The following is a 72089-nucleotide window of genomic DNA, read 5'->3' as shown; positions in this document are numbered from 1 at the left end:
GGCTCCGGCGGACTTTTTGTTCCCAAAAGTCCAGTGGACTAATGCCTCATACACACGATCAAACAATCTGGTGGAAAAGACAATCCGCCCATGTGTAGGCTCCGGCGGACTTTTTTTACCCAAAAGTCCAGCGGATTAAGAAAGTAGTTTTGCACTCCAATTTGTCCGCTGGACTCGCATTTCGGTGTGCCAGTCCACCGTACTTTTGAAATGAATGGACTTTTCCCGCCCGGAGAAAAGTCCGCTCATTTTGAGCGCGGCTCCAGGTAGCCGGGGCCAGCGAAGGAGGCGCCGCTGGCCCCGTCACCTGGTATTAACTTAAAGGGGAATCCCTACGCCGAAAAATCGGTGTGGGGGTCCCCCCCCTAGGTCCATATCAGACCCTTATCCGAGCACGCTACCCGGCAGGCCAGGAAGAGGGGTGGGGACGAGTGAGCACCCCCCCTCCTGAACCGTACCAGGCCGCGTTCCCTCAACATGGGGGGGGTGCCTTGGGGAAGGGGGGGCGCGCGGCTCAGGAGGCTCAGGAGGTGGGGGGCCGCTCGCTCGTCCCCACCCCCTTTACTGGTCCTGGACCTAGGGGGGACCCCACGCCGATATTTTGCTGTAGGGATTCCCCTTTAAGTCCATACCAGGTGACGGGGCCAGCGACGCCTCCTTTGCTTAGTCCTGGCTACCTGGAGACACGCTCAAAATGAGCAGACTTTCCTCCGTGTGTGTGGGCGAGTGCTTTCATTTCAAAAGTACGGCGGATAGTCCGGTGGACTTAGTACTCTGTATTAGTCCGCCGCAAAAGTACCGTGTGTGGGCAGGTAGCTCGTTCGAAAAGTCCGGCGGACAGTCCGGCGGAAAGTCCACCAGACTAAGTCCACCGGATAGTCTGCTACGTGTGTACGCGGCATTAGAAAGAAGTCTTGATTCAAAATTGTCTGCCGGACTCAGCAGACCGGCGGACAATCCGCCCACCTGTGTGCTAGTCCGTCGGACTTTTGAAATGAACGGACTTGCCCACACACGGAGTAAAGTCCGTTCATTTTGAACGTGACTCCAGGTAGATGGGCCTAGTGAAGGAAGTCAATGTTGCCGCCTTTATCTGCGAGAATAACACCCCGCGAGCCCCGTCGCCTGTATGGATTTAAAGGGGAACCCCTTGCCCTCAACATGAGGGGTGCTTTGGGGAAGGGGGGCCCTGTGGCCTCTCCACCCCAAACCACCTTGTCCCCACGTTGATGAGGACAAGGGCCTCTTTCCGACAACCCTGGCCGTTGGTTGTCAGGGTCTGCGGGCGGGAGGCTTATCAGAATCCGGGAGCCCTCTTTAATAAGGGGGCCCCCAGATCCCGGCCCCCCACCATATGTGAATGAGTATGGGGTACGATGACCTGGGGGGAAAAAAGTGTTAATAAAAAAAAACAACACAGGTTTTTAAAATACTTTATTAGACAGTTCCAGGGGTCTTCTTCCGTCTTCGGGGGTGTTCTCGCCGGACTCCTCTGCTATCTTCTGCTCTTTTACTGCTAGCTCTTTTACTAGTGGAGGAGGCTTTCTCCTTCACCATCGCCGCCATCTGGGGTTCTTCTTCTGACTTCGGGGGTCCTCTTCTGACTTCGGGGGTCTTGTCCCGCTCTTCGGTTCTTCTTGCTGGGCCTCCGTTATCTTCTTGCAGCTCTTTTACTAGCATTGAGCCGGTCTTGTCGCTGTCGCCTTCTTCTTCTTCCTTCTTCTTCTCTTCTTCTTCTCTTCTTCTTCTTATTCTTCCTTCAGATGTTGACACAATGCTTTCTCCGGCCATAATGGCAGGGACGCGTTGTGCGGCGACTTATATAGGCATAAGGGGTGGGGTCACGGCGGACAATTTTGAATCAAGACTTCTTTCTAACTTTTGGGAACAAAATGTCCACCGGAGCCCACACACGGGCGGATTGTCCAGCAGACTCAGAATAATCCGATCGTGTGTATGCGGCATTAGACTTTTGCTTGTGGCACAGTAAGTAAAGCTTATTGTGTGGCTACAAGGACTATAGCATATGTGTGGCAAGCCCTTAACCTGCATCTTTAGCAACTAGGGACATCGCCTGAACTGATTCATTTCCTGGATGGGCATTTACAGCCTTGTAAACAAGGGCACAGGGATAGTGGCCAAATTTACATCACCAGGTATACCCTTTGTTACAGGTATACCCCTTTGTTTACATTACAGATGGTAGGTCGGAAGCTGTTATTAGCCTCCAGCAGTTAGCAGGATCAGATGTGTTCATCGGTCTGTAAGTTTGTTTGTTTTTTTGGCAAATCGGCAGGTATCATTCATTTTGATTGTTCTGGGTCTGCATCACATTGACAATAGATTTACATCAAAGGAATTTTCCTGGGGGAGAGGTGTTATTTTTTAATAAAAGACTTGTCAAAAAGTGGGTACTATGGATCCCTCACTCATTCACATGGGAGGCAGGCTTGTATCTGAAAACCCCTTATTTTCAAAGAGGACTTTCAGATTCCAGTAAACCCACAAACCCACAAAACCACTAGGCCAGGCTGTAGGCTTGGATAACAGTCTTGTACGGATTTGGGAGGATAACCCATGCTGTTTTTTGTTATATTGGGGCCCCCCTTGACATTGATACTAGACCCGCATCAAGGATATGCATCTGGCATCATGTTTTTAGGAGAATTTTTTAGGAAAATTGCAAGCGTTTTCTGTGGGTTCTCTTACCATCTATTTTTAGACCTTTATCTAAGATAAGGGTCTGGTATAGATAAAGGCAACCCCCTACCAGTTTGTTTACAAATGGAAATAAGCAATGTGAAGCTGTCATTTACTGGCAATTTATGTGGCATTTTATTTTCCACATAAATGTCAGTTTTTCTGTAGTAGAAATGTGCTACCTCATCGGCAGATTAAGGGCACTGCCCAGCCACTGGTGACAGTGGATATGTGGGGCATGAATCCTGGATGCCCGATGCTAGCTACACCCCTGCATGTAGGTAATGTTAAGAAGAATCAAATAAACATAATAATAAAAAGATTCCTATGCTAAACAATAAAATAAAGGGTCGATTTATAAAAAAAACACTTTGCAAATGTCTTAGCATTCACACAAAAGTCACATTTTGTCACAGTCACATCTGATTCATTACACTGTTGGTGGTGAGCACAGGCATCTCCATACACTTTGTAGAGTGCAGAGGTTGCCTTCATATTCTTTCCTCTTCTGGTCAACTGTTCTAATCTATAGCAGTTTTTCTCAATATCTTTTTAGTCAAGGCACCCTTTACAATGTTGTACAATCTCAAGGCACCCCATTATAAAATATACAAAAACTAAACAAATAGTTTTACATAATGCAGCAACATCCACACATGTAGGAAACCAAACATTAGAGGTGATTAATTCTTCCAAAGCAAACACACCTTTGCACACTTGTACCGATTAATATTGCAATGTTTTCCTCCCTCACTCAGCTAATGTGACTGCAATGCTAACACAGAGGGGCTGTGGAGGGGCAAACAAGGATGCTGTGCAGGCACCCAATGTGCTTCTTGTTAACTGATGGCATCACTGGTTGTTGACACTGGCAGCTGGAAGATGTAATGGTGCTGTCAGGGATGGCATGTCAGTGTAGGTGGAATTTCGCAACACATTTGCGCGTGCACATTTGTCACTAATGCCGGTGCCAAGCGGGCTATTTAAACTGGCTGCAGTATGGACTCATTGATGTTTTGCTGTGCAGCTTCTGTGTATTGATCCAGTTTCCTGTGCCGACCTCTGATCCTAATCCGGCTTGCTCCTAACATTTGCCTGCTTGATACTCTGACCTCGGCTTGTCTTGGATTTCGCTTCTGCCTCCTGTCCCTGTTAGAATTGATCTTCCGTTGCTAATTCGACTTGTGACACAACAATCCTGTTGTCTGCTGTCTATGCTTGATCAACCTGAACGTTACCAACCTGGCTTGTCTGACCCTGTATCTGCTCATCCTGTCTGCTACAGCTTTGGCTCAGCAAACCTCACCTGGTTCCTGCTTCAGCTGCTTACTACAGTCTGCCAAATTCTGTGCCAGTTCATCTACCACCAGTCTGCGTGCTGAACATCCACCTGCTGACTGCTGCCATGCAGATTACCAGACTGATCACAGGTACTCCTACATTACCGTGCTCCTGTAACTGTTGTCTCACTATCAGTAACCCCTGAGTCGGTGCTGTATGAGAGGTTCTCCTCTACATGTCAGGCCTACTAACCAGGTATGTGACAGGTGCACAATGAAAACCTGTGGCTTTGAGTAACTAAATGGCAGGTTTGCCATTTAGTTACAAAAGCATCTACTGACTTTTTTTGGGCAATTTGTAGACATTTTTCTACCCCTGCAGAAACCTGAAGGCACCCTGGTTGAAAAAGGCTGCTCTATAGTTCTAGGCTATTTTCTCTTTAGGTCGTTTGTTCTTTAACTCTTCTTTAAAGTGGTGGTAAACCTCAGTTAAAGAAAAAAAATCCTCTTTAAGGCAATGTCATAATGTGCTAGTATGCATCACATAATAGCACTTTATGAGAGACTTACCTTAAAACGAAGCCCTCCAGCGTCGCTCTGTCAGCTTTGAGAGGGCTTCTATCTTCAACTGGTCTTCCTTCCAGGTTTGCGGCCTCTGGTTACATGACTGGCTTGGGGAGCGATACTGTTACTCCTGCAAATGCGTGCAGGAGCCACTGTTTATGGCACGGGCTCTGAAGGTCTGGCATGGAATGCCGGACCTTCAGAGCGCATGCGCTGGTGACGTCACCAGCTGTACTCTGAAAATCTCCTAAACAGTGCAAGTTTAAAGCCGCATACATACGGTCGGAGAATCCATCGGAATGCGTCTTATCGGACCGTGTCGTCAGATAATCCGACTGTGTGTGGTATGCATCGGACTGATTCCGTCCGAATCTCCGTCCGACCCAATTTTCCAACATGTTGGAAATATTTCCCGACCAGCTGGGCCGGTCGGACGTAATCCGATCATGTGTAGAGAATTTTGATCGGACCAAGTGCCACGCATGCTCAGATCAAATTCCTACATCAAAGCTATTGGCTACTAGCCTGAATCTAGTCCCATCGTAATGAAATTACGTCATCACGTTTTGAAAGATCGGATTTTTTGACAACTTAGTCCGACCGTGTGTATGCAACAGTTTCGGACACAATCCGTCAGACTAAATCTGACGGACAAAATCCGACGGACTTGGTTGGCAGAATCTCCGACCGTGTGTACAGGGGCTAAGAGATATTCACAGTACCTACAGGTTAGCTTTATACAGCCTTACCTGTAGGTAAAAGATGAAATATTGGGTTTACTACCACTTTAAATGTTCCTAAGGCTTTCTCTTAGCCCTTGTACACACGTTCGGAGATTCCGACAACCAAATCCGTCGGATTTTGTCCGTCGGATTTTGTCTGATGGATCTTGTCCGAAACTGTTGCATACACACGGTCGGACAAAGTTCTCGGAAAATCCGATCTTTCAGAACGTGATGACGTAATTTCGTTACGATGGGACTACGTTCAGGCTAGTAGCCAATAGCTTTGATGTAGGAATTTGATCTGAGCATGCGTGGCACTTTGTCCGATCGGAATTCTCTACACATGATCGGAGTATGTCCGATCGGAGTAGTTTGTCGGAAAATATTTCCGGCAAGTTGGAAAATTTGGTCCGACGGATATTCCGACGGAAACAGTCCGATGCAGACCACACACAGTCGGAATATCCGACAAAACGCTCCGATCGGACACATTCCGACGGAATCTCCGACTGTGTGTACAAGGGCTAAGGATGGATTATTATGGGTATTATTTGTGACTTTTACATGAATGTTGAGACATTCGCAAAGCAAAGAATTTATTAATAGGCTCTATCATGTTAACTACATCCAGTTATCAAATACAATATATTTTCTGCTACTTTAGATTAGAATTGTGCAAAACTAACAGGTGCACTCATATTGCACAAAAGATAAACAGTGGTTTGGTACCTAACAAGGCAAACAGTGCCACGATGACCCAAAATATTTGTCTACTGAAAATACCATATACTTTACCTTTTAAATGCATATTTTATCAGCAATATGACTTTATTAGAAACCTACTGATCCAGATTGTTGGCTCAAACATAACATGATTGCAGACTGCTTGTTACAAAAATACAATTAATCCTTTTGACCAAGTTGAGCCTTTTAATTATAGTATTACATCCTATGAACAATCCAGTGCCTTTGTCTTTGCAGAAGGTTGTGAACAAGTCAACATTTCATATTAAGTCAAACAGTAGTATAGTGAAAGAAAAACGCGCCCCTTTTCCTTCTTACACTTGGAGACTTATACTTCATTTGTACATATTCTAGGTATATATGCATGTATGGTTTATATATGTTGTATATGTATTTTATCAGTTTATTCATGCTGAGGCTATATACACTCCAATCACCCATTCATTAGATCATGTCAATATAGATTGCAATTAATATTGCAGTTAATATTGTTTATGAGTGCTCAAATGCATGTTTGTACCTATGCGGAATGTATGTACTATTTTATTGAAATTATCCCATCAAGTTATTGCCCTTGAGATCACTGTGAGCGGGGTCACACTCGATGTAATGCGGTCATGGGGATTTGGAATGTGCGACTGCGAGCGCACATGAAGACTCTTGCTGCTTGCGTGTGAGCGATTATCTGGACCCGCGCAAGAATGTGCGCATTAAGGCATGGATCGCGCGCATGCGCGATTTGAGAACTTGCACGCATGAGTGCGCAATAAGAATTTTTTCTCAGTAGTGTTCAAGGAGTGGGGTATAAAGGAAACGAAACATGTCTAGGCATGGCTACATGGCAACCATTAGGAGCTTTTAACGTTCGGCTTTACCGGCCATTGAGTGTGCAGTGTTTTTGAAGTGGAGAAAAGTGGAGTGGATAGGAGAGCGTGCGGAGTGGGGGGTGAAACTTATAAGTTTTTTTCAGGTCCACCGAGACCACACTACATTGTGTTACCACCGCGAGCTCCCCACTTTGCAAGGTTTATGTTGAAGTGCCTTTGTTTGTTGAAAAGGATGTAAGTGCAATAACTGAAGATTTTGTGTGCTGATTTAATAAATGGTTTTACTATACTTCACTATTGGAAGCACTTTTTATCTTTACATGTGGAGTGCAAATTGTTTAAAGAACACCTCTGGAGTCGTTTGATACCCTTGGGGGGATATTAAGTGATATCGCCGAGCATGAAAGTGCAAGGCATGTTCTATTGGTGAGTGCATTTCTTAACGGAGCGGTGACACTGAAAACATTTGGTGTGGTGGAAGATTGCTTCAAGTCACTTGATTACCTGTTCACGTTTGGAGTATAATCACTTGGTTGTTTTAATTAATTATTTAATTCATTATTCACGGACTTAAGTTTGGATTTTATGGAAATTATTGTTGATCACTTTCTCACAGGGTGATTGTTTAGGTTTATTCATTTAATTGTGAATATTAGCGCTAATGTTTTATTCATTTGAAATCACACATTTTCTTTTTTTTTTTTTAATCTTTAAATTTTTTTATTTTATTTGCTTTATATTCAAATTCACAGATAATGCCACAAAATAATCACATACAATAATTCCCCTTACAAACAAATTTCCCTTATCACCCCCTCCCATCCCCCCTCCCCCTATCAGCCCTCTCCCCCTCCCATTCCCTCCGCCGATAATATTCAATTCACAATTATACAAATTTTTTTTTAAAAACATCAAACTTAAACAAATTACTCATTCCCTTCTCCCATCCCCCTCCCCACCTCTCATTCATTCCCTCCTTCATCCATCACTCTTACATCTTACTCACCCTTTCTCATTGCTCACCCCACTTTCCCCATATTTTAACAAACTTCCCATAATTACCTCTTTTCCTATATATGTATTCCTCCTTTTTTATGTTATCTTTCACCCTTTCCATCCATTCCTTTACTGTAGGCGCTTCCCTCTTCTGCCATTTAAACACAATTAATTTCCTCCCCTGAAAAAGGCATCTAATAACAGCTGTGTGGGTATCCCCTCGTACCTCCTCTTCTTCTATCAATCCCATTATACAGATTTTAGCTTCTACTTCCAGTGATAACCCAAACACTTTATTAATTTTCCCTATTATTCCTACCCAATATCTGTATAATCTTGGGCATCGCCAAATCATGTGTATTAAATCTCCTCTTCAGTCTCCACACCTTTGGCATTCTGCGTCCTGTCTACTCCCAAATCTAAACAATTTAAGAGGAGTGTAGTATACCCTATGGATTAAATACATTTGAGATATAATATGTGATGGAGATAAGGAAACTTTCGCCCCCAATGCCAGAACCTTTTCCCACTGTTCTACCGATATTGGGCCCACCTCTCTTTCCCATTTTACCTTTTTTTTCTCCTCTATTACCCCTTCTTGTTCTGTTCCCTTTAGATACCTATAGATCTCAGAGATAACTCCTTTCGATATATTACAACTTATAATTCTCCTGAGTACAGGCATCTTACTCCATTCCAACTTCCTGTCTCTAAATTGTGCCTCTAACGCATGTTTAATTTGTATATAATTAAGGAGGTAATAAGCCGGTAACCCATATTCATCCCTTAGTTCCTGAAATGTTTTCAGTCTCCCGTCCCTATATAGTTGCGCTAAGAAGTGTACGCCCCTCCGATCCCATTCTGCTAATCTCCCCATTTTCTTAATTTCCTCTAAGTTTTTATTTTCCCATATTGGTGAGAATTCTGTATATCCTCTATACCCCAATATTACTTTTACCTCCTCCCAACACTTTACCATCAGTTGGACTGTGGGGCAACTGGTCCTAAATGAGTCAGCTTCCACTGCTTCCGCGACCGTATTATGTGGGGTATCCCTCCCCAGGGGACCACCCCCCTTTCCTGTCACTGCTGATAGGTTACCTCCCCTCATATACTGTAATTGGGCAGCCAGAAAGTAGTATCTCATATTAGGTAGTGCCATCCCACCCATTTCCCTTGGTCTCTGTAGTATTTGTAAGCTAATTCTTGCCACACCGTTCTTCCATATCACCTCTCTAAACAAACTTTCCATTTTTTTAAACCAATATTTTGGAATCCAAACTGGTGAATTTTGTATAACATATAATATTTGAGGCATCCACACCATCTTAATTAAATTGCACCTACCGGCTACTGACAAGGGGAGGTTCTTCCATATTCTGATTTTACGCTTTAATTTTGACATAAGTGGAACTAAATTCCCTGCTATATACTGCCTTGGGTCTGCCGTCATATTCACTCCCAAGTACTTCATTTGTTTAACTATTTCTATTTGGGATACCTGTACCGGCAATGGGGTATCGAGGGGATCGACTGGTAGGAGAGCAGATTTTTCCCAGTTAATTTCGAGTCCAGAGAAATACCCGAATTCTTTTATCAGGGTCATTGCCGCCACCAATGAGGGCCCCGTGTCCCCTAAAAACAACAGTACATCGTCTGCATACAAAGCAACCTTTTCCTCTTCATTCCCTCTTTTAAACCCCCGGATATCTTGCGCCTCTCTCAAGGCTATAGCCAGAGGCTCCATCGAGAGGGCGAAAAGCAGGGGCGACAAAGGGCACCCCTGTCTTGTCCCCCTCTCCAAATGGAACCCCTCTGAACATTCCCCATTTATTCTCACTTTCGCCCTTGGACCTGTATACAGTACTCTTATCCATTGCATAAATCTCGGACCAAATTGAAATTCCGCTAGCACCCTCCTCAAATAATGCCACTCCACACTATCGAAGGCTTTTTTCGCATCTAAGGACATAACTGCTCTATTCCCTTTGTTTTCTGAAGGAATCTGAATGTTTAAATAGGCGCGTCTCACATTCATATTTGTGGACCGCCCTGGTATAAACCCAGTTTGGTCCTGATGTATTAATTTTGATATTATATTTTTTACCCTTGTTGCAAGTACTTTTGCCAAGATTTTAACATCTGAACACAGTAGCGATATAGATCTATATGATGCGGTCTCCAATTGGTTTTTCCCTTCTTTTGCCAGGACCACCACTGTGGCCTCCATCATTGATTGCGGCAACTGCCCCTCTTCAAAAGCCCCATTGAGCACCTGTAGGAGAGCCGGTAAAAGTATCTCCCCAAATTTTTTATAAATCTCTATCGGCAGTCCATCCGGACCTGGGGCTTTCTGATTTATCATTTCTGCTGTTACTTTTTGCAGCTCCTCCAGGGTCAATGGTGCTTCCAAGCCCTCCCTATCTTCCTCCGACAGCCTGGGTAATGTTATTTTCCCAAAAAATTCCTGCATCTCCCCCTCTACTTCGGAGTTTGAAACTTTATATAGTTCCTCATAATATTTTCTAAACTCTTCCACTATTTCAGGTGTTGACTTCCTCATACCTCCCTCCCTGTCCAATATCGCCGGTATTATTGGGGACGAACTATTTGATTTAGCAATCAATGACAATACCCTCCCCACTTGTTCCCCTTCGCCAAAGAAGGACTGCCTCTGGAACTGCCTTTTCTTCTCCTCTTTCTCCCATATAAGTCTTTTATATTCTACCTGATTTTTCTCCCATTCCTTAGAGCTTTCTTCTGAAGGGGCCCTTATATACCTCTCTTCTGGCCTCCTTACCCTTTCTTTTGCTTCTATTTCCTTTGCTAACCCATTCTTCTTAATCTGCGATATCTTTTTTATTAGTTCCCCCCTTAAGAAGGCTTTCAAGGTATCCCACATTATTCCCAGGGACGTAGATCCCACATTTATGCTCAGAAATTCTTTTAGATTTTCTTTTACCCCCTCCATGTTATCCATTAGTTCTAACCAAAATGGATTTATCTTCCATTCCCTTCTGCTACATCCTCTCCCTATTGTCATTAAAAACATTACCGGTGAATGGTCCGAAATTCCCCTTGGCTCGTACTCCACCTTCTCCACCATCCCCAGCGCCTCTTCATTACACAGCACCATATCGATCCTGGACAAGGTGGAGTGCGTCTTAAAGTGACAAGAATACTGTTTTCTTAAGGGGTTCCACCTTCTCCATATATCCACAAAACCTGTTTCTTCACAGAATTGAAATAACAACCCATTAGGTCCCTCCCTACTACCAACCTTCTGTGGGAACCTATCTATTTTTTGATCCATTATCATATTAAAGTCCCCTGCTATTATGACTGGGATTCCAGGCTTATCCTTTATAAACTTCAGTAGTTCATATAATATTTCTGCATTAAATGGTGGTGGGATATACACAGTTGCGATCACACATACTCTATCTTCTATACCACAAAAAAGGAACACATATCTCCCTTTAACATCTATGATGCTCTGCCTGCAGGTTAGACCCGACCCAGGATCTATTAAGACACTCACTCCCCTTGAATAGGAGGTGTATGTAGAATGATATTGTATCCTATATTTCTTGTGTCTTAGCACACTGATTGTATCTCGGTCCAGGTGGGTCTCCTGCAAACAGAGCATCCCATAATTACCCATATTCCCCATGGAAAATAACGCACGTCTCTTCAACTGTTCCTTCACCCCCCGTACATTCCAAGAACAGATTTTAACCTTTTTAGTGAAGTTCCCTACCTTACTGCTTACTCCCATATTTAAAACCTAAATCACAATATCATACTTTTATTCTCCATTCTACGTGCTTTCTCTGTGTTTTAACACGTGATCTCCCCCTTACTTTTTTCCCTGTGCTCCAAAATTTTAGTCCCACACATATTTTGTATCTCAAATTTACCATATTTCTTATACACATTTTACACACATTTTATATAAATTGGACAATTTATTTCCTTGTGCCTCACTTAATTTCATTTTCTTGTGCCCTTTTTCACTGACCACCGTATTTAATGCAATTTCACACATCAACTTTATACTTAAATATTTTTTGTGCAATTAATAATCCTTTACCATGCCTACCTATATCCTTCCCTATCCTTTCAACCTCCTTTCTCTCGCTATCATTCATCCATTCACACTCCCCATCCCTTTTTTCTTTCCCCTCCCCAACCCTCCCATGCCCCACTTGGGGCCCTTCTAAGGGGCTTCCAACATGACCGTTTTTACCTCCCAGGGTGATATATCCTCCCCACCTACTCACCCTACCCACCCACTCCCATTACTCTTATTTCTATAACAAAAAATAGTCCACATTACTACCGAGGGAAAAAAAAAAAAAGGGGAAGGGGGGAAGGAGAAAGGGAAGGAGACAAACAGAGCAATATGGGGGCATTCCCTCTTAGTCCGGAAAAAAAAAAAAGAAAGGAAAAAAAATGTCCATTTTCTCCCTGTTTTCATATTACAACATTCCCCTCTGTTGCAGCAGACATTTATTTTCCTCCAACCACATCTTAACTTCTTCTGGACTATTAAAAAATATATTTTCCCCAAATGCTGATACCCTCAACTTTGCCGGATAAAGCCATGCATAGTTCACTTTAAGACTCTGCAATTTCTTTTTGCACTCTATAAACTTGGCTCTCTGTCCTTGCAGCTCTGGGGAAAAATCTGGATACAATGAAATCTTTATCACATTATATTCAAGATTACACATTTTCTTATTAAGTGCTTTTATTTTATTCTGTTGTGTTTTAATTGTTTTAAACCAGCCAAAAGATCCATGTAAGCTGACCACCTTTGTATGAGAGTGCTGGGGTACATCACTCAGAGTTTTACAACACAGAATGATTGCAGACACATTTATCAGCTAAAGATTTGCAATATGCTATATTCACGTTTTTCCTTTTATTATTTTTTTTTTAATTGTTTTATACAGACTTCTTTGTATGGAAGTGCTGGGTCACATGACATAGAGTTTTTAGAGGTTCTGCAGTCAAACTAGCATAAGCAAAGTATTGCACAATGCTACATTCATATCTGTCCATTTATTTATTTTTTTACTATGCTCTTGCAGCCTCAGGCTAAATCCATGCAGCTACAGTACACTCCTCAGCATGTCTAAAATGCATTTTCATAACAGAGCTGTTTTTGAATAGAAGATCGCTGTTTGTGGGTTATTTAAAAACCCCAAGCTAGTACCAACAAAACATGTCTTACAGCATCCAATTGACAATGTCTCCAAATGTTTGAGTACAATGACAGCAGAGAACAGGGTGAACAGCAAAGTGAACCCATACACTGTGTATCCTTATTGCATCGGATTATTTCAGATATCCAAAGAAAAGGGCAGCCCTGATACTTACTGCTAGCCATTTTGCATTTGCTTAGCATTCATATAAATGTATAGTTGATGATGTTAACCAGTAATTACCAGGCAGGCTTTGCATCAACCTTTAACTGCAACTATGCTGCCAAAAGATATAATAACTACAACGGTGCTGAGATTAATCTACCAAGTGAAAGTTAGTTTATGATAATTTACATCTGAATCTACCAGCTGATCTGCCCATAGTTTATTGTATATCCCAGGTGTTATCATTGTAAGGTTACAGCTGCCCACAATCATTCCACTACTCCTCTTGGCAGCTATACATTTCTTAGTCTGTCTAATTTAATGGAGCTCATTGCCCCACATATCAGTTCTATATTGAAGCTAAACGTATTTGCGAACACAGGATCATGATTTCCATAAACTTTGAAGCTTACACATTGTAAAGCGTCAGCATCCAACACACGAACACATCCATGTGCATTAACGGATGGAAAATACATCTGGTGGAGGCAGATAAGCCAGTCAATTTAAGCAATTTATTTCCACCAGTTACATAAGTAAAAGCCATTTCAAATGTAGATTTAAATTAACCTCAATGTGTTGAATTCACAGATTACATTTTTTTACACCAAACTAATTTCTCTGTCATCACAATAATGGATTTCTTATCTTTATTTTTTCTTAAACACAAGCCGTAATAGTCCTTGGAGCCAAAGATGCTATTTTCAGTCATGGCGGTAAAAGAATAGATATAATTTCTAATTGATCTGTTTATGAGCTCTGATGAAATTTGGCTTTTGTTTTAAACCATTGTTGAATATTTATAGACAGGACGAAGTCTGAATGATACAGGCTCAATCAGTTTCTTTATTTAATAGGGCCCACTGCTCTTCTTGGTAAAGAAATAAGCCTCACTGAGGTCAAGTCAAACCGCCAGTTATTATCATAACAGAAACCTATTGTTGCAACTGACTTTTATAAATTATACCAAAGGAAAATTCATTACTCATTAGATTGCCTTTCATAGGCCTTTCTTAGGTTGCCTTTCATTTTCCAACCTCCTTTGAAAATATGAGAGTTGGAAGCTTATTGGCTGCTTTAGGCAACACCTCCAAATTTACAATTCAGATTGTAAAGTATATATAAACCCAAATGTGTCAAGTAAAACAAAGTATAGATAAGAAGGGGAATCTTTCCAAGTAATTTCACATGAGCGGTGGGGGGATCCATGAACAGAACCACTGCTGAATCGAAACAGAATGGAACAGATATCACTTTTTTGCTGTTTCATTTATTTCCATCCTTCCTGAACACAGAGCTTAATGGACCTGTGTTAGCTCTGTAGGCAGGCAGTTATAAACAGACGTTCATCCATTTTCATCCTTTTACCTCTGATCTGTCTCATTTAGGTCTGAAAAACTTTAGACTTAAAGTGTTTGTTACCCTAAAAAACTGAAAAATAGATCCTGTTCCCTTAAAACATGTTATCCAGCACAGTGCTTGTGCTGTGTAATTTGGCCCCATGTATCACCTAAAAAACCTGGCTGATCCTGCTTAGTTCTGCCCCCCCCTCCCCCGTAAACTGACCACGGGTTTATCATGACTGCTGGTCCTTGACACTATGGTCAGTTTATGTTCCTCCATCCTCTACCCCCTCCCTCCCTGCCTGTCTGCTTATGATAGTGGCCGTCCCCTCCTGCTTTAAAAACTATAATATATTCATATCATCTTCCAATGCTCATTTGACTACTCGGCTCTCTTCTCTCTCCTCCTCTCCTCCCCAGCTGACGTCAGCAGGAGTGCTTGGCCCCGCCTGCTATAGCTGTCAGCCAGGCAGAGGAGAGAGCCAAGGAGTCACATGAGTGCTGGGAGATGCTCTGATATAAGGTATAATCTGCATTTTTTTAAATATAGATCAGACACTGGGACACATATTGTTATATAACAGAGGGGATGGCATGAATAGATTATAGTGGCTTAACAACCACTTTAAGCCTAGTGGACACGGGCCGAATGTTGGGGCGGCATTGGCCGGTTCAATAGAAACCGGCCCGACATTTGGCCCATGTGTACTGCAGCTGATCCAACAGAGGCCTGCCGTCTTCTTTCAAAGGGCCATGACCGAAAAAGGTCTGCCGATTAGCTACTGAACGGTACTCTCAACCAATGGCTGAGAGTGCTGACCAGAGTGTTCTGGTGGGGGGCCAATAGAACAGCTGTACTATCACTGTACTATCATTGCATAGTTAGTATAGCAGCTGTGACATAAGCTGTAAGGTTTTTTTTCATTCAGCCCATTTGGTTGAATCAAAAAATACTAGTAGTGTATACCAAGCTTAAGATGGACTCAGAAGTAATTGAATGTAAATGTATGAAAGCGTCTTTAGAGATTTTATGTAGTAAAGCTGCTTACTGAATCTCACACTATTCATCAGTTCTGCATTCAGACTGACAGATCTATATATTTTACAGTTGTTTATTAAAGTTGAACTCTATGTTTAAATAGCATACACAATTTGTTGTACTTATGTTATCACTAATATATCTGTAGAAGATAAGTTTGGGCTTAAAAAACAAAAAACAAACATACATACTCACCTCCATGCTGCAGCTGTCACACATCTAAATACTTCTATATATGATGTTCAGCTACTGCTAAACAGGGGGTCAAACAGAGGGCCCAGGATCTGACTGAACCGTTGGTACCTCTCTTGTAATGATATCAGTGTGCAACCCAGTGGCGGCTGGTGTTCTTTTTTCTTTTTGGGGGGGCAAACAACCACCCCCCATCTGCCAGTTGGTCTTACCTCATCTAGGCATGTAGCAGGTGGCAGGGAGCAGGCAGTGGCTCTGTCTCCTCTCCTCCATCACGGCAGGTTCCAGCGTGCGGCTCCTCCCCTCCTCCCCGTCGTTTCAGCTAATTGGGTGACGTGTCTCAAAACCAGCTTTCTGATTGGAGGAGGATCAGTGTTACAATAGTGAATATTCATTAGCTGTTATAACACACATGGGTGGGCTCCGTTCACATTCTCTGTGCCCCGGGACTACCCTATTTTGAAGCCTATTAGAGCCTCTGGCTCTAATCCGGTGCTCCAAGAAACACCCCCGCCATTGTAATTCATGCATCCTGCAAGGGGCCGGATGCATGGATGGGGGGCGGTGATGGATAGGGGGCCATTGTCCATGCACTCTTAATTGACGGGCCACCCCTGGTGCAACCACCAGCAGGAATGCCTTAGGAAAAATGCCACAAAGGACCAGACGCACAGCGAGGAGGAACACTGTTGAAGCAAGGAATAAGGTATCTTCCCGATACATTCCTGTTAATGTTCCTGTATCCGATAGGAAAATCTGTGCAATGTCACGGTTAGTAATGGGCAAATCAGGTTACCCAAAGTAGGATTTGCAGCAGAGTGTGCCTGTCTGTGGCAATCAGGTGTTTGTTGCAGATTACCAGTTTGCTGGAAAAATAATCCATATTGTCTGTCAACTGGTAAGGGGTCATTGGACTTGCAGTTATCATCTAACCAACCAATTGTAATTTGCTCATGACATTTCATACACTGTGCAGAGAAGCATCCTGGTTAATTTACAACTTAAATTGTTCTTGAAAGCTATGTATTTAGGTAAAGGTAATGGTTGTTCCCCATGTCCCTCCTGTTTAGTAACAGAATTAACTGTTCCTTTGCCGAATAAGAGAATGTGACTGTATTGTTAAAAATCTCTTGGTACTCAATTAGCCCTGGTAGATAATAAGTGGGATGCACAGTTAACAAAATAAATGCATCAACTTTTCCAGCATTAGTTACCTACAGTATAGCTAATAGACAAGGCATACACTGCTCCATTACTTGAATCCCATTTGATTTGTTTATTGAAGCGTAGAATGAAGCAGCAGAAGGAAGGGTAGATGATCTGAATATTCATTGTGCTTCTCATAATCAGCTTCCACAAAGTCTGGCAAGGTAGCGATACAAATGTAGAGGTTCCATTGCCTTCTTGACAATAAGGTTCTCTGTGGCTGTGGTCCTGGATAGACCTCAAAAACACAGGCAACGTTGTTTCACATTTCAGGTAGCAGGGGTAGAACCTCCACAGTCCTGGGATCCTTTCAAAATGTTCCTCCAATTTTGAACAAATCCCTGACCCTACTCACCTGCCTATCTCCTCTGGGTTTATCAGACTGTCTGTCAAAAAAAAAAGTGTCCAAGTGGTCAACATTCTTGCCTTGCAGGTCTGGGCTCTGGGGTCACCAATGACAGTATCTGCATGGAGCTTATATGTTTTTCCCATGTTTGTGTGGGTTTCCTTTGGGTTCTCTAATTTCCTGCTACAATCCAAATGCATACTAGTGGTCTAATCAACTTACTCCCAAAATTGACCCGTGTGTTTATATAAGTGTGGTAGGCACAGAAGATTGTAAGCTCATTTGGAGGACAGGACCTGATGTAAATGGTTTTATGTACTTAGTCAAGCACTATATAATATGTTATAAATATAGCAAATAAATATTCACGGCTTACATCATAGTCATATGATTACACAGCCTACTGGAAAAAAATCCATCAATGCCTGGCAGATAATATGATAGATGAAGCTTCAAGGTACAGCAAACCTGGAAGAACTCCTGAAGACAGTTCCACTAGCATATTAGCATTAATCAGACAGCGTAAGCTTACTCCACACACATTTGTATACCGAGGAGTTGATTTGCCAAATGCATGCAGGCTGTTAATTTTTCAAGGGAATTTTCATTTTGCAAAGGACTTCACTGGACATTGCTAAGCCCCCACCCCATTCATCTGTTGCTGCTTTCCCCCACCATCACACAAGTGAGCAGTTTCTCTGATTCAAACCCTATCATATGCGTTTTCATTCTCCTGACACATTCGCCCTCTAACTCAGCATTTGAGAACATATTGCTGCGATGGTGGGGGTGAACAGTAACAGCTGGGAGTGTCCTAATAACATCTCAGAAGCAAGGCAGGGCTGGATGATGTAATCTCTGGGAGTTTTTCTGTCAGACTTTGGTAGGCCTGCAAATGGCCTGCACCTATAACAAGGGCATTATCCAAACCAAAAACTGCCCATGCAGGTAAGGGGTATTTGTAGATAAAGAAAAACTGTGCAGCTTTAACCAAATGTGAACTAACCCTTTAAAATATGTCTACTCAAAACAGACAATTCAGACTTTAATTGACTATACATAAATCATCTAATACTTCCTATGTTTCTTAGGTTTCATTGGTAAGAACACAAGTATGTCATTATTAGAACTGCCCAAATGCCCTTACCTTCATGGATTTTCATTTTATTTTACAGGATTAATGAAACGGGTGGGATAGGAATGAAGGTTAATAGAAACAGGGCCAGGAGCTATGACAAGCAGATCCCAATGACTAAGAGATAGAAAATCTGGAAGATTACCCATTTATCCAGACACCAGCTATAACAGAAATGTCTTATTTATCAGCCAGGCAACTAGCATTTTCAGAAGAAGAGCCATGACAGCCTAGATATTTTTCTCTGTATGTGTCCTTTAAATATATATATTTTTTCTGATAATCTCCTGAAATTATTTCAAATTTGCTTCTGAATGTCCTAAAACCTCTTTTTCATGTGTAAATTTATGAAAATCATGTTCCTCCAATTATTCTTTTATGGTCCAAGTGGAGCACATTTCATGGGCTATAGACCATTATAGAGGCTGGATGCTGCAGTGGGTAGATAGATGGCATTTTTTCAAATGTCCAGATACAGATGCCATCTGTTTAACACATGTGCCAACACCTTTTTATTTCACTGGTAATGATGTACAGGAATAACGTCTGTGGTTGGTAGGTTTCAGGGCAGCATTCTGATATTTCAGACTTCCTTAAATATTGTTTCTACCACATATTATATTAGGGCTTGCTATCATTATGAGCAGTCTGATAATGTTACATGTCACATGTCTTTTAGCCATCTTTAAAAAAACTAATTTTGTACTGGCAACTATTGAGTGCTGCATACAGCCTTCATTCGCGGTTTAATAAACACAAGCATTTTATTTATCAAGGTTCATTTCCTTTTCTCTATTGAGATGTAAGTATTGTTTGACTGCACAATGGCATATAATAATTGGTTAATTATGTGTAACTTCTCTTTTAATGTTCATTTATTACTTTTTATTGCAATTACACCAATATGATAGTACTACAACACCCAGCATTCTCACCTGTCTCCAATCCAGCAAAATATTGCCTGGTATGAGCTGGTATGCTAAACTAACTCTCTGTGGGAATGCATATAAGTGCAAAGATTTTGACAAACCAGGGTGTTCAGCCTCATGGAAAATATCTCTTTGGATCAGTGACAGTCGTGGGCGTCCGCAGAACTTTTTTCAGGGAGGGGCATCATTTTAAGGTCACCCATTCTCTGACCCTTTTTCGACAATTACATTATCACAGTCATAGACTGCAGACGTAGTACAGGTGATGGTCAGAGACTGCGGACATGGCCCAAGAGACTGTCAGAGACTGCAGACATGGCACAAGAGACTGTCAGAGATGGCATACATGGCTTAAGAGACTGTAAGAGACTGCACACATGTGGGGGGTGACAGAGAGAGGAGGGGTGACAGAGAGAGGAGGGGTAACAGAGAGAGGGCAGGTGACAGAGAGAGGGCGGGTGACAGAGAGAGGGGGGTGACAGAAAGAGACAGAGGGGGTGACAGAGAGGAGGGTGACAGAGAGAGACAGAGGGGGGTGACGGGGGGGGTAAAAAAGACAGAGGGGTGTGAAAGAGAGAGGGGGTGACAGAGGGGTGTTGATGGTCATCGCTCCTCATCAGATCCCTGATTCCAGGGGGGGGGGCACTTGCCCCCCCTTGCCCCTACCTGCGGACGCCTATGGTGACAGTTACTGTAAGTTTAAGGCCTTGTACACGCTGGACGCTGCTGCTCCTAGGGGTGTTTGTCATTTTTTTTCCTGCTTTTAAATGCCCCTGTATGTTAGCCTAGTGTCCATGCACACATAGGCTTTTAGGAGCAGGGGTGTTTAGATGTGCGAGTGCGTTCAGCAGCAGCAGAATTGTGACAGGAAAAACGCTTGACGTGCATTAATTCATTTCAATGGCCAAAATACTTCTTTTTTTTTTTAAACTTCTATTTATTAACTTTAAAAGTAATGCTACAGCTCAAGGTGCTTACAATTTAAAACATAATAATAATAGAACAATATTGGTTCTAAACGAACTAACTATGCCCAGAAAGCAGTAACCTTGCTTAGGGTACCAAGACAGATTAAAGGATAAATGCAAAGTACAGTAGTCCTATATATACTGCATTAGGGGACACAGAACAATGCGGAGGGTGGACTTTATTATAAGTGGGACACATAAGGCTTTAAAGCCCATATCAAATAAAAGGAGGTGAGACAAGAGGTAGGCTTCAGAAGAATATACAACTTAAGTAGCTGTCAAATCCAACTTAATGCAGACATCCCAGACTTTGTTGAACATCTTTGGGCACCCTCTAGAAAAGTATGTTGCTTTATACAAGAGAACTACAGGATTAATGAGAGATTTCAATAAACAGAATACATTATTATGAAATGAAATAAATTAATGGCCAATAGCGTTACAGGAATTTAGAAAGGTCAAGCGTTTTTTCTGCCAAAACTCCGCTGCCAGGATAAACATAGTCTAGGAGAGAGAGGACCCGAGAGCCGCTGAGAGGACCTGTGAGCTGCCGAGAGGACCCGAGAGCTGCCAAGATACCCAGGACTCTGTATCTCGGCGGTGCCATTTTTAAACTTCAAGACTGCAATGACAAGGCTGCAAATAACAAGGCTGCAAATGACAAGGCTGCAAATGACACTGACAAGGCTGCAATGGCACTGGACAAGGCTGCAGATGGATGGGCAAGGCTGCAGATGGACACTGATAAGGCTGCATTGATGGGCATTTAAATGTAAGTTTTTTCCTTAAACTTCCCTCCTAAAAGTTTTTTTCCTTACAATTCCCTCCTAAACTTGGGGTGCATGTTATACGCTGGCGCGTGTTATACGTCGATAAATACGGTAATGTATAGAAGGTAGGGCCCAAAAGTGACTCAAGCCCAGGGGCCCCGACCACCCTTAGTCCTGCCCTACCTAAGACCCACAGACAGTGCTGGGGTAAGGACCACATGGAAGCAGTTACACTTTGAAGTCAATATAAAATGTCCCTTAGGTTTGGCGCTATGGTAATCACGGTGCCACTGAACAAGTTTCTCATGTCCCTTTTTTTTACTAACGGGATACCCATTTCTATAAAACTAAAGTAAAGTGTTAAAATAAGAGTATTTACATTCAACAAATAAATAAAAGCAGATGTATACTTATTTTCCAAGCATACTATCCTTCCACAAAAACAGAAAATATGAATAACATAGACAAAACAATAAAATCAACTACATCCAAATGCTTATTTTTATTTAGATTTATTACACTTGATGTTTTCAAAAGTTACCAGTTAAATGTTGTATTTTTGTCGGCTGCTAGAAACTAAGGACAAAGTAATATAAAATCATAATAACATAATTTGGCAATATATATGACAAGTGACTGAATTATGGACTATGTATTACCCACTACAAACTCTACTAATAAATATGGTGATATTAGTAATAACAAATAACCATAGACAGATGCATTTGCCATCTCATTAAACTTGAGAATCTTAGGTAATCTGTCTTTTCACTTTAAAAACAGCGCAAGATAGTAGTGGTGACTGCAATCTAAAACCATGACCCAGTTTATTGTAATTTCTTCTTAAAGTGGTTAAAACAAAACATATATATATATATTATATATCTATATCTATATATATATATATATATATATATATATATATATATATATATATATATAATCTTTATGATACAAAGCCTGATTTTATGAATCAATTATATAAGGGCCTTTCCTATTCTGTGGCGAATTGTCCTAGCTTATATGTGAATTGTTTCTTGAAACAGGTTCAGCCTGCTCCTTAATATAACTCTCCATAGTGCAGTTTACCAAACCCTTCTCCTTTTGTTTTGTTATTGTGTTTTCCAGCTCATAGCAAAACTAAAACAAGATAGCTGAAATAGTCAATTGCAAAACAGTAAATGGCTATCAGTCAGCAGCTTGCACCTTTTCCAAGAGATTGGTTTCGGGAGAAAAAAAATATTTGCAGCTTGGCTGAAAAAACTTTCAGATTTAAAATTTTACATGAAGTTTTTCTAAAATCGATATGATGATATAAGGGAAAAAAGTGTGATATACATATATTTTTTACTTGAATGATGTTGAAGTCAACATCCAAAAATGTTTTAAATTTAGTGTCAACATCAAGGATTATAGCTGTAATAATACATCAATTTAAAATCAGATTTTTTTTCTTTTGCTAAATTGGATTGGTTTATATAATTACATCATACAGCATTTTACTTTTCTCCACAAGAAAGATACAGGATGTAAGAGCTCCAGTCATTGACATAACATAAGTGGAATGAAATTAGTGAGGTCTCTTAATTGTTTCGCTGCCAGAAGTGTTAGAACATACTGACCTCCCCTGACAGGTATATTTTCTGCTCCGGAAACACCTGCTACGTATTTTTCATTTCTTCATTGCACTTTCAAAGCACAAAGTATTTATTTTAACAACAGATGTCTTTATACAAATGTGGTGGAAGAATAAAATAATTCTACAGAATTCAGCAAATGTCTGCATGCATTGGTCTTGTTTTTGGAGGGTTTTCAAAAGTCTGATTTGTCAGAGAGCAATGAAATATGGATCAAAAACTTTGAAAAAGACTGAAGATGGAATTTCATTGTCATCACCACATTGGAGGGTCTTCATATCTGCAAAGACAAAACCACAGCACAATAAGAAGATTGTTGTTGCAGGCAGATTGAAAATAAACTGTATTTTATGCTTTATACTATAGAGAGTCAGATTTCTAACCCAGGAGCATGCAGAAACAGGTCATCTGGAGCCCTAAAGGGGAAGTCCACTCTAACACTAAAATCTCTACATCTACAGGTATCCACAATCTAAGACTAATCTATATAGCCTTGTAAAGAAGAATGGCTATACGTATCTTTTCTGAAATCGCTCCAGTCGGTCTACAGTTGTGGAAGCTCTGTAGAGGAGACAGCCAACAATAGCTGGGAAATGAATGGGAAGTGACGTCACCCACTGACTTACTATGGGGCTTCCGTTCTCGTTGCCTCCTCTGCACCTGCCTCCACAGCAAAGCTGCCAGAGCGGGACCAGACCAGACCGGAAAGGTATATTTAGCAATTTTTTTTTTACAGTGCTAGATAGGTTAGTCTTAAATCATGGATGCCTGTAGATGTAGAGATTTTAGTGTTAGAATGAATGGTTACAAATGTCGGATCCTCAAAATGAAACTATTTCATGTTTTATTTTCCCCCTGAATTACGCAACTGCAATCAGTGACACAACTTTGCACTTTTGCTTCCCCACTGCAGCTACTGGCACCTCCCTATTGGCCACTGGAGGTAATAGGTGGCCTCAGTGAGCAGTTAAGAGGCAAGAGAGGGAGGGGGGTTTGATTTTTATGCAAATTACAGCCGACATTAACTAGCTATAGCTGGCAGTTCTGGTCTGTGCATACTGACAGTGAGGAAGTCTCCCTGCTGTCAGAATACAATAGCTCAGTGGGGAGGATTACCCCATCCACATTGAGTGTGTGGATGGGGGAATCAAGTATTTTTTTTTTTCATTCAATCCACTGATGAGTCATCTAGGGACTGCTTTAGTCTAAAACCCTCCTTTTATGTGGCTGTCTAAAAATAGTTTTGGTGCCTGTGTCAATAAGCTTTGGGCTTGTGCCAATGGGTACATGCAGTATAGACGTATATAAATTCTACCAGCACACTTTTTTTGTGGATTTGCTAGGTTGTTAGGTAGATGCTACGTAGATTTTACTGACAGTCTACTGACTGGAATGGTACCAGCTGATTGGAGAAAGGCCAATGAAGCACCAATATTTAAAAAGGGTCCAAAATTCATCACTGGGAATTATAGACCAGTTAGCCTAACATCAATAGTATGTAAACTCTTGGAGTGAATGATAACGGACTATACACAAGATTTTAGTAATGAGAACGGTATCATTAGCAGTAATCAGCATGGATTCTATTAACCTTCTACGAGGAGGTGAGCTGCCATCTAGATAAAGGAAGGCCCGTAGACGTGGTGTATCTGAATTTTGCAAAAGCATTTGACACAGTTCCCCATAAACGTTTACTGTACAAAATAAGGTCCGTTGGCATGGACCATAGGGTGAGTACATGGATTGTAAACTGGCTACAAGGGTGAGGTCCAGAGGGTGGTAATAAATGGGGAGTACTCGAAATGGTCAGGGGTGGGTAGTGGGGTCCCCTAGCATTCTGTGCTGGGACCAATCCTGTTTAATTTGTTCATAAACGACCTGGAGGATGGGGTAAACAGTTTAATCTCTGTATTTGCGGACAATACTAAGCTAAGCAGGGCAATAACTTCTCCGCAGGATGTGGAAACCTTGCAAAAAGATCTGAACAAATTAATGGGGTGGGCAACTACATGGCAAATGAGTTTCAATGTAAAATAATGCATTTGGGTGGCAAAAATATGAATGCAATCTGTACACTGGGGGGAGAACCTCTGAGGGGAATCTAGGATGGAAAAGGACCTGGGGGTCCTAGTAGATGATGCTGCTAGCAAAGCAAACAGATTATTGGCATGCATTAAAAAGGGGATCAACTCCAGAGATAAAACGATAATTCTCCCGCTCTACAAGACTCTGGTCCAGCCGCACCTATAGTATGCTGTGCAGTTCTGGGCACCAGTCCTTAGGAAGGATGTACTGGAAATGGAGCGAGTACAAAGAAGGGCAACAAAGCTGATAAAGGGTCTGGAGGATATTAGTTATGAGGAAAGGTTGCGAGCACTAAACTTATTCTCTCTGGAGAAGAGACGCTTGAGAGGGGATATGATTTCAATATACAAATACCATACCGGTGACCCCACAATAGGGATAAAACTTTTTTGCAGAAGGGAGTTCAACAAGACTCGTGGTCACTTATTAAAATTAGAAGAAAGGAGGTTTAACCTTAAACTACGTAGGGAGTTCTTTACTGTAATTCCGCGTACACGGGATCAGATTTCTCACCGGAAAAAGATATGACGGCTTTTCCGACGGGATTCCGCTCAAGTTTGCCTTGCATACACACGGTCATGCAAAAGTTTGCTGAAATTACAACCACCAAGAACGCGGTGACATACAACACTACGACGAGCCGAGAAAATTAAGTTCAATGCTTCCGAACGTGCGTTGAATTTTTTCAGAGCATGCGTAGTAATTTTGCACGTCAGAATTGCCCCAGACGATTGCATTTTCGGATAGGAACTTTTCCCGACTGAAAAATTGAGAGCATGCTCTCAATCTTTTGCTGACTGGAATTCCGCCAGTAAAAGACCGATGGAACATACACACGGTAGCATTTTCCGATGAAAAACTCTCGGCAGTCTTTTGCGGGCCGAAATTCCGATAATGTGTACACGGCATAAGAGCGGCAAGGTTGTGGGATTACCTTCCACAGGCGGTGGTCTCAGCGGGGGGGGGGGGGGGGGGCATTGATAGTTTCAAGAAACTATTAGATAAGCACCTGAACAACCGCAACATACAGGGATAGACAATGTAATACTGACAAATAATCACACACATAGGTTGGACTTGATGGACTTGTGTCTCTTTTCAACTGCACTTACTATGTAACTATGATACTGTGCATAGTTATGCTTGTGTGTTTATCAAATATGGTCACAAACGAATTACAGTTCAAGTGAGCAGTTGGGTTCACATGCCCTGCTTTTTATGTTCACTGTGTGCTATACTAGAGTGCAGTCATGTATATGCAGTGGAAAAGTGTACTGAAATCAATGATGAATGAAAAGGGAGTTCAGAGGAAGTCAAATGACTGTAAAAAAAAGTAGTATGGAACAGATATATATTGCTATAAAGAGATTGAATACAGTTATGGAGCGGTTGTGGCTTAAACTCCAACTATGGATGATTTGCATGTATTATTATTTTTTAAGAGATTAGGTTAGATTAGGAATCAAGACAAACTGCAAGCTTGGAAAGCCAATAGCAATAAAACAATAAAATAGATATCTTTTTACTGCCTGGGGACCAAATGGAAATGGCAGGATACAGGAATTCAAGGGACTCATCCTTTCTCTTTTATTTTTCCACATGCATTTGAGAACATTGTTCGCTCACACTAAACAAAATTCAAATTCCCCTAACAAGCTATATCACTAAGTCTTGAAAAGTCTTCAAATCTATATTAGAAGTAATAATAATAATATAAAAGTGCAGCACAACAAATAAAATCAAGATAATAAGTGTCCATAAATAGTCCTACAAACACGTAATAAAGACCGATGACGATATAAAAAACTCCAGATGTCTTGTTACATATAGATAATCCACATCAGATCCTGACTGATATTCTCCTCACAAATGATGGTGAGGAGATGATGTATGAAAAGTATAAAAGAAAGATAAATAGTGCTTTCTGTATACGAATAATTCAAGATACAATAAAATAAGTCAGACCATTCACATGCACAGTGGATTGACATAAAAAGGTCAAAAGCATAAATGTTCCACTAGTTGTACAGTCTCCAGTGCATAGAGAAAGAAAGATGTTGTTCCCCACTCCTAACACGACATGCCATTACCATGTGTTCAAGATTGGCCACTCACCTTATCCTTTACGCCAATATTACCTCAGTCTAGCAGTGAGGTCATACGAGAAAACGAGTAGCCATTTTTGAGCACAAGGTGATTGCATGCCATAAGGACATATAATCTTGCTTTCTTTAAACATGGGAGACTACACGGTTAATGGAGCACTGAAGCTTGAGACTCGTGTGCCTTTTCTATCCTATTTTATGGGAGTGGTTTTATTTTACTCTACTTTAATTTTATTAGTATACAGAGAGCACTATTTGTCTTCCTTATATTTGTATAGTATCATCCTGTATGAGGTGAGCATCTGGGAAGATCTGATGTCATCTAAGTCCATTTAAAGAGAGGGGTTGTGATCTACTATACATTATCTTTGTATGCTAGTGTAGATTCAATCTAACAGTGAGGCTATAGGATAAGGTGAGTGGCCAACCTTGAATACATGGTAATTGCATGTTGTGTCAGGCGTGGGGAACAACATCTTGCTTTTTCTATGCAATGGAGGCTGTATGACAAGTGGAACGTTTATGCTTTTGACCTTTTTATGTCAATCCACTGTGCATGTGAGTAGTCTATCTTTTATTATAGCTTAAATTATTAGTATACAGAGAGCACTATCTGGCCTTCCTTTATCATTTTCATACACCACCATAATCTGTGTGGAGAACACCAGTAAGGATCTGATGTGCATTATCTGAATGTAACGAGACAGTTGGAGTTTTCTATATTGTCATGGGTCTTTATTAAGTGTGTTTGTACCTCTATCTAACAGAGAGGTCACACAAGGAGGTGAGCAGCAAATTTCTCTATATGTCAGGGTGATTCTGAGGAGGAGGATCCCACCACTGTTGTGCATTGAACACAGGAGTTCTGTTGATTAGAAAATGCTATTTATGGACACTTATTAAGTTGAATTTATTTGTTGCACTGCACTTTTATATTATGAAGTGAAATCACTGTGTGGTGTTATAGCTAGCTATATTGAGATAGAAATCCCCGTTATTGTTTAAAGAGTGACTGTGCACGTTTTATTTTAGTTATATTGGAAGTAATGCTTGATTGAGGCTGCCTTCACACTATTGGGAACTGGATGCAGGTTCTCCATATCCAATTCCCAATAGCTGGGCTCCGGCGCAAATTTGCACAGGAGCCCTGTGCATCTTGTTTTTGTTTCAGGTCTGAACTCAGCCAAAAATTTGGGCTGAAATCGGACCTGAAATGGTCAACGAGGACACCCCAGACCCCTGCTCTGAGCAGCATAGGAAGATAGTGTAAACCTAGCCTAACATGGGGTAGGGAATTAAAATAATGCAAATGCAGATATGTATCTTCAATTGTAGAACAGTATCTGAACACTTTTCACTAATTTGGGTTCCTGGCAGGGGTGCCACTAGGTACACTGATAATAATAGTGCTCCCACCCTATGTGAGTAAACTCCATCCATCATAACTGTGGCTAGGATTGCTGATATTGACACCAGTGAAAAAAGTATAGAAATACAGGTTCTAGTTCCCGGTAGTTGTAGATACACATCTGATAATGTTCTTCTGTTTGTTATGTGGATGAAGTAAATGCTTTAATTTTTAATGTCACACACAAACTATATGTATGCAAAGAAATAATATTGATGAGATGTTGAGAATTATCAAGAAACAGATATATGGAATTATAGTAAAGAACAGTAATAGTAGAGGGCTGGCCAAGGCTGAAATTAATGGTTTATATGGTTCTAATGTCTCTCAAGGACTTTGGTGCTGAGATTTCTGAACCTCAACCTAAAAGAGAAGCAGTGGCGTAACTAGAACCTTCAGGGTCCCGATGCAAGAAACTATGAAGGGCCCCCCTGAACTCCAGCCAGGGCCCTTCCCTCCAAGTCTGGCGGTGGAACTCCAGGGCGTGGTCACAGTTATGACCTTTGGGAGCCCTGTAGTTCCACCACTGTCATCAATAGTTTTTTTTTATTATTTTATTTTTTATTTTTAGGTGCCCCATTGGGGGACTGTCCCTAGGCAGGATGGGCTCCCCGTCCCCAGAAGAGATGAGGTCCTTTTCTCCAGGGCAGATTAAGTTACTGCCCCCAGGTGAGAAGGGGTCCCTGTCCCCAGGGGAGATGGGGGTCCCTGTCCTCACGTGAGAAGGGGCCCCTGTCCCTAGGGGGAGATGGAGGGGTTAAGTAATGGTGTGTGGGGGATGGGGCCCTCTCACTCACCATGACCAAGCTGCAGGCTGCGCACTCATTCATATTGGCCTGGGCTCCATCCAGTGTGCTGGATGGGTGATCAGCATATCTCCTAGAAAGACCTTTCATCATCTATGTATGACGGGGGAGGAGGGGGGCTGGCAGATAAGCCTGCAGTGTCCTCTGGGGAGCCGGCTCTCATAGGGCTGCACTGCATCTGTGTGCTTAAAGTTTGTTTACCCGGGAGAAGTATGCAGTGCAGTGTGGGCCGGACTCAGGGGGGGGGACTCTGGCTGGGGAGAACAGACATCGGACTGAGCGGCAATGCATGGAGCAGGAGAGGGGTACTCTGAGGAGCCAGCCAAGGACACAGGTCATGCGGGGAATGCACAACTATAGAGCAGCCAGTGGGATAGTCGAGCATGGAGCTCTGCTAGTCACCCTCCACCTCCAGCCACCCGTGTGCATGGTGCACTGGCACCTCTAGCTGCCTATGCTGCTGCCAGCCATATGTAGAGGGGGCTGCATGGGCCCCCTGCAGCACAGGGCCCAGTTGTGGTCGCGACTGCTGCACCCCCTATAGTTATGCCCCTGAAGAGAAGTATGGCAAAGGCTTTTTGGACCATACTTCTCTTCTGGGTCACAGGAGTGAACTTATGTCAGGATCCACCCAGAGATGCCTGACTGACAGCTGTCTCAGCCTCTCAGTCAACCTCTCCCTCCCTCGCCACAGCCTGGCCCTTCAGTGCTTGAGGGGCAGAGCAGTGAGCTGGTGACTGGCAGTCTTAGGCTCTCTGCTCAGTGAAGATCGAGAACTGAGTGATCAGAGGTCATGTGATCACTCAGTTCTCTGTCCTAGAGCCAGTGGGAGACAGCTGCAGCATCTAACCAATGCTGCATCCACATAGGTATGTATGTTTCTTTTTTTGACATCATGCACTTCTCCTTTAAGTCTGCATCACTGCACAGAAATTACTAGACCTACCTTCCATATTAAATGTTTAATTTGATTGATATTATGGAGCACACAATTCAAATAGTGGGGGAACCTGGAAACACCCTTTCTGTAGTAAGAGCAGTCAGATATGGTGGGGGTGAGAATAAGATAAAAATATGGTAAATAGATCTTTCTGTATGAATCCTCAAGAGATATAGAAAACTAGAAGGTGACCTTACCAGACTGATCTATTAGCGACTGTACTTGGAGCTATATTTATAAGTCCTGATGCCCCAGATAAACATTTATGATTACATTCATTGTATAAGCTCTTTTATCATGTGGCAATTCTTGTTGTCTTAGGCACAGTTCTACAAGTGCCTTATGGTTACCACAGCTCAAACCTTACTTTCTGTTTGTACAAAGGCAGATTAGGTCACCCTATCCTGGAATAGATTTAGTAAGCCTTGGTTTTGGCCAGATCCCAGTAAAATGGGCATTTTAGTAAATTCTAAGAGCCCATTTTATACAGAGGACAATTTCAGCACTCACAGAAGAACTACAGAGTATAAGGCATCGGTTATATTATCACCTTTTACACAACAGCTATTTAATATTTGACTGGATATTTGTAAGCATCAGGCCATGCCTGATATAAAGACTATAATTTACAGAGATTATAAAGCAACCTTGGCTAATAAATAGCCATTTTACTGTCACCCAAAAATGTACCTGTGCTAAACTCAAAACATACTGTCAGTGGGAGAATAGGAAGTTCAGGAGAACGCTCAGAATCTGAGTTTTCTGTCTAGACTGTGGGGGTGCCGCAAATAGCCTTCAAGTTAGCCAGTAAAGGGTATCACTTAAACTCCAAAGTTTCTACATTAGTCAATGGCTAACGTTGTACAATATTCTGCTACTTGTTTTTTTATATTCTCTCTTTTTATAATCTGAAATAAAAAGAGAGATTGCTGTTACTGTATATAATACAAGATAAAAGGCTACAATGTAAGTTTTAAAGAAGGTATTGTATCAATTAACTTTGTCTAAGTTATAGACACTGTCATGGATTGGGATACCTATTCTTCATAATCACATCATAACAAAGTCATATTGAATGTAACCTTTTCTCTTACAGTATCTACCTTTATTCTGTTTTATTCATTTTTTCTTTTACCAGGAATAACACTGAGAAATACAATTCCAGAACAAGCAGAATACATTTATTTGCATAGCATGAAGTAGGTATTCTAAAAGTGGCCTGCTTTCATTAGTAAAATTACATTCCTAGCTGTGATCTGAGATAGAAGATCGCATGGGGTCTAGGAGTAATGATATGTGTAGGGTTACCAGAACTCTTTTGTCAACTCAACCCAATCAACTGAAAGATTGAATTTATCTTCATTTCAAAGTGACAGAAATAAAGAAATATCTATCAAAAGAGGGAATATAGTAAATGTGCTTATACACATACACATTTTGTTCTTGAATGATCGCACAAACATAAATGACCATTCTTCCAACCTACATGTATTTACTGGATAGTGCATGTCACACAAACATCATATAGGAGGACACATGCAACTTGAGTTTCTACATGCTTAAGTAATAAAAAACATCCATGAGTGCAACAAAGAAAATAATTTGTAACTTGAAATATATTAAAGCTATGTGGTGGGTTCCTTATGATTTACATCTCAGCCTCAGAAATGAAATACTCTTTTTAAGAGTAAAACACATGCAACTATCACAGCCGATTAACCTATGTTAATGTACTGTACTATTAAGTGGCACAGGTGTGCATGAAATCTATTTTCAGCCAATGTTGAAAGCTGATCTCTAGCTTTACTGTCACTTTATATCGTTTTCTTGGGCCACGCTTACCTAAATTAACTATTTCACACACTAACAAGTGCACCTACTGGGCAAGCTGTATACTGTAAACTATATGTAGCCTCAGCAAAATACAGCATACAGCAGGGGTCTCAAACTGTCAGCCCTCCAGCTGTTGCATAACTACAAGTCCCATGAGGCATTGCAAGGCTGGCAGTTACAAGCATGACTCCCACAGGCAGAGGCATGATGGGACTTGTAGTCTTGCAACAGCTGGAGGGCCACCAGTTTGAGACCCCCGGTGTACAGCCTTGTGCTCTGGCTGTAGGATGAGACCGTCTCACCCCATAACCACAACCCAAAAAATCCAGTATTTATACCAACACTATGACATTCATACAGACCAATTAATATACACTTATTGGGATTTTGTTACCAAAGACATATAGCAGAATACATTTTGGCCAAAATTTATGAAGAGATTATATATTTTTTGACTGATATGTTTTATAACACAAAATATAAAAAACATTGTTTTTTTAATCTTCTGTCTTTTTTCCTTTATATAATAAAAAAATAAAAATCCCATTAGCGATCACATACCACCAAAAAAAAAAAAAAAAACTGTGGAAAAAAATTATAGAAATTTCATGCAGGTACAGCGTTGCAAAATCTTCCATAGCTCAAGTGGTTAAAGTGATGGTAAGGTCACCTTTTCCCAGATGCAATCATCAATAAGCACTGTACACATTGTTCTTTATGAATTGATCCTAACCTGCTCAGTTTGCTTGTAATCTGTCTGGTTCGTTTTCATGACATCACTGCCGCATGACCATATTCCCCCTCATTAACGGCACAATTATTGTGCCGTCAGTCCATTCATAAATGTGCATCTTCTCCCTGCGGCACTGTTCAGAGATGCCACGAGATTACAGTGTCATTCAGTTCCTGAAACACCACCTTGTGACTAGCAATGTCACTGGGGTAAATATCAGTATAATACAAAGCATCCCAGAGCAAGAAGATCAGCTGCATTATATAATCAATTGCATTTTACATGGTTAAAAAGCCCTACATAGTTAACAAGTGCTGAAATATTTGCCCACTTTTCTGTGCCTCGATAAGCAGGAGATGGCTGCTATAGCAATCTCGAGTGAAAACGAGGCTTGGCTGCAACATAACTGAGCATGTGCGAGATAACAGCAGAGAATAACAGGAAGGGCGGAAGTAATCTACACTGCGGCATCGGAAGACAGTAGCTGAGATGGCGCTGGCTGCTATAAGGAAGCATGATTTTACAACCACCTAGGAAAACAGTAAGAAACATCTGAAGGGGCAAAGATTAATGCAGAATGTTATAGGAAGCTATAACAGACTGGTTTTATTAACCACTTTCAGACCGGACCATTTTGCTGGTAAATGACCAGAGGTCTTTTTACACTTTGGCACTGCGCTGCTTTAACTGGTAATTGCGCGGTCATGCAATGTTGTACCCAAACAAAATTTGCGTCCTTTTCTTCCCACAAATAGAGCTTTCTTTTGATGGTATTTGATTGCCTCTGCGATTTTTATTTTTTGCGATATAAACGTAAAAAGACCGCAAATTTTGAAAAAAAATGATATTTTCTACTTTTTGTTATTAGAAAAATCCAATAAACTCAATTTTAGTCATACATTTAGGCCAAAATGTATTCAGCCACATGTCTTTGGTAAAAAAAAAGTCAATAATTGTATATTTATTGGTTTGCGCAAAAGTTGTCACATCTACAAACTAAGGTACGTTTTCTGGAATTTACGCAGCTTTTAGTTTACGACTGCCTATCTCATTTCTTGAGGTGCTAAAATGACAGGGCAGTACAAAACCCCCCCAAATGACCCCATTTTGGAAAGTAGACCCCCTAAGGAAATTGATAAGAGGCATGTTGAGCCCATTGAATATTTTATTTTTTTGCCTCAAGCGATTGAATAATGACAAAAAAAAATTTTTTTTTTTTTTTTTACACAAAGTTGTCACTAAATGATATATTGCTCACACATGCTATGGGCGTATGTGAAATGACACCCCAAAATAAATTCTGCTGCTTCTCCTGAGTACGGGGATACCACATATGTGGGACTTTTTGGGAGCCTAGCCGCGTACAGGGCCCCGAAAACCAAGCACCGCCTTCAGGCTTTCTAAGGGCGTAAATTTTTGATTTCACGCCTCACTACCTATTACAGTTTTGAAGGCCATAAAATGCCAAGATGGCACAAAACCCCCACAAATGACCCCATTTTAGAAAGTAGACACCCCAAGCTATTTGCTGAGAGGCATGTTGAGTCCATGGAATATTTTATATTTTGCCACAAGTTGCGGGAAAATTACAAACTTTTTTTTTTTTTTTTTTTTTTCACAAAGTTGTCACTAAATGATATATTGCTCATGCATGCCATGGGCATATGTGAAATGACACCCCAAAATAAATTCTGCTGCTTCTCCTGAGTACGGGGATACCACATATGTGGGACTTTTTGGGAGCCTAGCCGCGTACGGGGCCCCGAAAACCAAGCACCGCCTTCAGGCTTTCTAAGGGCGTAATTTTTTGAGTTCACTTCTCACTACCTATTACAGTTTTGAAGGCCATAAAATGCCAAGATGGCACAAAACCCCCACAAATGACCCCATTTTAGAAAGTAGACACCCCAAGCTATTTGCTGAGAGGCATGTTGAGTCCATGGAATATTTTATATTTTGCCACAAGTTGCGGGAAAATTACAAACTTTTTTTTTTTTTCACAAAGTTGTCACTAAATGATATATTGCTCACGCATGCCATGGGCATATGTGAAATGACACCCCAAAATAAATTCTGCTGCTTCTCCTGAGTACGGGGATACCACATATGTGGGACTTTTTGGGAGCCTAGCCGCGTACGGGGCCCCAAAAACCAAGCACCGCCTTCAGGCTTTCTAAGGGCGTTACAGTTTTGAAGGCCATAAAATGCCAAGATGGCACAAACCCCCCCCCCCCAAATGACCCCATTTTAGAAAGTAGACACCCCTAAATTTAGGGGTACACTAGTGAGACTAGGTAATAAATGGCGGGTGCCCTGAAACTATAAAAAAATAACTAACCAACCAGCGTCACCTGTAACAGTTATATGGTGATCACTGGTGAAAGGGTTAACTAGGGGGCAATCAGGGGGCTTTATGCGGTAGTATATGGGGGTCCCTGGCGCTATAAAAAGCTGCGGCGAACCTAAATACCTACCTGCCTAACTAGCGTCACCTGTGACACTAATACAGCGATCAGAAAAACGATCGCTTATTAGGCTGGGTTCACACTGGAGCGATGCGGGAACGCCACGAATGCGCGGCGGGTTCCCGCATCGCATGCCTCCCGGCGGCAGTTCACACTGCCCTATGCGAACTGCTGGGAGTGTCAGTGAAATGTTAATGACACCCCCAGATCAGTTCGCATATCGCAGTGCGATCTGCAAACTTGGATCGCATGGTGTGAACACCCATGCGATCCGATTCTGCTGCGGACCAAAAAAAGGGTCCCGTGCGAGTTTGCGGCGGGTGCGGCGGGTGCGACACGAATTCAGCCATACTATCTGTATAGCTGAACTCGAATCGCACAGAGATCGGATGTGATTTGCACTGCAGTGCGGTGCGAATCACATCCGTTCTCATAAACCGCTGCAATGTGAACCCAGCCTTAGTGACACTGGCGACGGGGGGTGATCACGGGGTTAAACCTTTATTGGGGGGGTTAGGGGGGTACCTTAGAACTAAAGGGGGCTAACCCTAACTGCCCTAACAGTTATTAGTCACAAATGACACCTGCCGGGTGATCAGGGGGTTAAACCTTTATTAGGTAATAAATGGCGGGTGCCCTGAAACTATAAAAAAATAACTAACCAACCAGCGTCACCTGTAACAGTTATATGGTGATCACTGGTGAAAGGGTTAACTAGGGGGCAATCAGGGGGCTTTATGCGGTAGTATATGGGGGTCCCTAGCGCTATAAAAAGCTGCGGCGAACCTAAATACCTACCTGCCTAACTAGCGTCACCTGTGACACTAATACGGCGATCAGAAAAATGATCGCTTATTAGGCTGGGTTCACACTGGAGCGATGCGGAAACGCCGCGAATCCGCGGCGGGTTCCCGCATCGCATGCCTCCCGGCGGCAGTTCACACTGCCCTATGCGAACTGCTGGGAGTGTCAGTGAAATGTTACTGACACCCCCAGATCAGTTCGCATATCGCAGTGCGATCTGCAAACTCGGATCGCATGGTGTGAACACCCATGCGATCCGATTCTGCTGCGGGCCAAAAAAAGGGTCCCGTGCGAATTTGCGGCGGGTGCGGCGGGTGTGGCGGGTGCGGCGGGTGCGGCGAATGGCTGAACTCGAATCGCACAGAGATCGGATGTGATTTGCACTGCAGTGCGGTGCGAATCACATTCGTTCTCATAAACCGCTGCAATGTGAACCCAGCCTTAGTGACACTGGCGACGGGGGGTGATCACGGGGTTAAACCTTTATTGGGGGGGTTAGGGGGGTACATTAGAACTAAAGGGGGCTAACCCTAACTGCCCTAACAGTTATTACAGTCACAAATGACACCAATGCAAAAAAAAAAAAAAAAAAAAAAAAAATGACATTGGTGTCACTGTGACTGGGGGGGCAGGGGTAATTGGGGGGGTGATCGGGGGGTAAAGGGGGGGTGTGAGTGTGCCTGGCATGTTCTACTGTGTGTGGGATGTGTTGGTGCAACTCACTGATCCGCTCTCCTCCGTGTCGGAACGAAAAATACCGACACGGAGGAGAGAATACATCACTTCCTCTCCTGTGTTTACATTACAGGAGAGGAAGTGATGTCACCGGGGATTTCCATTCGTCGGGAGCGATCGCGAGGGGGTGGCCATGAATGAATGGCCGTCCCCTCGTCCGGGATCGCTCCCGAACGAAAACCGACCGCCGCAGGCACCGGGCGGGGGCCCGATCGGGCCCCCGACCCGCGGGAGGCAAATCACGTACATGTACGTGCTTATGCCTGCCCGTGCCATTCTGCCGACGTACATCGGCGTGAGGCGGTCGGCAAGTGGTTAAGAAGGAGCATTTGAGGTGCTGCGGTTACGTCCTCTTTAGTTGGATAGGATTATCAGCAAATGGATTTTCACTGATCTCCTTCAGCTCTACCAGTCAATATCTGCCACACCGGGCCTCCAGGAGGGGCAGTGCAGCTTATGCCGCGTACACACGATCAAACTATCCGGCGAAAAAGTCTGGACAATCCGCCCGTGTGTGGGCTCCGGCGGACTTTTTTCCCAGAAAGTAGTTTTGACTCAAAAACTGTCCGCCGAACTCGCAGTCTGGCGGACAATACGGCCGTGTGTGTGCTAGTCTGCCGTACTTTTGAAATAAACAGACTTTCCCGCACGGAGGAAAGTCCGTTCATTTTGAATGCGGCTCCAGGTAGACGGGACTAGTGAAGGAAGTCAATCTCGCCGCCGAAGGCGGCAAGATTGACACGTCGCTGGCCCCATCACCTGGTATGGACTTAAAGGGGAAGCCCTAGGTCCATATCAGAACCTAGCACGCTTCCCGGATGGTCGGGAAAGGGGGTGGGGACGAGCGAGCGCCCCCCCCCCCCCCTCCTGAGCCGTACCAGGCTGTGTGCCTTCAACATCAGTGGGTGCTTTGGGAAGGGGGGGGCACAGAGAATTACCTTTATTTATTGTCCCATAGCCAAACAGGAAGTGAGAGGAAATTCCTGCAAATTAAAGGAATTCCCCCCACGTCACCAACACTAGTGTCCCCACTGGAAGATTTCCCCTCTATTACTTTTCTGGGGAGAACCCAAAATTTGGGATTTTCTCTTTACTTTCACCTTCAATGATAAAGGTAAACAGGACAAATAGAGAGGGTGAAACTCCTAAATGGGGACACAGACAGCAATAAAAGCTGACAAGCATTCTTATCTCTCTCCACCCTATCCAAAAGAAAAAAAAAAGTGTTGCTTTTAGCTATACCTTAACACATGTGAACAACACAGGCCTGGTTACTTTAGCAGCAGCAGAAGTGTTAAAAACCTGTTCTGCTATCACTTTAGCCTTACATTAGAGAAAGGGTTAAAGATATGTACCATGCCACAATCATTTCCTGTAGTAATATTTCATTTTTGAGTGATCAGTGCAGCCATTTAAGGTCTGATTTCATTTTTACTGCATTCTTAAAATGAACCTGCGAACAGGTTATGGACATGCGATTATTTCCACTTCACAGGCAGTAAATAAGCTTTATGACAATCTTGCACAAACTTTTGTATCTGCAGTTAGGCACTATAGAGTATTTTATCTTTAAAGCTTATGTCAATGAAAAAACAAAAAAAATACTAAAAAATAGAAAAAAATTACCTTACATCACCGCAAAACATTCTATTTTTTCCATGTTTTATTATAAACACTGTAAGTACATAAGCATTGATGTGCCAGAAATATATTTCACACCTTTTCTTTTACATGATAACACTGTGTATTTTTGGCTCTGATTTGTGTTGTCAGCCTTGCCTACTTCATGTATTCCGAAGAACACAGAACTCCTTCTCCTCATCTCCATGTCCCTTCCTTGTGCACAGGTAGAGAGAAATTATATTAGCTCACAAGATTTCTGGAAAAACCACCAGATATTTTTTGCACTTATAAAAATAATAAAACATCATCAATGGTATATTTAGCAGTCCAGAATGGAGCAAATAAGAGAAGCTGATTGTTAGAGTTGACATACACCTTAAAGTTCACAGTAGAAACATTAGAGCAGAAGCATTGTCTAAGCTAAATCATCCCTCTCCTTTCTTCCCCGCAGCTTTCTAAGCAGGGGTGCTGTTAGAAACTGCAGGACCCCATACAGCCAACCTTGCAGGCCCCCCAAATAAACACAGTTTACTATGCTTCAGTTATGTCTGAATACAGTGAGTGATTGGTACCGATCACTCATTGTGTTTGTTCCAGGGGTGGATCCAGAGTCTAATCTCGGGAGGGGCACTACCAAAATTTTTGCAGGCAACTTGTAGGGGAAATGGCTGATGTTGGCACTTCAATCATCATGGTGCCAGGATGATAGAAGCGCATTATTTCTCTTATTACATTGTAATATAAAATACAATAGTTCAACTCACCATAATGCAGAATCAGTGGGAGCCCTGAGTGAATTACTTGCCACGTCACCTGCCTTCATATGGGGCTTGTCACTTGCTACATCGCCTTTTATCAGATGCAGATTGTCACTGCCAGTGGCCAGTGACAGTATCCCTGTTGTCCCAGAGTGAGGCCTGCACAGTAATGGATGCAGAAATGTGGGGATGCAGGGGGGCGGTGAGAGACAGTGGTATCCCCAGCTTTCATATTTAGAGGGGGCACATGGAGGGACAGGGACAAAAGTAGGGGGGCCAACTATAAAATACAATTATATATATACACACACACACACACACACACACATATAAATACACAGTGTCTTGAAAAAATATTGGTGATTGCAGCCAGGTGGAGGGGAGGACAGGGTGGGAGCAGCCAGGTGGAGGGGAGGACAGGGTGGATGTAGCCAGGTGGGGGGGGCAGGGTGGGAGCAGCCAGGTGGACGGGAGGAAAGGGTGGATGCAGCCAGGTGGAGGGGAGGATAGGGTGGGAGCAGCCAGGTGGAAGGGAGGAAAGGGTGGACCCAGCCAGGTGAAGGGGGGGACAGGGTGGCTGTATCCAGGTGGAGGGGAGGAAAGGGTGGATGTAGCCATTGATAAGGTTCTGTACCTCTATGGAAGCCTGCATCCCACCACCCCATCCCCCTTGCTCCCCCCACCTGGAGATAAGTTCTTACCTTGGAGGATAATAATAGAATCACTGACTCCCTCCACCCAACAGCCTCATGGTCCCTCTTCTCCTCTCTTCCTCTCCCCCCTCCCGCTCAGCATGCTGGTGGCTGCAGTCCTCTCAGGAAACCATCCTGGGGCCTGCTGGTATCCTGGACTACATGTCCCATAATCCTCTAGCTGCTAGTTTCCCAGCCATTGGCCCTGAATGTAGCCAATAGGAGGGCATTGCCAGGTGAATGCTCGGCTCAAGGAGGAGAAGGAGGAGTGGAAATCCCCTGCAGCTGCGGCTCTGCCTGTGTCACTCCCTTCACAGAGCCTGTCAGTTTTGGGCGCCACTGCTCTGTGTCAGAAACGGCTGATGGGGGTATTGGCATCAGCACAGACTGTTCACTATTTTCTTGGGGGTGGGGGCAATGGGTCAATTGCCCCCCACGAGGAAATAGCGAGCAGGCCCTGGATCCTCCCCTGGTTCATTCAGGAAAGGAAGAGGCTTCTCCCACTATCCATCCTGAAGGATCCTATTGTGTGCTTCAGCTGCTGGCAGGAAGATGAGGAGGGAAGCCGACAGCACTGGAGGGTTAGGGGGACAAACAGGGGGGGCCTGGACAGCAGTGGGAATCGCATCGTACAGAGTGAGAGTGATTGGTGCAGGGGGGGAACTACTGGAACCAATCCTCTGTATGGCTCTCTCTGCAGCAGTGAAATCCGGCGTGAGGGAGAGGAGAAGAAGCCAACTTTCAGCTGACGAACATCGTCCTTGCCCAAATGTGATTTACCCTGCTGCCTGCCCCCCCCCCCTGCTGGCCTGGGCCCCTAACAGGACGACTGGTGGTAGCCCATTATCCACAGCCCTGCTTCTAAGTAATGAGGGAAGAAGGAAGCAAAGTGAGCTGAGCTGCTAAAAGAATGAATTAAATCATTTCAATGTTTCTGCTGTAAACTTAGGAGATAAAACTGTTCCATGGTACCTGCAGCTAAAGAGGTTAAAGAGGACTCAATTTAAAACGTATTTACAGCTTGTCAAAAATATCTAAATACTCGAAAGCCCACACCCTATACATGACTACACCTAAACTGTCTTTGTATCAGTACCGTTTAGATTACAAATATTACATCAAATTCAATTAAATAAAACAGGAGGGTGGTCTTAATATTATTATTGTATTGCAATCCTGCATTAGTGTTCCAAGAGAACAAATTGGTAAATGTGAACACAGGAGACGAACTGGCATTGCATGCTATTATATATTTATTTATGGAGCTACAGTATATGATAACGTAAATAAAATATTAAATTAAAATGTGCATGCAGATATAGCAGAGCAATCACATTATAAGGTTGTAACTAATCTGGATTCTTATTAAATATCTGTATCAGTATATTATAGCATATCCTCATTAACTTTTATTTTATAATTGGAATAACATCATAAATTGGACGTTTCAGTTGATGAGCATGCTGTTCAGACAGCAAGAATTACCCACTTGAAAAGTGGTTTTCCATGTCTGTTATCTATTGATCATTTTGTCAAGTCTAATAAAATGCCTTACCAAGGGGGTAAACAGATCTGTTTTGACATCCAAGAAATTGAAGACGCTGGGTGTCACTATGAATGCTAACACATTTCATTCTAGTTGTCTTATTATATTTTGGTGGTTTGCATCAATGTTATTACCATAAAATTTTCACCATTTAGTGGGAATTGCGTCTTTTAATAAATTGGTTTAAGAGTTCTTACCAGCCACTTGATGACTTAGATTAGAAGATTTTGAACAACGTAATCACTGTTTTTATTTGGGCCACACCTCTACTAAGGGCTTAACTCACACTATGAGGTATTTTGGCTGGGGGGCACTACACCACTCCATACTTACAAGTAAAGTGCTCAGTGGGTATTGGAATTTGCATCCCAATGTGACTTGATTGGGATTCAGAGATGGCAAGACATATAGATACATTAAAATGTTTTAGTATGTTTTGAAAAAAAAACTTGTTTCTGTGCAATGAAGACCTTAACAAACTCTTCTTCATTACTAAGTAAAAAGCAGGAGAAATATGTGACAGCAAAGCTATGTTTGTGCCTAGGTATTACTTTAAGATTCAGTAACTGAATGAACTTCATTCAATGGCCTGGGCAGCTTAAGCCGGGTACACATGGGCCGAATGTCGGGAGACAACAGCCGATAAAAATAAAAAAAAGACATTCGGCCTGTGTGTATGTCAGTCTGTCTGACAGAAGCTGGCCATTTGTTGGACAAGCATCCTGGAAAATCAGCATTAAATGCCAATGGCAGAGAGCACTGATCAGAGTGTTCTGGTGGAGGGGCTTCCCCCTATCATAATACAACAGCTCAGCGAGGGGAAATCACATAACTAACTAACATGGTTAGTACAGTATCTCCGACCGGAGCAGATAGGTTTCTTTCATTCGACCCGGGGAAGAAGGTTATATATTGGTAGAGTATGGCTAAATTTTCATTGTTGTATGGATACTGTTACAATGTCCCTTATATTATACAAACTTATGAATTCCTGTTTTAGACCAAAGTCAACTAATTTACAAATTAAAAGTAACAAGAACACAAGAAAGAAAACCACACAATGATAACCATAGTCATTATGCAGCTTAGGACTATCGGAAACAATGATGGCAGAGGACAAGGGCAAGGTCTTTGGCACCTAAGTTTCCAATCTTTGAATGGAGAATGGGTGGAGGAACTAAAGGTCCACCTCCTCCTTCATAGTTCATGGAAGCTATAGTAGGGGGCAACAATTGTAGGCATCATTGGCACCCTTGATGAGTGCCTGTGACAGCTCCAGCCAATCATATTAACCATCGCATGTATTGCAAGTCTTTTATTTATTTTAAATGCTAATACTGTATAATTATATTACATAATATACAGTATACTATATACAGCTATGCATATATTATAATACAGCATCGTTAAAGGTTTGCCTCCAGTCCGAAAAATATTACAATGGATCAATTATGATGACATTAAAGCATTTTTCTTTCAAGATGTATTTTAAATAAAAAAGATCTATGAGCACATTATGGCATATCATGATAAAATATCAAACATGGTATCAAATGACATTTACTTTAAAGACTACCCAACATGAAACAGATATATTATCAGAGGAATAAATAAAAGTATGACTATAGATGAATTAGCTGGAAAATGATTTGCTGTGTTGGAATTTCATCTTTTTTATGTTTTTATAATTAAAAAAAATCTTCTTAGCTTGATGTTTAAAATACTTTCTCTCTTAGGATGATAAAATATTTTACCTTTGGGGCCATTTTCCTGCATGGCTTTTTGGTTATCTCTTTTTGCAGCCTGATGAAAATTCATCCGTATGAGAAATAGTAAATAAAGCGCCTGAACATTTCATTAACGCTGCAGCATGTCTGTAACCTCTGGCACCCCCCCCGTCCTAGTGTCATGCAATGTTATCACTATTACAGGCTCTTCTTAAGACTCTAGCTTGGTGCTGACCATGACTAACTATTTTTTACATAGCAGAGTACGAACACAAAAGACCTTCAACAAACCAAAAAGCACATTGCTGTAGAGGCCAAGCAAGATTTGACAATTTAAATTGGAATTTTGATATACTGAAAAATTTGATATTTGGCTTTCATACAAATAAGATTACTTAAATCTAGCAAAAAAAAATAAAAAAATGAAAATTGCTTCTAACATCAGGTTTTCGCTTGGCAAATAGAAGAAAAGAATATGAGAGTATTTTATTACTGAATAAGGTAATTCTAAAATTAAAAAAATATATATATTTTGAAATAAACGAAAGACCCGAACTAGTCTCTCTGTCACCCTTGAATATATGAATAGTGTATGCTATGGGGTAGATTTAATAATAGCAAAAAGGCTGTTCACCTTATAAGGGAAGTTTCACAATGCAAGAGAGAGATTTTTCTCCAAAACTTAATGAATGCTGAAAAATTTCATTTTGTAAAAAATACCCAATCGTATGCAGGAAAATAAAAGGATTTTTGCCTGCACATGATAGGATCAAGGAAGTCAGCAGAGATTCACCATCAATCACTAAGATCTAAGGAAAGTTTCCTTGCAAAGTGAACTATTTACTTTCAGCAAATCAACCCCTATCACAAAAATTAAAGTGTAACTAAACCCTCCTATCTGCTGACAATGGGGCTATCTTAGCCTCTATTTAGATCTGCAGGTTACATAGCACTGTACACATGACCAACTATGGCACCAGCCATTTGAGGGCTTGAAGATCAGTTGAGAGTACACATCAGCACACTGGGAACTGTGGCAGTTATCAGAAGAAGTATTCCTTGAATGCAGCATACATTGCACATGCGCTAACAGTCAGAATGTGAATGATAACACTGCAGAAAACAACATTGGCACAGCGATGTGAAAAAGTATTTGCCCTCCCTTTCCTGATTTTTTTTGGGGGGCAGGATATTTGTCACACTTAATAGATTCAGATTATCAAACAAATTTTAATATTACACAAAGATAACCTCAGTAAGTACAAAATGCAGTTTTTAAATGATGATTTCATTTAAGGAGAAAAAAGCTGTTCAAACCTGCCTGGCTCTCTTGCAGCGTTGTTTTAATTTAGTCAGGGTTTTTGAGCATGAAAGGCCTGTTTAAGCTCATGGCACAGCACCTCATTCCGATTTGTCTGGACTTTGACTATGCCACTCTAAAGCCTTAATTTTGGCTTTTTTTTTCAGCCATTCAGAGGGTGAACTTTTGGAGTGTTTCAGATCATTGTGCTGCTGCATAACCCAAGTGAACTTGAGCTTGAGGTCACAAACTGATGGCCGGACAATCTCCTTCAAGATTTTCTGGTAGAGAGAATTTATGGTTTCATCAGGTATGGCATGTCATCCAGGTCCTGAAGCTGCAAAGCAGCCCTACACCATCACACTATCACCACCATGTTTGACTCTTGATATGATGTTCTTTTTATGAAATGCTGTGTTAGTTTTACAGCATATGTAACAGGGTACACACCTTCCAAAAAGTTAAACTTTTGTCCTTCAGTTCAGCTTAGTCCACAGAATATTTGCCCAAAAGTCTTGGGAATATTCAAGATTTTTTTTTTGCAAATGTGAGATGAGCCTTTTTGGTCAGCAGTGGCTTTCCCCCTTGAACTCTACCATAGATACCATTTTGTTCAGTCTTTTTTGTATTGTTGAGTCATGAACACTGACCTTAACGGAGGCAAGTGAGACCTGCAGTTCTTTAGATGTTGTTTTTGGTTCTTTTTCTGACCTCCTAGTTGAGTCTTCATTGTGCCCTTGGAGTTTTGAGTCATTTTAGTAGGCTGACCACTCCTAGGAAGGTTCACCACTGTCCAATTTTTCTTCATTTGTGGATAATGGCTCTCACCATGGTTCGCTGAAGTCCCAAAGCCTTAGAAATCGCTTTGTAGCCCTTTCCAGACTGATACATGTCAATTATTTTTTGATTCTCATCTGTTCTTGAATTTCTTTAGACTTTGTGACTTCTTGATTCAACAGGTCTGGCAGTATTCAGGCCTGAGTGTGGCAAGTGAAATTTAACTGAGCTTTCCAAAAAATGTGCTTCATCACAGTTCATTCATGATTTAGCAAGGGGAGGGGGGTGGGCATTTACTTTTTCACATAGAGCTAGGCAATTTTGGAGAGCTTTTTTCCCTTAATAAGTGAAATCACAATTTAAAAACTGCATTTTGTATTTACTCAGGCAAGCCTTGTGTAATATAAAAATTTGTTTTATGATCTGAATCAAGTGTGACAAATATGCAAAAACAATGAATAAATCAGGAAGGGGCAAATATTTTTTTACAGCACTATATGTTTGATTAAGGATTTAATAACACATTGAACATTTGAAAATTGCAATCTTAAACTTTCTTTCAGGAAACAGTTAAATTGGTAAGTTTAGTTCCACATTAAATTTGTGTTATGTCATATGAAAGCTGTTACAGCGGACTGGAAGATCACTGCCTTCTTTTACCTTTTACAGGAGTTTGTCAGATCCCAATGGAATGGCTATGTGTCTTCTCTCTAGACATGAAAGGGTTGCTTCCACAAGCAGGCACCTCTCTCTTTCATCTCTAAAGCCTCAGCTCGCATCTGCACACTACAACGGGAGTGACCAGTTTTAGATGAGTTATAAGTAATGTGTAGCGATCATTCCCGAAGGAGCCACCATTTATATTGGACCCTCCTGGCCTGTCTAGGGTTAAACAGTTCCATAGTTGCCTCTTAGCATTTAATGACTCACCAGTAGTGAGCAATAGACTGGTTTCCACAACATTGATCTTTCGCTTGCAAAGATGTTATTATGCAACGTTTGAGGGAAAGAAGGTTAGGACACAAAGGCACCCATAACATCACCGCAGACTCCAGCAACAATACAAAGTGCATACTCTCAGCCTACACAGGAAAATAACCTTTTACCCAACTCATTATCCTGTGAGTTAGAGCTCCTGGCTGTAAGTGAAGGAAGCTCTTGGACAAGGCATTAACTTTGTGGCGAACTCCCAGCAAAATCCCTTGCTCCGGCACAGTTCCACTCCCCCTGGGAAGACCACATCCAGCAGGGCTCCCAACTCTAGCCTTGTCTTCTGAGCATGTGGTTGCCTCTTCCTAGGCAGTAGGCCTACAAACTTCCCCAGGCAAGATACATGGAAAGGGGGGCTTATCAAGGTCACACCCAAAAACAAATGAAAACACTGGGTTTAGGAGAGACCAAGTAAATGTAGACCTATCACTTTTAGTTAAGCTTATTACAACCAAGTAACACTAAATTTAAATAATCACCCCTGCTTAATGTAGGGTAGCAACAAGTGCCCAGCATTGTAGTTGATTTAGCAATGGGGATGGGGAAGACATTGCCAAATGTTTTAAAGGTTCAGCTGTTTACATTCATTCAGGGAATTTACTATTGCTTTTTTGAGCAAAGAAAAATATGCACTGCGGAAAAAATGTTATGTATCTAGCAATAAGGAAACCAAATATGATAGCCCAGCCATTCCTCCCCATGGTAACAATTCCAACCACATCAGAACAAAATTCCTTTCTGTTGGAAATGGGCAATATATGCCTTCTGAACTTTTCTCTAATCTCTAGGGTTAGCAAACCAAACATTAAACTAAACAGCTCCTATCAAACTACATTTCAAATATGACCCCAAGGTAGAAAACATAAAACATTGAACTTTTCAATATAAATTCTTGAGCTGAAGGCCAACTTTATCCAAAATACATTTATCCTTTAATGATGGATGAATCAGCCCAGGTCCAATTTACCGAGGGCTTGGCAAACCTTGTTTGAAACCTGACTAACCCTCTGAAGTCTATGGGATAAGGGGCACATTTTTTTGTTAATTCTGGTCATTTTTATGGGCTAATACACTCCTGCCAAAAAGCATTGTAAGCTGAGCACTACCATTGGGTAAATGTACCAAAGCAAAAACATTTGAGGGCAAAAATGACAATACACAAAAGGAAATAAAAAAAAAAAAAAAACAGTAACGTTGTGTTGTCATCACTGCTTTTTAAAAAACAAAATCGAGCCCCCCAATAAAAAGATGGCATGACATAGTGTGTCACAGTAATGTCTTCTGCCCCACTTCTAATAACCCCCCCCCCCACAGTAGTATCCTTTGCCCCCCCCCCCCCCCACAGCAGTGTCCTCTGCCCCTTTCACATCATCCCTCCCAGCAATGTACCCAGTAATGTACTCTGCCCCCCCATGTACTGTTCTCTGCCGTTCTGCCCCCACACACTAGTGTCCTCTGCCCTCCCTCAGAGTATTGTCCTCCGCCCCCTACACACTAGTGTCCTCTGCCCCTCTGCCCCCACACACAGCAGTATCCTCTGCTCCTACCCCCTCCACACAGTAATGTCCTCTGCCCCCCCACACACAGTAGTGTCCTCTGCTCCACATAGCAGTTTCCTCTGCACCCCCCAGTAGTGTCCTCTATCCCCCAATAGCACTGTCCTTTGCATTCCCCCACCAAAGTAGTGCCCTCTGCCCCCCCCACACACACAGTAGTGTCCTCTGCCCCCAATAGCAGTGTCCTGTGCCCCCACACACAGTAGTGTCCTCTTCCCCATAGCAGTTTCCCCTGCACCCCCCAGTAGTGTCCTCTGCCTCCACATAGCAGTTTTCTCTGCACCCCCCCCCAGTAGTGTCCTCTGCCTCCACACACAGTAGTGTCCTCTGCCCCCCCCCCATAGCAGTGTCCTGTGTCCCCCCCAATGCAGTGTCCTATGTCCTCTGCCCCAACATAGCAGTTTCCTCTGCACCCCCCCAGTAGTGTCCTCTGCCCCCCATAATACTGTCCTTTGCATCCCCCCATCCCCTCACCAAAAGTAGTGTCCTCTGCCCCCCCCACACACAGACTGCAGTGTCCTGTGCCCCCCCAAAGCAGTGTCCTCTGCGCCCATAACACTGTCCACTGCATCCTACCCACACAGTAATGATGACCTCTGCACCCCTCCCCACAGTAATATCCACCGAACCCCCACACAGTAGTGTCCTCTGCCCCACATAGCACTGTCCTCTGCATTTCCCTACCACAGTAGTGTCCTCTGCCCCCTCTTCCCCCAAGAAGTGTTCTCTGTCCCCCACAAGTAGTGACATTTGTCCCCTTCATGACACACCGACTCTTGTAGGTAGCTGTTTCCTACCTTACATTGTCTGTACATCAGAGCGGAGTGAGAGGCAAAGTGCTGGATAGAGGGCATGAGTACAGGAGCTGCCAGAGTTAAATTTTCATGTTAACATACTGATAATTGGTTGCTAGGGCTGCCTAGCAACCAATCACCTACTATTTAACTTGCAAAGTTAAGTAAAGCAGCTCCTCCCTCCATCCCACCCTCTATCCAGCATTGTTTTTTGCCTCTCACTCTGATCTCACTTCGGCTCTCACACCTGTTTACCCCTATGGACCAGACCATATTTCACATTTATGCTATGTGTCTGTTCATGAGTCTATAACTTTGTAATTACTTATGATAAATAATTGATACATATATTGTTTTTTGGGGGGATAAATGGGGCTTTCTCGTGACACTAAAGCCCTCTAAATTTATTTGCATTTTAAGGGGAAAAGGAGTAAAAATCTGAAAAAAATATGTTTTTTTCAAGTTTTATCAGTAATATTTTGTACGCAAGTACCATTAATGTGAGGAAAACATTTGTTTTATTCTGCTGATTGTTCTATTTACTACAATATTAAAACTACATTTTTGGTACAAAGCATGTTAAAGTTATTTACAAAAGAAATAAAGTTTTTTTTTTTTTCTCATAATGCATCAGTAATTTAGGGCTCTTACTGATATACCTTAAACCACATATTTTTAACAGTGAATCCTTAAAGATAACAATGTGTATATATATATATATATATATATATATATATATATATATATATATATATATATGCTTTTAAGAAAAAATGTTCCCAGCAAATAATTAAAAATAAAAACATGGAACAGGAGATGAAAGGGTTAAATAGTGATTATACAGGTTGAAATAACAGGGTTACGTATAAAAAAGAGCATGTCCTGGTTAATTAAAGCGGGAGTAAACCCGCTGATGTTTTTTTTCTGACCTGCAAGGGAAAAGTCATAGTGAGCTAGTATGCACCACATATTAGCTCATAATGAAATACTTACCTTAGAACGAGGCCCCGACATCTCGCCCGATCCACGCCGAGGAAGCTGACATGTTCCCTCTGCGTGTCTTCTGGGTATCGCGGCTCCGGTGCTGTGAGTGGCCGGAGCCTCGATATCGTGCGCACAAGAGATTTCTTTCCTGCAGGGTCTGGCGCCTGCCGGACTTTCAGCCGAGAATCCCCTGTGCGCATGCGCTGCTGCAGTCAGTGGCGCATTGCGAGGGGAATATCTCCTAAACCATACAGGTTTGGGAGATTTTTTTTTTTTTTACCTACAGGTAAGCCTTATTATAGGCTTACCTGTAGGTAAAAGTTATAAAAAAGACTATACAACCTCTTTAAGAGTTAATTCCCTGTGCACACAATAAAAACATTCCTCTGTCAGCTGCAACTCTCCCACTCACAAATCTGTCTGACAGGGAATGCAGGAGATAAGATAGCTACTATGTTACTTATTTGTTTTTGTGTTGGCTTAAAATGTTACTTTGAATTCTAACTGAGATTGTGTGTCTGAGTGATCACTCAGTGAGGAAGGCATCTGACTATCTCCCAGTCATAGGATCTCACAGGCTGTGCACAGTAGCTGAGCATGAGATAAGAAAAGATAAGATAGTGCAAGGCTACAAGACTGTGTACAGAGAAAGGGGTTTTATGGATGTTTGTAATACACCCAAGGTAGGCAACTGGTTAAAAGGAGTGCGGTGGAGGCTGGGGGGAAACATCTGCACAGCTATGTTTGTGATCTACCTCTCAGCTTCCCATGCCGACCCCAGGCATAAGGAGTACCCCACATTGGTACAATCATATATAAATTGACCAGTAGTTAAGATACTGCAGTATAAAAATGTCCATTAGCAGGACAGTTTTACTCATAGATAATAGGCCAAAATGTACTAAAGATGAAGTGCGCAGGCAGATAATTTACTACAAGAATGCAGAATTGCCCAGCTACAGGAAAATTTTAAATAGCAAGGCTGGCCCCAAATTTACTAGATAGAAAGAGCACAGGCTGGGGTATCGTTGTAAGAATTAAGATATTGCAGGGGAAATATCAGTATACAATTGCCCAGCAACAGGAATGTTTGAATTAGGAATAACAGGCTTAACCGGTGTATGCCTAACTTTTTATTTATTTATTTACTATTTATCAATGGAGATAAAGGCTTGTGGTGAATGTGATTGATATAAAGTGAGGGGGTATAGGCTCACATTGTTCTTGCATCTTTTTTGATAACGCGACAGTGAACAAAAGGTAGCTCAAAGAGTAGATGATCAATAATAAGAGAATGCTTTGAAATTAATAAAAGGCTCTATTATCATAAGATATAAGTAAAAGAAATGAAAAACCCCCAAAAATGCCACCCCTAAAAGGAAAGCCTGCATAAAAATAATGAAATAAAAAACAGTTTGTCTTAAAATCCGGGTTCATTCAACATAAATAAAAATCAATATACCCCAAAATAATGGAAAACTCCAAAAAGACACTGCTGAAACAAAAGCACATTTTTAAAGGGAAGCCTTGCAGCAAAAAACAAAAACAAAAGAAAAACCAAACCATTGGTAGCAGCGAACCCCTCACTCATAGGAGAGGATTTACTATAACTGGTGCACCCAGAATCGTGTGCAGCTGTGCATAGTAACCAATCACATCCAGGTTATATTGTCAAAGTTTATTTGAACAAGCTGAAGTTATAAGCTGATTGGTTACTATGCACAGCTACACCCAATTCTGTTTACACCTTTTTTAATAAATCTCCTCCATAGTCTTTAATCTGGATGGAATGTGACAGGGTTTAAGGTGTATCCACAGTGCAGACAGTTATTTAATTTTAAATATTATATACATAGAGAAGGGAAGTTTTGGAACCTCTATTAGGTTTTTATTGCTGTCTTTGTTCCCACCCTTTTTATCTGTCCTGGTGATCATTCATTATGACTGAGACAGGAAATCCAAAATGTACAATTTTCATCAGGAAGTACGTGAGGGAGAATAATCCAATAGGACAACTGTTTCTGTGAAAACTCCTAAGAGAAATTTTCCATTTACTTTTGATTGATATACTTTATTTCCCAAAAGCAATGAGCTTGTTATTACTGGTCTCTTGAGTTTATACTAGGCCCAGCTCTTTTCAGGTTTTTTGACCCAGTCAGTGGAGCAGAAAATAATTCTGCTGTTTCTGATAAAGCAGAAACTCACAGTTAATAATAATTGATTTTACTTAGTAGAAAAGAAAAATTGCACACAAGATTCTCCTGAATGGCAACTTAAAGCAGTTCTGCACTGACGTTATTTTTATTTTTTTGAATGTTTAAAAATGATGTCTTATTAATAACATCCTTACTTGTAGTGACGCTGTCCGTTATCCAGGTCCGCTTTTATATAGAATCGATTGTTTATAAAATCGTTGTCGGCCGTTGTCATCTTGCTTGTGGGCATTTGAAGTCCACAAGCAATCACTTCCTCCTTCCCTTGATTTGGAGGAACCAGCATTCCTTGCTGGTTCCCATGCATGCTCAGTGGCTACAGCTACGAGCGGCGTAATTCTAAATGTTGGCATGGCAATGACGTCACCCCGTTGAAATAACACGAGATTTCGCATCGGACCTCCGCTCTGGCTCCTGGGATTAATTATACGAGATCTCAGGAAACAGTGCAGCGGTCACCGGATATGATGCGGATACCCGCATAAACACCGCCCACCGCCGCAGGGACAGAAAAGTACGTTTGAAAAGCAGATCCCCATTGAAGAAGTCACATGACGTGACGTAACGCGTAGGGAGTGGCCGTAGGACAACCGGAAACAGCGTAAGACTGGCTGAAAACGCCAGGTCTTCATTTTTATCTTCTCTGTGTTACCTTTTTTTGCTTATGTGAGAGTCCATTTCTTATGCTTTAATAAATTTGTCCATTCATTCAACTACTACACTATTGGAGTCCCCTCTCTTTCTCCCTCTCCCCCTCTCCTCTGTGTTTTTTTCAAGCTCTATACCACGGAATTACAAGCTGCAGTGTTGTATTCAAGTATTGGAAATGGCCCTCTAGTGGCAGAAGGATGTACTACAGGCTTCATCTATAATTCCTTGGTTATTACATAGAGAAATATTAAGGAGAATCCTCTGGGGTTATGTTACTTTGCCTGATTATTCCATCTTTGAGGTGAGAGTTCTGAGAGCCTGGATTTATCTATTTTGGAACAGCTGGTCCCGCCTTTTCTCCTATTTTTCACTGTTTTCACACATCGGTGTGTTCACCTTGATTTATTGACTTTTTATATTATATTTTTTTATACATTTATATTTCTTTATATATTTATTTTTTAGTGGCACCATTTGCGCAGGACTTTTTACTTTGTTTATAAAAAGCAGAACAGGTATGATTAAAAAAAAGAAATTTAAACGTCAATTGTGAACTCTTTAGTGCATATAGAAATTACTGAGCCAACCATAGCCAAATGTGTGCAGAACCGCTTTATGTAGTTAAACAGCAGGTAATATTTACAGTTTTTTAAGCACTTAAAGCTGTATTAAACCCAAAAAAACAAAAACTTATCATATTGCAGATTATTAATTTTTACAGAGAAATTAAAGTATCCAATAACAAAACTGCAAGGCTTTTTATTACAGAAGAGACATGCAATGTCTCTTCTACAATAAAATAAATCTACTTGCCCACCTGCTTGCAGTCTTCTTTATAGTATACACTGATCTGCTCATGCACAGCTCCGTTTACATTCTAGTACAGATCCTGTGTGTCCCGGGATGAGTGATCTCATGCGCACATGCAGGAGTTACATAATCTTGTGCCAGCCAATGAAGACGGCCACATCCCAGCACCCAGAAGAAGCAGGGTAGAAGATTCCAGTGTAGGCTAAAGGAGAGGTAAGTATTGTTAACTTTAGATCTGCTTGAAATGTGGTCACTGCATTTGTTTTCTTTTTTAAGCTTCTTTTCCCTATATTTTCACCTGTTGATCTGGCCAGCAAGTCTGTTGTTATTCAACTTTCAACAGATCAAGCTATTCAGCAAAAGTGGCAGTTATAGGGTTAGAAAACTATTTCACACCGACAGGGGTACTTAGAATGGTTACATATTAATAATTGATGTAAAACCTTTATTCCAAAAGGAATTTAAAAACTAAGCTCGATTTCAGTTTTTATGGGTGACACAAAAATAAGCAGGGCAATAACATACCATCAGGATATAGAAATTTTACAGAAAGACCTGAACAAAATAACGGAGTGGGCAACTACATGGCAAACAAGGTTTGATATGGAGAAATGTAAAATAATGCACTTGGGGGCTAAGAACATAAACGCACTCACTGGGGGGAGAACCTCTGGGGGAGTCAAGGAAGGAGAAAGATCTGGGGGTCCTAGTAGAAGATAGACTGTGCAATAGCATGCATTGACAAGCTGCAGCTACCAAAACCAGCAGAATATTAGCATGCATAAAAAGGGGATATACTCCAGAGATAAAACTATAATCCTGCCACTTTATAAAACTTCGGTCTGGCCCCATCTCGAGTATTCCTTCCAGTTCTGCTCACCAGTCCTCAAAAAATATGTGCTGGAGCTGGAGAAAGTGCAAAGAAGGGCAGCAAAACTAATAAGGCCCCCTTCACACATGCGGACAGTATGTCCGTATTTCATCCATCCATTTGCGGATGAAATACGGACATACATGCATTCCTACGGGATAGCGGGTGTCTGCGGATGAACATCTCCATTGCTCCAGGGGAGGGACACCCTAAGACAGGAAGTAGGTTACTGGCTGAGTCACCGGGTGCAAATGAAGGAAAATTGCCTAAAAAAGTAAGCTAATACAGCTTGCCATTTATTGCTATTACCATTGCCATGACCCATCACCATTCTGCCTGCAGAGAGGGCAATTAATCTGAATCCAGTTGTCAGGTATCACACATATATTACAGACAATTTACAGAATGAAACTGCACTACAGCCATACCCCACTTTTAAGTACATAATGGGGTTTATTTACTAAAGCTGGAAAGTGCAAAATCAGACTCACTTCTGCATAGAAACCAATGAGCTTCCAGGTTTATTACCAAAGCTTAATTGAACAAGCTGGGGTTAGAAACTCATTGGTTTCTATGCAGAAGTGAGCCTGATTTTGCACTTTCCAGCTTTAGTAAATAAACCCCATTGTGTACTTAAAAGTGGGGTATGCCTGTATAAACTCCACACTACCAACATAATAAATATCAATTTTTCATTACTTTTGTTTCTAATCTTACCCAAAACACTGCCACCCAATAAACTGACAGGTCACGCATGCTGCACCCCACACACTACAAAGATAATAAATATTACACCTCTTTTATATACTACCTAACATATTCACACTAGCACTGGCACTGACATGAGCACTGATACGAACGCCAATGCTGACCCTATGGGGTTGAATTACTAAAGGCAAATCAACTGTGCACTTTGCAAAATGCAATCGCATTCTGCAAGAGCAGTTGCTCCAGAGCTTAGTAAATGAACAGAAACTCTTCTGACTTCCACCATCCAATCATATACAAGCAAAAATGCTTCTTTTTTTTAAATTTTCCTTGCAGGTGATTGGGTATTCTTGGCAAAGTGAAGTTTTACCTCATTTACTAAGCTCTGGAGCAACTGCACTTTGCAAAGTCTATTTGCCTTTAGTAAATCAACCCCTATAGGCACATGACTACATGCACTCCAAACCCCTCTCACTTGCACAGAAATAAATATAACATTTTTTTTTCTTAAAACACACTGACACTGATGCAAATTTTGATACTGTTGGTACTAATACAACTTCAGAATAGGCACTGATATAATAATTTTAACTTTATTATTTATTAATTTATTTATTTAGTACTTTATTGCCATTTTTTACTACTTTATTTACTGTTTTGAACCAGCCTCCTCCACTAAATTTCTAAGGCTAGGTTCACAATGCTGTAATAAGATTTTGATAGGACTTACAGGCATACCCCACTTTTAAGTACACAATGGGGTTTATTTAGTACAAAATCAGGGTCCCTTCTGCATAGAAATGAATGAGCTTGTAAACCTAGTTTGTTCAATTAAGCTTTGGTAATAAAACCTGGAAGCTCATTGGTTTCTATGCAGAAGTGAGCCTGATTTTGCACTTTCCAGCTTTAGTAAATAAACCCCATTGTGTTCTTAAAAGTGGGGTATGGCTGTATAATGCCATTATGTAGTGCTACTTGGATGCAACTTTGATAAGACTTGTATATTCTATGTGGCGAAAATTGCACCGGAATCGCACCAAAGTTAGAGGTGCTGAGTCACATGTTAAACAGGCACCATGGAAATTATGTGATTTCTGTTGTAATGCGATTCTGTGTAACTCAAGTTGCATCTGAAATCGCACATGTGTGAACCAGGCCTTAGGACTCGTTCACACCATGTCAGTCAAGCTGCATTTATCTATATAGATCAATGCTGTGGCAACACAAGGGCACGTTGAAAATAATTTTTTTGTGACTTTCCAATAATGTAAAAAAAATGGGAAAAAGTAAAAAGGGCAATGCGATGTAACAACGCATTACAATGCCTCTTACTTTTCCAACACAACTTACACCAGTGCACACATCTTTTAGTGTATCAACTGGTGGGAACAAGCCCTTACACCTTCATCTGTGAGGAGAAAGAGATGTAAAGGCATTGATATGCTTGGCAAAGAATAGCTTGCAAGGAAAGTAAAAAAAAAAAAGTTTTTGCTTGCAAATGATTGGATAATGAATGTCTACAAAGATTCAGCTTATTCACTAAGCCAAGGAAAAACAACCTTACAAAGTGAAAATTTCACAATAATCACGGCAGACTGCATCGTGCGAAGCTTGTTGCCCAAAAGTAGCAGGAGCTTCTTTCGGAGCGACAAGCTTTGCACAATGCAGTTTGCCGCAATTGCAGCATGATTTATCTCATGACAATCATAGTAAAACCACACAGCATTTAGGTGCCTTTAAAAGAATGTCATCCAAACACGCATGATGTATGTTTTGTCACTACTGCAGTGCAATTTAAAGCGTGATTCCAACCTAAAGTGGAACCTCCGCTGATCGGATCCCCCCCCCCCCTCCGGTGTCACAATTGACACCTTTCAGGGGGGAGGGGGATGGAGATACCTGTCAAAGACAGGTATTTACACCCACTGCCGGGCATAGACTCCCGTGGGAGTCTACGCCATTTCCTGCCCTGCCGCGCTGTCTGCTGGGACACACACGGGTCCCAGTGACAGCGCGGAGATTTCCTATTGCGCGGCGCGACTCACGCATGTGCAGTAGGGAACCGGGAAGTGAAGCCGATTCGCTTCACTTCCTGATTCCCTCACCTAGAATGGTGGCGGCAGCAGCCGAGAGCCGAGCGATCGAACGGCCTCAGCTGCCGGCATCGCTGGAACCCGGGACAGGTGAGTGTCCATTTATTAAAAGTCAGCAGCTGTAGTATTTATAGCTGCTGGCTTTTAATATTTTTTTTTTTGGTGGAATCCCTCTTTAAGATTGCGGGCAGAATTTTAGTGATTCTGCTCGAGATCCCAAAACAGCAAATGTGAATGGGGCCTAGGGAATAGAGTGGAGGCTTCCTAAACAAGTGATCATTCTGAATGGCTATAATAGTGATAAATGGCATTGGGAGACCTTCCTAACAACTTCTGACCATTACTCCGAGACCAAGAGCTGTCAGTGACAACTTGGTTTCAATGCTGGGTACGCATTATTTAGCTAACAAAAACAGATATGCAAAAGTGTGGCAACAGAGCATTTAGCCCAGCCTGTGCTGACACATATATGCGTATAGCCGTCAATAAAGGGTTAATGTATGTTAATGCTCCTAAACTCTAATTTCCCCCTCTCCCCTCTACATTAAAGGCCATACAGCTGGGACAAATTAGCTGGATAAAGATTAGGAATACTGGTTCTCTGTAATGAAGCTGCAATATGTAATGCCAAGCAGCCGCTGCAGAAAAAGATAAAAGCCAATGTATAAATAAACAAAGACATTTACAAAAACTGGGCTTGTTTTGTTTCGAGAAAAGGTGACCTTACAAATTAGGAAATGTCAAAGGTCAACAAAAAGATTTAGCAAATAAATAAAGAGGTCAGTTGCATATGGAGAAAAAAAGAGTTACTGTGGATAGGTGCTCCTTATGGTCAGGCTGTGAAAGGTTTTATTGCAGTACATGTTGTGCAAGTAACTTAACATAAAATAAGCAGTGCAATTTAGCTGCCCAAGGCGTTCATCATTGATGGAATTTCTGTACAGGTTTAGGAAAGACCTCTTTATGGCACCAGTGATGATAACATCAATAACAGTCATTAAAAATACTTTAGTGTTCAGACAAAGAGGACACATACCTACATATCTTATTATTCCTTTCTGGCAGGCTTTATTTACTATATATTATATGATGTGTATAGCTAACGTGGGATCCGCCTCTGAAGTGGCTCTCCTTTCTATGATCCCTGGGTCCATCTCAGAGATCAAAAAGGGCATCCTGAAACATTGTCTCATGGCCGCACATGAGGCCATTTCTTGGCACTGGAAAACAACAGCCCCACCACAAGTTTTAGAGTGGACCCAGATCCTTAATGACATAATGTTAATGAAGACATTAGTGGAAAGATTTGCTTGCTTTGAGCATGTTGGTGAAACGACAGGGAGATTGATTGTTTTTTTACCCTTACTTCATTGTAAGCTCCATAACATTGCTGCACTATTTGAATTCTAGGATTACTGAGAACCATATTGAATCAAATGTGATTGTTTCTAAAGATTTCTCATCTTTATACCCCAGGGGACACTCCTTCTTACCCTTCCCCACTCTATCCCACCTTCCTATAGACCTTACCCCCCATTCTTGTTTGTGATTGTAATTCTTGTGCTATATATTTGACAATTTTAAATGTTAAGCAAGACGCTTATTGATCATTGTTTATATTGTACTTGAACAAAACTTTGAATAAAAGATATTTAAAAAAAATGCCAAAGAGTTTTTTTTTTTTTTACCTAAGCCTAGAATCATTATATTTTGATACATGGAATTGATCTTAGGTTTTGTTTCTCAATCCCTCTATCCAGGGAGTATCCAATTGCCTATTGGGGGATCGGGAAGGAACATTCTCCCTCCCCCCCTCCGCTGGAGCAAATTGGATCATGCTTTATTGAGGTTTTTTTGCCTTCCTCTGGATTAGCTATGGGTATAGGATAGTGTGTATGCAGGTTTTCTATGTGGTTTTTTTTCTGTGTTGGTTGAACTGGATGGGCTTGTATCTTTTTTCAACTAGATTAACTATCAAAACTGGTAGTGTGTATGAAAGGTTGGACTTGATGTCTACAGGTCTTTTATTGAACCTAGTTAAAGAATAATTAAATCTTCCTAAAACAAAACATTTAAATACACTGTGTCTCTATTAGATGCATTTCTAGGATAAATAAAAACAATTCAACTTAACTGTTGCTCTTCTAAACACCATACACTGTGCAGATCCACTTCAGTCTCTTTGAAGGCTTCTAATACTTGCACCCATGTCATAGACACAGGTGCACTGCTCACCTCAATGACTTGGCCACCAAGTGTGCAGCCAATAGAGCTTTTGGGAGTTTATGTCAATTACTGGGGCTGTGGGTGGTGCTGAAATTGTAAATGAGCTATTGGTCTGTACATGCTGGCTGTGTATCACATACACGTACAGCTTGTAGTCCACAGTACAACCTAAAGGGACAATGGGGGTTATTTACTAAAGACAACTCCACTTTGCACTACAAGTGCAAACTACAAGTGCAAACCGCACTTGAAATTGTACTGAAGTGCAGTCACTATAGATCCGAGGGGGACATGCAATGAAAATAAAAAAACAGAATTTTAGCTTGCACATGATTGGATAATAAAATCATCAGAGCTTCCCCTCATTTCAGATCTACCCCTATGATTTACAGCGACTGCACTTCCAACTTTCAGTGCAATTTCAAGTGCTCTTTGCACTTGTAGTTTGCACTTGTAGTGCAAAGTGGATTTGCCTTTCCTAAATAACGCCCATTATGTCAGTTCAGGATACATTGTCACCCTAGGTCAAGAAGTTATGGAACTGGCAGGAAATCCATGTAGAAAAAAAGGCAAATAGAAGAAATAAAATTAAAAAGAATAAAATGCTGAAACAAGTGGAGGATAAGCTATTATGTTATAAATATGTTTTATTGAATGTTTAGGTTTACACTTAAATTAAGCATTCATATTGTGCATATCCCAGAGGATGTTTGCTAGCCACACAATAGTTCCTTCTTTAACTGTGTTTGCCTAAATTGTGTTACTGTTTCCAAAAAACAAGAAAAGAGGCTTCAGTCTCTTTCAGACGTATTCATTAAGGTTGTGCAAAGAACAAATTAACAGGTCAAATTGCAGTAGCCTATAGAAACCAATATGAATCTAGTTAACTGTAATTGAAAATGATTTCTGAGCAGCTAGAGTTACTGAACTTTGTTGCACAATCTATTGAAGTTTGAGGAATGTAGAAATATAGCCAAAGCAGTTTCTACCTGCCAATGGAACAAACAACCCAATAAAACTGTTCTCAGTAGACTTCATCATCCTTATTTAACAAGCTTGTTCATGCTGCATATCTGGCTACAGCTCACCAGTCAAAGTACTGAGTTCAATAGAGAAAATCTTGAAAAGATAGTAAATTCGCCAATATATTTGAGAGAAAAAATGACTTTTTCAGTAAATATAGGTACAATATTTCAAAGAGCAAAAAGGATTTAAATCTTCACTAATTCATTGTAGAAAGTTTGTAGTTTAAGCTATACTTTTTATTGACTATCTTAAATTATTAAGGATACAAGCTTCCCCTTACATCCCTAGCTTTCCTTAGATGCCTTCCTTTAGTTTTATGCAATTCTCCCAAATGAAGGCTTCAAAGGGGTTCTAAAAGTTTGCAATTTAAATAAAGTGAGTTGGTCAATAAAAGGTATCTCTTAAAATACAAACTGTATGCATTGTTCTATGGCTAACATAGTGAAAGCATCCCTTCTTGCTAACTCATTGTACAAACACGCTTACCAAGCATTTACATTTTTTGCATTAAAACTAACTCTGAGAACGACTCTGCATAGTAACTTAAATGATTGCCGTGGTATTAATTTTCCAGTTGGTTGTCTAATTATCAAAATCATCAGTGGTCTCCAAACTGCGACCCTGGGGCCAGATATGACCCTTTGACTGCTTTTTTTCGGCCCTAGAGGCATTATTCCTGCCACTGACACCAACAATGGGGCATTATTCCTTCCACTGACATCAATGATGGGTCATAATTCCTTCCACTGTCAAAAGAAAACTGACACCAACTATTTATCCCCTAACACCAAAGGTGGGGAATAGTTTACTCCCACTGGGCACAGTCTGCCCCCCCCCCCCCCAAAGTCTAAACTGGCCCTTTATTTAGAAAGTTTGAAGACCCCTGATCTAAATTCCTATATTCCTAGATTTATTTGCACCTTTATTTGTGGAATGGCCATTCATATGATGCTGAGAAAAGTTCAGTGGTTACCACCTTTTTCCAAATCTTCTAATGCAGGTGGGGGGGGGGGGGGGGGGTGCACATCACAGGGTCATATACAAGAAGCTGCAGTATAAGTAGAAAGCACTATAAAAGGCCCTATACATGTAGCTGCTATGGATTATTATTTTAATTTTTTTTATATATATAAAACTCAGCTGGATTATAGCATTGGCTGTTAAATGATTTCTAATACATGTTGTCCTAGGGCCTTGTTGGATAAGCCTTTGGCAAATTAAACACACGTGTTCAATCATTGACACGCAAAGTAGATGTTAACATTAGATATTATTATTATTATTATTATTGATTGATATATTATTAGAAAATATATCAAACTATTGGACATATTTGCCCTTGCTGTGTTTTAAATAAAGTTGTGAACAGATTTTCTAGGTTTTCAAAAGGTGAAAAGAGTAAAAAGAAGCTTTTATTTATTTGGACTGAGTAATGTGAACACAATGTAAAATTCATTGAACTATAGTTTTGCCTGAATTTATAAAATGTCTCAAGATTGAAGTTGAATGACTTGAGTTAAATGTCTAAAATAAAACATTAGCCTATGACAACACAGTGCTATTATTCGTATGTAAACTGTTTTACAATGTGATGAAATCGTAATTTGTGCACTATTTTTCTTGGCTTTGAAAGCGAACATTATTTTTTAAGATTGCTGCTGAAATTACAGATGATGCCTTACTTTTCTATCATGACCTAGAGATTTTTCTTCTAAATATCTTATTTGGTGCCGTTATTTAGCTGCCAGCACTGTGCCAATGTAAAAAACTGCAATCCTAGTCTACAAAGATTGGAATCTATGTATTATACATGTGTGTTCATAACAATTTTTGTTACAAGCACACAACTGGAGCCAGGGTAGCATATAAACTTACACATGCACAGGTTGCTGTGCCAGTTTCAAATAATGAATATGTATATGTATTTGAAAATTTGACAAATACATTTTTTATAGACCCCCTCCAGACATACACAAAAACCCTTTTTCTTTTGTTCTCTATTTGGAGTTGCATTTATTCATATCCCATGATACAACACTGGAAACATATGTAAAAAACATTTATAGGTAAAAAAGTTTGTAAAATACAAAATAATAATTTAAAGATTTTCCTACCGGGATCGAGGAATGTTTTCTGTGCTTTCTCTCCACCAAACATCTGACAGCATTGCTTCAGGATTTGATCTCTTTCCATATCTGATGAGCCAAAAACAGAGCAATCACACCAAAGTAATAATAAAAAAACAAAAAAAAATTGCAGGTATATAATCATGTTTTGGTATTATTATAAAATTTTATTTGTAACCCTTACAGTAATACAATAGAGAAGAAAAGCAGCTACAAAATGTCACACTCACTTATACGCATGCTGAGCTGCATTGTCTTAGCCATGTAATTAAATGGCAGTCATGTAGCTGAAGATAATAATTATAACATTTTGTCACACACTGAAGCCACAAATGAACCAACCTCCAAGAGAACTGCAAAAAATACAAGTTTCAGGCTATAATTTTTCACTCACATGAGAAAATGAATTATATAGAATAAAAAAAAGAATTTGATGCAATAATGTCCATGGTTATAAAACAAGACATGCATATCTAGCCTCACATAATTTATAGAATTAACTTGATTTTATCGAGAATCATGTAGAGGTCACATTAGCTTACATAACTCTTCACATTATTAAAGAAATACAATTGGGAATGAAGAGAATATGATTTGTATTTGGTAATAATTATCAAATATTATTTATATTATTCATTTCCACATACACAATAAAGTAGCTATGGTAAGTTTCATAGTTGTGTTGGGATTGGCACTAAAACATACAAAATGTGAACACACTGTAGATAATCTATAAGACATGTCAAATAATTATAATATGCGTCATTTAATCTGTTCTCATAATATAAGCTGTTAATCTGGATAATACTCAATGCAAGAATTGGATATCTTTCACAAAAGTAAATTATATAAATAATTTAATGTGAACTCTATTAACAAATGCAATGGGGGGAAATGGAAGCCAGTACATTGTAGAGCATATAGCATGGGGAATCATGTTATAGTTCATTAGAGCAACAAGAAATAAGAAAGCAACAAGAAATAAGAAAGCCTTGCATGTCTATGGCAAAATAGTTGGGGAACAGTATGAATACTTGGAAATGAATAGGACTGATTTACTAAAAGAGCTGGGATGTCCACACAAAAAAGAGTAAATATTCATTTTAATTACACAATCATGTGAAAAATAAAACTCTTGCCGTTTATTTCACCTGCACATAACTGGATAATTCAAGAGGATCTCTTGAAGTGTAAACATTCTCAACTCCTTTAGTAAATCAGCCTGTCTTCACTGATCTGGAGACCTCAGACTACGACACTTAATTCACTTCAAAGCCTTTAAAGATTCATGTCACATCCTTCTCTTTGACAAGTCATTTTCTGACTAATGTTTCAAATTAAGACACAGGCTTCTTAATAATATATGACATTTGTGTGTGGCATTTTCTTACTGGCTGATATCACGCTGATTGTTCATGGCTATGGTTGGGGATTTAATAATCAATGCATTCATATTGTTGCTCTGTTCGCAGCAACACAGTTTTGTCATTTTTTTTCTTTAAAAGGCATTTTAAATATACCATATTATTTATGGTTTCCACAAAATATTGCAAAGCAACCTGGCTATGCATGCTAAAACTATAACAAAAGACTATAAGCTTAATTTGCAAAGCTAACACATTAGGATAGGGATCCCTATTTTTTTTAAAACTGACAGTTATTTTCAGCTGAGACCAATGAGATTTAAAATTTTAAGTCACATGGCTAAAAAAAGATTCTTATCATTGTGTTAACGCTTTGTGAATTGAGCCTTGTGCATTCATAGAATATTTTTTATTTAGTGAAGCTGCATTCACTTCAGTGGAGTGGATGTTTAAAATGATCACAGGTTCACCTGGATAGTTGAAAACATGTTTTCCTTTAGTAAGTCACCCCATATGTGTCATCAGAACATTTACCTACACATGTCTGACAAAACATAATTTCAAAAGTTTCATCGGGAGCTCAGTTTGTTTTCAGTATGTGCATTTATTTAAGCTAAATAGCAAATTAAAAAAGATGTCTACTAGTGATCAATATCTACATTGGACTATAGTCAACTGAAATCTGCTGGTTGCTATGGATTTTTTTCACTGGTACAAATTGTAATTTGCATTCATGCTGCATTACCAAATAAATTGCCAACATACCTATCCATACTGTACTTGGAAGCATGGTGCGTTATGCTTGGCAACTCTGTATCGGTTATGTTCAAACACATTTCAAGTTGTAACATACTATTTAAAACAATATTGAACTAAAATATTTTGTCAAGAAGTCAACTGACTACATTTTATTATGGTCAACTGTGTTATTTAGCTTCGAACAAGAGAGCCAGGACACCACCATGCTCTTGGTCAGCACTAACTTCACTTATAGATTTTCTATGTTCACCTGTTATAATCTACTAAGGTGCTTTCAGTTTCATAACTACCTTTCTGAATCATTCTTACTCAGATGTCTTTTGAGTTTGTGTCTGTAAATTCAACTGGGTGTTAAATGCCCTCGGGACCTATTACTGTCTATTAGAGTTGATCTGTCATCCTATTTCGCATTGTGATGGCTCTCTTGCATAAAAAAAGGCTTGGTTTCAAGCTGGATATGATTTTTTTCTTACACGTTCAGTGCTCTCGGGCAGTTCTGACTTCCCACTGCATGCCATTTGCTTCTGAATATTTTTTAATCAACTCCTCTAACAGTGTTCTTTGGGCACTGTGTCACAATGCATAAATCTCTGTTGCCTTGCCTCAACTCTTCACACTAATCAGTTTAGAATTCCCAAAAAACAAATCACAGTGAGAGTTGGTTCACTCACATGAATTAACTGAGATTCTAATCATAAAATCAAAAAACTTGCTATTGCCATCAGGTATTCAATCCAGTAAATTAAACAACTAAAGTGCATCTATTTGATATATGTATAACTTAAAAAATATGTTATTACATGGAAACAATGGAAAATTTGCACTAAATTTACTAACAATTGGGTTGTCGGTTCATGGGATAGCTGGCTGCTTTTAATTTGGACGACCCATTACATTTTTTTTAGCATGGTTGGTTTCCTTTTTTTGGAATAAATTAAAAGGGTGCTGTAAAAACACAATACTGCACAAAGTGCAGTAGCCCATGGCAACCAATCATAGTTCATCTCTCCTCTCTACTTAGAACAATACACAGTACTTATATAGAAATTAGAACAATGAAAATGAGTTAATGAATGCATGCTGTGGGTAAGTACACATTGCTTTCTAACCTTTTTAGATAAGTCTGCCTATATTTGGAACTATGTTACATATATATATTGTCTTTCTTTAATATTCATAATTGTAGAGGATTTATTTTACAAATACCCATCTATATGTGCTTGAAAATTAAAACTAACCTATTGATGACACAATATTGTCTACTCTTTTGCTTGTCTGAGAAGGATTCCTAAAAGCCATGATTTTATCATTCCACATCTGTGAAACTGTGTTACCAAACTTTCTACTACTTAATTGCTGCAATAAAGATGGACCTCATGGTGGTTTTAATTAATACGCTTTACAATTAACTAATGAGCCAACTGAACTGCAGATTTGAAGGAATTTTCTTTTCTTTTTTTTGTTAAAGCTTGACTCCAACATGACCACCATGCTCTGAACATACTAGGTCCTACTGAAGTAAACAGTGCAAGGAGCTATGATGTGCAATAACTCATAGAGGCAAATCAGAAATCAGCTTTTTTTTTCCATTAATACTAAGAAAAGCTCATTGCTTTGAGTTTTTGCATTATTTGCATTATAAAATGAATTTGATATTGTTAAACGTAAAAAGAAAATGCTAGATATATTGTTGGGTATCAACAGAATACTTGGGGGATGAGTTACTAAAGCAAATAGGCTGTTTCTTTTGCCAGATAAGTTGCATTTTGCCTCTACCCCAGAGCCTAGTGAATGTGGTACACTTTCACTTTGCAAAGAATATCCAATTATGTGCAAGGAGCATAAAATAATCAGCATTTTTGCTTTCATGTAATTGGATGATAGACATTAGCAGAGCCTCGCCTCATTCACTAAGCACTGATGAAAATTTCCTTGCAAAGTGCAACTTCCCTTGTAAAGTGAACAGTTTATTAATCTATTAAATCAACCCCTTGGACTCAGCCTGAATTGACTTCAGATCACATGGTCTCTCTCTGTTCCAAAACTGAATGAACTTCAATCTCACCTTTGTCTTGTTATGAGGTTTATATAATGCCTCAGTGCTGAGTAGTATTTGGCCATATCTTCTGCTGGTGCATCCTCTCCTGGATTGTCTGGTTTTGATGGGTACGCCTCCGCAAATGTTCCCAAGCAGATCAGCAATGATAGACATATAGTCAGCACAGACATCCACAATCGCATGCTTCCCTGCATCTGAATAAAAACAGCAGAAGCAAGATTAATATCTATGAATATCTATGAAACAAAACAATCATTAATTTGCAGCAGTAAAAACATTTTTTGTTTTATTTAGTTACATAGTTATATGTTTTTTAATTTTTTTATAAATCAGATTTATACTGCTAAATTTCATTCATTAAGTATACTACCAATATATTCAACTCAAGAGTCCACGTTAAATGGACAGAATGTTCTCCTAAGACCATGAAATTAGCAACATATCACATTTCAAGATACAGAAGCTACCCTATAGATGCAGGCCAAGGTAAGGATACATTGGGGTGGATTTATTAAAACTGGAGAGGGCAAAATATGATGCAGCTCTGCCTAGAAACCAATCAGCTTCCAGGTTTTATTGTAAAAGTTTTTGAACAAGCTGAAGTTAGAAGTTGATTGGCTACCATGCACAGCTGCACCAGATATTAGTAAATCAACCCCTTTAAAAAAAAAAAGAGAAAGGCAGTTTAAGTTGAAAAAAAATACAATTTCAAATTTACAGTGGCATGCCTACAAATAAAAATGCTTAGCTCATATTAAAGATTTTAAAATTGAGCCTTATGTGTAATATCGATACAAATAAACACGTGTTTGTGTGTGTGTGTGTGTGTGTGTGTGTGTGTTGAGTGTGTTTGGGTGTGTGTATGTGTGTGTGTGTGTGTGTGTTTGGGAGTGTATGTGTGTATGTATGTGTGTGTGTGTGTTTGGGTGTGTGTGGGTGTATGTGTGTGTGTGTGTGTGTGTGTGTGTGTGTTTGGGGTGGGCTGGGTGTTTATAATATATTTGATGTACAGTATATACATGTTTAATTATGTTTAATTTAGCTTACTTGCTGTATTAGCAGATACTAAAAGTTCTTTTAAACCACTAAATACACTTTCTGGGTTATCTTTGTCACTTCTGGTTAGTGGGAATTTAGTCCTGACAACTTTGGCAATGCTTTACCTTAGCAATACAAGCTTTCCATAAACACACCTAGACAAACTTCACCTAAAAGAACTTGAATCCAATATTTAAGTTTAAAAAGCTACATTGTACAATCGATAGAGTCTTTGGCTACTGATACAATAAACAACACAATAGCAATATTTTGTTGCTTTTCATGTATCTGCAGCAGCTTGGGGTATGCTGAGTGTATAGGGTTAAAGACTTCAGATTCACAAGCTGCAAAGACAACTCTATTTTTCCGATGAAAGTTAGTAGAAAAGGAATGAAATGGAACTGATGTGCGGGAGATGTTGAAGTGACAGAGTGTGGGATGCATTTCAGCACCAAGGACAGCTCCGCAGCGCTGTATATTGCAATGCAGCTGAAAATCAATGAGCAGTGTACTTACATTGTCTGTAAATATCTTCTCTTTTCTTCTTAGTCTCCTTGCTTGCTTTCTCTTGCCAACCTTCTTTTGTCTCAGTTAATTGAAAGTGGCGTTAGTCTTCTTTATTTCGTAGCCTCTGTACGCCGGGCTTGTGCGGCTCTCTGCCATGCTGCGCCTTTTCTAGTCTCTCCCGTGTGGGCGGGGCTACAGCGCTGCTGTAATCGTGACTGCAAACCAGCGGTCTCCTCCCTCCTATGAGTAGCATCCGCGTCACCGAGCAGGCAGACGCTGATGGTGTGGAAAAAAATAAAAAAGAATGGGCACGTAACATTTTATTTTATTTTATTTTTATTCATTGTTTTAGATTTTAATATAAGATAAGACCTTTGTCTGGAACTATATTAAATAGACCCAATAGTGACATAAGAGACCTCAGCAGAGGGCACCCCTCATTGGTTAAAATTGCTTTAACTTTTTGTAGCATAATTTTAATGGACGGCTAAAAGACTTTCAAGTCCCCCCTCCTGTTTTTGGTCATTAGCATATCATGCAGTCACAGAGGACGAAAAACCTATTATAGCTGCAAATCTCACACAAACTTACACATAGTGCATGACGTCTCTCTGACTCATCAGACTGTAAGTGGAAGATTTTGACTTGGAAAATGATTAATTTTGAACTCTGTGGTGGAACAGGGGTAAGAATGTCTGAACCATTTATAGATTGCATCTAAAAGACATTTGTTGTGTGGAGGTGTCTATGAGCCAAGCAGCCAGTTGGGATAAATGCTATATTCCACAAATAAACCTGCCTTGTAGTTTAAGTCTAAATGTAAATGTCGCAGTCAACAAACATTTATTTGTGTCGGTTATCTTAAGCGGATGTATTTGATTTTCTACCCGGTGTCAGCAGGTGCAGGCTACCGTGTAGATATACACGTATTTCAAAGTCTAGATAATATGTAAAAATAGTTAGTGGCAAAAATAACCAATCAAAAAATTGTTAGAACTACATATTTTTCATAGGGCTCTGTAACCTGTGCATGCACCTCACAACAAATTTAACTCTAATAATAAATAATATGCAAGGATACATACACTATATTGTCAAAAGTATTGAGACACCTGCTTTTACATGTACATGAACTTTAATGGCATCCCAGTCTTAGTCCGTAGGGTTCGATATTGAGCTGGCCCACCCTTTGCAGCTGTAACAGCTTCAACTCTTCTTGGAAGGCTGTCCACAAGGTTTAGTAGTGTGTCTATGGGAATGTTTAATGGCATCCCAGTCTTAGTCCGTAGGGTTCAATATTGAGTTGGCCCACCCTTTGCAGCTGTAACAGCTTCAACTCTTCTTGGAAGGCTGTCCACAAGGTTTAGGAATGTGTCTATGGGAATGTTTTACCATTCTTCCAGATGTGCATTTGTGAGGTCAGTCACTGATGTTGGATGAGAATGCCTGACTCACAGTCTCTGCTCTAATGCATCCCAAAGGTGTTCTATGGGGTTTAGCTCAGGACTCTGTACAGGCCTGTCAAGTTTCTCCACTCCAAAATTGATCATCCATATCTTTATGGACCTTATTTTATGCACTGGTCCAAAGTATTTGGTGGAGGGGAGATTATGGTGTGGGGTTGTTTTCTAGGTGTTGGGCTTGGTCCCTTAGTTCCATTGAAAGGAACTTTTCATGCTCCCAACTTGTGGGAACAGGTTGGGGGGTGACCCCTTCCTTTTTCAACATGACTGCTCACCAGTGCACAAAGCAATGTCCATAAAGACATGGATCAGCAAGTTTGGGGTGGATGAATGTGTATTGAGAACCAATTCTATTGAAAGGAAGGTGATCTTGTAGTAAGCAATTAGTGAAGGGAGAATCTGCTTGTGTTTGACCTTTGGGTATGTTTGGCACACATGTCCAAAAATCCACAAAGTGTACACTTTAATGCAAATCCTACTAAAGTCAAAAGGGACCAAATCTTGAAAATAATTTCTCTCTATTTTCAAGGCTAAGGGATTATAACACAAAGGGCATGGGGATCTGGGCACTGTCAGGGGGGACATGTACCATGGATTGTTTGACCTTATGCACACTTTCACACATACCTGCTATGTGGAGGAGATATTTGAAGAGCATCATAAAGGGACAGTACAGAAATAATAATAAAAAGGAGAACGATCAAATAAATTGATTACATTTTGGGAGCCAAAAGCGGAGTATTTGATAATAAATAAATAATCAATGAACAAAAGCTTTTCTTGACTATACATGGTGTGTAAGGTCATAAAATGAAGGTGAGGGCACATCTGGTGGTGGTGACACAGGTTGGATATAAAATTAGATTGTTGGAACATTAAAACACCTTATTATGTTAGTAGTATTACAAGAGTGTGTGGATTTTTTAATTGACGTTAAAGCAGTATGTTGAGTTTGTGTTTCCTTGCATGGTGTCTGAGCTGAAGAGAAAACTGGAGAGTGTCCTAAAGGGGGGCATCATTGTGATCTATCATATATAGAAAACTGTAGTTCAGTATGTCATCACTGGAAAATTGAGTACTTATTTTAAAAGACAAAGATGATATGTAAGGTCATAGGGTCCAGGTGAGGGCACATCTGATACACATTTGGGGAAGATTGGAATGCACAATCAATGGTGGAAGCAAATACACAATAACATTTTTTTGGAGAGACATTTATTTTTCATGAACATTCATGGATTTTTTTTATAGCACTTTTGACAATTTTATTGTTTCAGTTTTTGAATTTAGTTTGGTTTATTTTGCACTGAATACATAAGCGCTACACCAACATTGTTCATATTACTATTGGCATGTTCTACATAGTTACATTGGTCCAGCTAGGACCAATGTAACTGTGAAATGTATATACCATACCTGGCCAATGCCACTGAAAGCGCAAAATCACTGAAATAGACATCATTAGAGCCGAGCAGCTGGCCTGATGCCTTTGGACAGTAGGGAAAACAAACAAATCGATTTCTGTACAAAATCAAGGCCAGTTTTTTATTAGATTGCCCAGATGACCAGACTGATGCTGTCTTATTTTGAACATATTTTAAGAAGATCCAGTTACTAGAAAAGATAGTTATGCTTGAAAAAGTTAAGGTTAAAAAAGGAATTACCATCAATAAGATGAACATGCAATTGTAAAGTGTGAAGACGCAAACGGATGACAGATCATTCTGGAGAAACACTGTCGATGTCATTGCCAAGAGTCGACATTGACTTGATGGCATGTAGTAATTATAATAAGGTGGATAAAGATCAGAACCTGTCAGGTTTTAAACGCTGTCTGAGCCTCCATTGAGGGGATTTTTTTTTCTACTAGATTTTAAATATCTTTGCCCCATGCATGAGATTAACCCTTAGTTCCTGTTCTGTCTCACACCCTTCACCTGGACCGGAAGTGCAGGGTAATTTTACGAATGGGTATGTCGACAGCAATACAATCCTCTATAAAAAAAGGGGTTTTTGTTGTCTGTGTTTGCATTTTGATGAATTTGTTTCACATATTGTTTGTCTGATAGCTGTCAAATAAGTAGGAGTAAGGAGATTTTCTATTGTTCTGTCTGACACCTATTAATTTGGAGGCGGTGAGGAGAAATCTCACAATTGGTGACAGAGACAGCAATAAAACATTGCCTGAGGTTCTAACTCACCAAATCTATCATTTACAAAAAGGTTTATTGAATTTTTCATTTACATGGAGAAAGGGTAGGAATACAGCATATACAATCAAAGTCACAGAAAGCAGGACATTAACATCTATGGTAAATAACCCTACACAGGGTAACATCACAGCAGAATAACTGTCTGAAGCATTTTATGTCATGGAGTTTATATGTATACAGACTGAACAAAATATGTGTGTCACATAGTATTGCAAAGTATTTGTGATCGTAGCCTAAAAGGCTGGAATTAAAGACAATATAACGGTTAGCAAGAGTGCATTATGTCGAGCTTATGTAGCATGGCTATAGTTGAGAGTCAGAGAATTCACTGAAGGGTAAAAAAAAAAGGGTGAAAAAGAGTAGGCACGTGAAAGAAGAGGAGGAAAGAATGAGAGAAAGGTTGGAATGAAGTACATGGGAAGGTGTGGGGGAAATCTGCCAGGAAGGTGTATGCAGGATGGGAAGTGTTTAAGTGTGTTTAAATCCATCAACTCAAAGCATAATTTGTGAATACTTTACATGAGT

The 72089-nt window shown here is 40.6% G+C and overlaps 1 protein-coding gene across 2 annotated transcripts; it reads right to left on the bottom strand.

Moving 5' to 3' along the window:
* Window positions 1-21635: 21635 nt before the first annotated feature.
* Window positions 21636-68056, bottom strand: NPY (neuropeptide Y). 2 transcript variants are annotated; one of them, XM_077491296.1, is made up of 4 exons: window positions 67898-68056; window positions 66350-66537; window positions 62150-62230; window positions 21636-23056 (listed from the first exon to the last, which is right to left on the bottom strand). In XM_077491296.1, the coding sequence occupies exons 2-4, from the start codon at window positions 66535-66537 to the stop codon at window positions 23032-23034; spliced, it is 294 nt and encodes a 97-aa protein (XP_077347422.1). In that variant the 5' UTR covers window positions 67898-68056; the 3' UTR covers window positions 21636-23031. The 2 variants fall into 2 exon arrangements, with proteins under 2 accessions (XP_077347422.1, XP_077347423.1); XM_077491297.1 differs by lacking the exon at window positions 21636-23056 and having other exon boundaries at window positions 62146-62230.
* Between the last annotated feature and the right edge of the window lie 4033 nt (window positions 68057-72089).

The sequence above is a fragment of the Lithobates pipiens genome, unplaced genomic scaffold, assembly GCF_037356315.1.
Source record: "Lithobates pipiens isolate NorthernLeopardFrog02 unplaced genomic scaffold, aLitPip1_a1.2 Scaffold_19, whole genome shotgun sequence".
Classification (NCBI taxonomy): domain Eukaryota; kingdom Metazoa; phylum Chordata; class Amphibia; order Anura; family Ranidae; genus Lithobates; species Lithobates pipiens.
Note: the sequence above shows the minus strand (reverse complement) of the source record. Positions and strands in the feature narration are given on the sequence as shown.

Coding starts and splice junctions, on each gene's coding strand:
- NPY (XM_077491296.1), bottom strand. CDS start 66,537: ATGCAGGGAAGCATGCGATTGTGGATGTCTGTGCTGACTATATGTCTA. Junction 62,231..66,349: donor AACCTCATAACAAGACAAAG/GTGAGATTGAAG, acceptor TTGGCTCATCAG/ATATGGAAAGAGATCAAATC. Junction 23,057..62,149: donor GAAAACATTCCTCGATCCCG/GTAGGAAAATCT, acceptor TTGTCTTTGCAG/ATATGAAGACCCTCCAATGT.